Source organism: Rutidosis leptorrhynchoides, chromosome 4, assembly GCF_046630445.1.
Source record: "Rutidosis leptorrhynchoides isolate AG116_Rl617_1_P2 chromosome 4, CSIRO_AGI_Rlap_v1, whole genome shotgun sequence".
Lineage (NCBI taxonomy): Eukaryota > Viridiplantae > Streptophyta > Magnoliopsida > Asterales > Asteraceae > Rutidosis > Rutidosis leptorrhynchoides.
Genome location: NC_092336.1, coordinates 214,267,836 through 214,339,924, shown reverse-complemented (window position 1 = coordinate 214,339,924; position 72,089 = coordinate 214,267,836). Strand labels below are relative to the sequence as shown.

The window sequence follows — 72,089 nt, the reverse complement described above, 5'->3', positions numbered from 1 at the left end:
TTGAATTAATCCACGACCCAATGTATACGTATCTCAGTATTGATCACAACTCAAACTATATATATTTTGGAATCAACCTCAACCCTGTATAGCTAACTCCAACATTCACATAGAGAGTGTCTATGGTTGTTCCGAAATATATATAGATGTGTCGACATGATAGGTCGAAACATTGTATACGTGTCTATGGTATCTCAAGATTACATAATATACAATACAAGTTGATTAAGTTATGGTTGGAATAGATTTGTTATCAATTTTCACGTAGCTAAAATGAGAAAAATTATCCAATCTTGTTTTACCCATAACTTCTTCATTTTAAATCCGTTTTGAGTGAATCAAATTGCTATGGTTTCATATTAAACTCTATTTTATGAATCTAAACAGAAAAAGTATAGGTTTATAGTCGGAAAAATAAGTTACAAGTCGTTTTTGTAAAGGTAGTCACTTCAGTCGAAAGAACGACGTCTAGATGACCATTTTAGAAAACATACTTCCACTTTGAGTTTAACCATAATTTTTGGATATAGTTTCATGTTCATAATAAAAATCATTTTCTCAGAATAACAACTTTTAAATCAAAGTTTATCATAGTTTTTAATTAACTAACCCAAAACAGCCCGCGGTGTTACTACGACGGCGTAAATCAGGTTTTACGGTGTTTTTCGTGTTTCCAGGTTTTAAATCATTAAGTTAGCATATCATATAGATATAGAACATGTATTTAGTTGATTTTAAAAGTCAAGTTAGAAGGATTAACTTTTGTTTGCGAACAAGTTTAGAATTAACTAAACTTTGTTCTAGTGATTACAAGTTTAAACCTTCGAATAAGATAGCTTTATATGTATGAATCGAATGATGTTATGAACATCATTACTACCTTAAGTTCCTTGGATAAACCTACTGGAAAAGAGAAAAATGGATCTAGCTTCAACGGATCCTTGGATGGCTCGAAGTTCTTGAAGCAGAATCATGACACGAAAACAAGTTCAAGTAAGATCATCACTTGAAATAAGATTGTTATAGTTATAGAAATTGAACCAAAGTTTGAATATGATTATTACCTTGTATTAGAATTATAACCTACTGTAAGAAACAAAGATTTCTTGAGTTTGGATGATCACCTTACAAGATTGGAAGTGAGCTAGCAAACTTGAAAGTATTCTTGATTTTATGAAACTAGAACTTTTGGAATTTATGAAGAACACTTAGAACTTGAAGATAGAACTTGAGAGAGATCAATTAGATGAAGAAAATTGAATAATGAAAGTGTTTGTAGGTGTTTTTAGTCGTTGGTGTATGGATTAGATATAAAGGATATGTAATTTTGTTTTCATGTAAATAAGTCATGAATGATTACTCATATTTTTGTAATTTTATGAGATATTTCATGCTAGTTGCCAAATGATGGTTCCCACATGTGTTAGGTGACTCACATGGGCTGCTAAGAGCTGATCATTGGAGTGTATATACTAATAGTACATACATCTAAAAGCTGTGTATTGTACGAGTACGAATAAGGGTGCATACGAGTAGAATTGTTGATGAAACTGAACGAGGATGTAATTGTAAGCATTTTTGTTAAGTAGAAGTATTTTGATAAGTGTATTGAAGTCTTTCAAAAGTTTATAAATATATATTAAAACACTACATGTATATACATTTTAACTGAGTCGTTAAGTCATCGTTAGTCGTTACATGTAAGTGTTGTTTTGAAACCTTTAGGTTAACGATCTTGTTAAATGTTGTTAACCCAATGTTTATAATATCAAATGAGATTTTAAATTATTATATTATCATGATATTATCATGTATGAATATCTCTTAATATGATATATATACATTAAATGTCTTTACAACGATAATCGTTACATATATGTCTCGTTTAAAAATCATTAAGTTAGTAGTCTTGTTTTTACATATGTAGTTCATTGTTAATATACTTAATGATATGTTTACTTATCATAGTATCATGTTAACTATATATATATCCATATATATGTCATCATATAGTTTTTATAAGTTTTAACGTTCGTGAATCACCGGTCAACTTGGGTGGTCAATTGTCTATATGAAACATATTTCAATTAATCAAGTCTTAACAAGTTTGATTGCTTAACATGTTGGAAACATTTAATCATGTAAATATCAATCTCAATTAATATATATAAACATGGAAAAGTTCGGGTCACTACAAATGGCTCACAAACTAGTGAACCAGATTGAAGAAAGAATTAAAGAACAGACTGCTGAAGAGGCCAATGTGAAGCAAGTCAAAAGAAAGTGGGAGGAAAACGGTGATAAGAATCACCAATACAATAACAACAGCAATTACAACAATAATCGCAACAATTATCCCAACAATCGCAACTTCAATCGCAACTACAACAAACGGCCCAACAATAACAACAACAACAACAACAACAACAGCAACTACAACAATCATCCCAACAACAATAATAACCGCAACAACAACAACAATCAGAAGCAGCTATGCCAAAGGTGTGAAAAGTATCACTCGGGGTTTTGCACCAAATTTTGCAACAAGTGTAAAAGAAATGGTCATAGCGCGGCGAAGTGTGAGGTCTATGGACCAGGGGTTAATAGAACGAAAGGAACAAATGGTGTCGGAATGAGTAATGGCGGAGCAAGTAGTGTCGGAGCAAGTTATGCCAATGTAGTTTGTTATAAATGTGGAAAACCGGGCCACATTATTAGAAATTTCCCAAACCAGGAGAACACGAATGGACAAGGCCGCAGAAGAGTTTTCAATATTAATGCGGCAGAGGCACAGGAAGACCCGGAGCTTGTTACGGGTACGTTTCTTATTGACAATAAATCTGCTTACGTTTTATTTGATTCGGGTGCGGATAGAAGCTATATGAGTAGAGATTTTTGTGCTAAATTAAGTTGTCCATTGACGCCTTTGGATAGTAAATTTTTACTCGAATTAGCAAATGGTAAATTAATTTCAGCGGATAATATATGTCAGAATCGAGAAATTAAACTGGTTAGCGAAACATTTAAGATTGATTTGATACCAGTAGAGTTAGGGAGTTTTGATGTGATAATCGGTATGGACTGGTTGAAAGAAGTGAAAGCAGAGATCGTTTGTTACAAAAATGCAATTCGCATTATACGAGAAAAAGGAAAACCCTTAATGGTGTACGGAGAAAAGGGCAACACGAAGCTACATCTTATTAGTAATTTGAAGGCACAAAAACTAATAAAAAAAAGGTTGCTATGCTGTTCTAGCACACGTCGAGAAAGTACAAACTGAAGAAAAGAGCATCAATGATGTTCCCATTGCAAAAGAATTTCCCGATGTATTTCCGAAAGAATTACCGGGATTACCCCCACATCGATCCGTTGAATTTCAAATAGATCTTGTACCAGGAGCTGCACCAATAGCTCGTGCTCCTTATAGACTCGCACCCAGCGAGATGAAAGAACTGCAAAGCCAATTACAAGAACTTTTAGAGCGTGGTTTCATTCGACCAAGCACATCACCATGGGGAGCTCCTGTTTTGTTTGTCAAGAAGAAAGATGGAACATTCAGGTTGTGTATCGACTACCGAGAGTTGAACAAACTTACCATCAAGAACCGCTACCCACTACCGAGAATCGACGACTTATTTGATCAACTACAAGGCTCGTCTGTTTATTCAAAGATTGACTTACGTTCCGGGTATCATCAAATGCGGGTGAAAGAAGATGATATTCCAAAGATTGCTTTCAGAACACGTTACGGTCATTACGAGTTTATGGTCATGCCGTTTGGTTTAACTAATGCACCAGCTGTGTTCATGGACCTTATGAACCGAGTGTGTGGACCATACCTTGACAAGTTTGTCATTGTTTTCATTGATGACATACTTATTTACTCAAAGAATGACCAAGAACACGGTGAACATTTGAGAAAGGTGTTAGAAGTATTGAGGAAGGAAAAATTATACGCTAAGTTTTCAAAGTGTGCATTTTAGTTGGAAGAAGTTCAATTCCTCGATCACATAGTGAACAAAGAAGGTATTAAGGTGGATCCGGCAAAGATAGAAACTGTTGAAAAGTGGGAAACCCCGAAAACTCCGAAACACATACGCCAGTTTTTAGGACTAGCTGGTTACTACAGAAGGTTCATCCAAGACTTTTCCAGAATAGCAAAACCCTTGACTGCATTAACGTATAAAGGGAAGAAATTTGAATGGAATGATGAACAAGAGAAAGCGTTTCAGTTATTGAAGAAAAAGCTAACTACAGCACCTATATTGTCATTGCCTGAAGGGAAAGATGATTTTGTGATTTATTGTGACGCATCAAAGCAAGGTCTCGGTTGTGTATTAATGCAACGAACGAAGGTGATTGCTTATGCGTCTAGACAATTGAAGATTCACGAACAAAATTATACGACGCATGATTTGGAATTAGGCGCGGTTGTTTTTGCATTAAAGACTTGGAGGCACTACTTATATGGGGTCAAAAGTATTATATATACCGACCACAAAAGTCTTCAACACATATTTAATCAGAAACAACTGAATATGAGGCAGCGTAGGTGGATTGAATTATTGAATGATTATGACTTTGAGATTCGTTACCACCCGGGGAAGGCAAATGTGGTAGCCGATGCCTTGAGCAGGAAGGACAGAGAACCCATTCGAGTAAAATCTATGAATATAATGATTCAGAATAACCTTATTACTCAAATAAAGGAGGCGCAACAAGGAGTTTTAAAAGAGGGAAATTTAAAGGATGAAATACCCAAAGGATCGGAGAAGCATCTTAATATTCGGGAAGATGGAACCCGGTATAGGGCTGAAAGGATTTGGGTACCAAAATTTGGAGATATGAGAGAAATGGTACTTAGAGAAGTTCATAAAACCAGATACTCAATACATCCTGGAACGGGGAAGATGTACAAGGATCTCAAGAAACATTTTTGGTGGCCGGGTATGAAAGCCGATGTTGCTAAATACGTAGGAGAATGTTTGACGTGTTCTAAGGTCAAAGCTGAGCATCAGAAACCATCAGGTCTACTTCAACAACCCGAAATCCCGGAATGGAAATGGGAAAACATTACCATGGATTTCATCACTAAATTGCCAAGGACTGCAAGTGGTTTTGATACTATTTGGGTAATAGTTGATCGTCTCACCAAATCAGCACACTTCCTGCCAATAAGAGAAGATGACAAGATGGAGAAGTTAGCACGACTGTATTTGAAGGAAGTCGTCTCCAGACATGGAATACCAATCTCTATTATCTCTGATAGGGATGGCAGATTTATTTCAAGATTCTGGCAGACATTACAGCAAGCATTAGGAACTCGTCTAGACATGAGTACTGCCTATCATCCACAAACTGATGGGCAGAGCGAAAGGACGATACAAACGCTTGAAGACATGCTACGAGCATGTGTTATTGATTTCGGAAACAGTTGGGATCGACATCTACCGTTAGCAGAATTTTCCTACAACAACAGCTACCATTCAAGCATTGAGATGGCGCCGTTTGAAGCACTTTATGGTAGAAAGTGCAGGTCTCCGATTTGTTGGAGTGAAGTAGGGGATAGGCAGATTACGGGTCCGGAGATTATACAAGAAACTACCGAGAAGATCATCCAAATTCAACAACGGTTGAAAACCGCCCAAAGTCGACAAAAGAGCTACGCTGACATTAAAAGAAAAGATATAGAATTTGAAATTGGAGAGATGGTCATGCTTAAAGTTGCACCTTGGAAAGGCGTTGTTCGATTTGGTAAACGAGGGAAATTAAATCCAAGGTATATTGGACCATTCAAGATTATTGATCATGTCGGACCAGTAGCTTACCGACTTGAGTTACCTCAACAACTCGCGGCTGTACATAACACTTTCCACGTCTCGAATTTGAAGAAATGTTTTGCTAAAGAAGATCTCACTATTCCATTAGATGAAATCCAAATCAACGAAAAACTTCAATTCATCGAAGAACCCGTCGAAATAATGGATCGTGAGGTTAAAAGACTTAAGCAAAACAAGATACCAATTGTTAAGGTTTGATGGAATGCTCGTAGAGGACCCGAGTTCACCTGGGAGCGTGAAGATCAGATGAAGAAGAAATACCCGCATCTATTTCCAGAAGATTCGTCAACACCTTCAACAACTTAAAATTTCGGGACGAAATTTATTTAACGGGTAGGTACTGTAGTGACCCGAACTTTTCCATGTTTATATATATTAATTGAGATTGATATTTACATGATTAAATGTTTCCAACATGTTAAGCAATCAAACTTGTTAAGACTTGATTAATTGAAATATGTTTCATATAGACAATTGACCACCCAAGTTGACCGGTGACTCACGAACGTTAAAACATGTAAAAACTATATGATGACATATATATGGATATATATATATAGTTAACATGATACTATGATAAGTAAACATATCATTAAGTATATTAACAATGAACTACATATGTAAAAACAAGACTACTAACTTAATGATTTTTAAACGAGACATATATGTAACGATTATCGTTGTAAAGACATTTAATGTATATATATCATATTAAGAGATATTCATACATGATAATATCATGATAATATAATAATTTAAAATCTCATTTGATATTATAAACATTGGGTTAACAACATTTAACAAGATCGTTAACCTAAAGGTTTCAAAACAACACTTACATGTAACGACTAACGATGACTTAACGAATCAGTTAAAATGTATATACATGTAGTGTTTTGATAAGGCTAAAAATGAACACATATTTCATTGCATTATCCCCCAAGAAAGACAAGATTTTAGTTGCAATTGTTCCATTTTCAAGTAATATTCGTTTATATTAAATAAGTGCGAAGACAAAAGGCGAAAACGACGAATTGAAGACACAAAGGTCCAAAAAGCTCAAAAGTACAAGATACAATCAAAAAGGTTCAAATTATTGATGAAGAACGTCTAAAAATGACAAGAGTACAAGTTACAAAACGCAAAGTACACGATATAAAATTGTACGAAAGGACGTTCGAAAATCCGGAACCAGGACATGAGTCAACTCTCAACGCTCGACGCAACGGTGTAAAAATTACGAGTCAACTATGCACAAGAATAAAATATAATATTTAAATAATTCATAATAAGAATAATATTAAATAATAAAAAGTTGTTAATTGAGCATAGTTCAGGGGTCGTAAATGAAAATTCAATTTCAAAATTCGCCTATAAAAGGCAGTGTATTCGATCGATATAGGACACACCTTTTTCTATCCTAAATCTATCTTTCTATTTATATATCTTTCCCCTTAATATCAAATATCAATATCTATATTTTATAATTCTCTATCATAATGTTAATGTAATAAGATATAACAATAATCTTAATTTTAATTTTAAATTATAATAATAATAAGATTTATGATAGAGATCGTTTGAGTGTATAAGTCGAAATTCTGTCCGTGTAACGCTACGCTATTTTTAATCATTGTAAGTTATGTTCAACCTTTTTACATTAATGTCTCGTAGCTAAGTTATTATTATGCTTATTTAAAACGAAGTAATCATGATGTTGGGCTAATTACTAAAATTGGGTAATTGGGCTTTGTACCATAATTGGGGTTTGGACAAAAGAACGACACTTGTGGAAATTAGACTATGAGCTATTAATGGGCTTTATATTTGTTTAACTAAATGATAGTTTGTTAATGTTAATATAAAGATTTACAATTGGGCGTCCCTATAAATTACCATATACACTCGATCGGACACGATGGGCGGGGTATTTATATGTACGAATAATCGTTCATTTAACCAGACACGGGAATGGATTAATAGCCACTAGAATAATTAAAACAGGGGTGAAATTATGCAAAAGGACACTTGGTATAATTGATAACAAAATATTAAAACCTTGGGTTACACTCAGTCGACATCCTGGTGTAATTATTAAACAAAGTATTAAAATCTTGTTACAGTTTAAGTCCTCAATTAGTTGGAATATTTAACTTCGGGTATAAGGATAATTTGACGAGGACACTCGCACTTTATATTTATGACTGATGGACTGTTATGGACAAAAATCAGACGGACATATTAAATAATTCAGGATAAAGGACAATTAACCCATGGGCATAAAACTAAAATCAACACGTCAAACATCATGATTACGGAAGTTTAAATAAGCATAATTCTTTTATTTCATATTTAATTTCCTTTATTTTATATTTAATTGCACTTCTAATTATCGCATTTTTATTTATTGTTATTGTATTTAATTGCACTTTTAATTATCGTACTTTTTAATTATCGCAAGTTTATTTTATCGCACTTTTATTATTCGCAATTTCATTATCTTTATTTACTTTATGCTTTAATTTAAGTCTTGTATTTATTTTTAATATTTTACATTTGGTTTTAACTGCAACTAAAGTTTTAAAATCGACAAACCGGTCATTAAACGGTAAAAACCCCCCTTTATAATAATAATATTACTTATATATATATATATTTGTATTTTTATAAAAGTAAACTAATATAGCGTTAATCTTTGTTTAAAAAGATTCCCTGTGGAACGAACCGGACTTACTAAAAACTACACTACTGTACGATTAGGTACACTGCCTATAAGTGTTGTAGCAAGGTTTAAGTATATCCGTTCTCTAAATAAATAAATATCTTGTATAAAATTGTATCGTATTTAATAGTATTTTCTGCTAAAATTAATAACTATTTTATACCACTCCGCTACCACATCAAGTATTTTTGGCGCGCTGCCGGGGAATCGAAAAACGCTATATTTTTAAAACTATATTTGTATAAATATATATAAGTATTTTGAGTGTATAAGGCTAAAAAGGAATTTTGTATACAACGAACCCGGGGTTAAATTTACAATTGGACGTATTTAATAACAACTTATTCTAGTAATATAAATATAAATATTAACGCCTACTACAATTAATCCTAGACTTGTCCTCATGGCCACTTACGTTCATCAAATCATGTAAATAAATGGTGTTAAAATATTCAAATTAGGAGGTCATGTGCATAAAATACATGTTGTCGTATTTTTAGCAATTTCACCCGTCATTAGGCTTAGAGGTTAAGGCGTGTGCCCAACTAGTACATTGGGTACGGGTTATTTTGCCATCCTTAATTAATCCCCTACAACTTATCAATACTTAATAGTCTAAAAAGGATATTGGGAGATTCTAACGACTATAGTATTTTTATAGACATTAAGTATTCTAAAAGGCCATGTAATTGATCGAATTGAAACACACATTTTCTTTTCAATATCCAAAAATTATCTCATCTATTTATTAAAAAAAACAAAAAAAAAACTTCCCATTAACTATTAGTCTCGTGACATCAAGTAGGTTAATAGCGTACTATTTAATATCATGTCTTTTGGAAACTAGTCCTCCACAATTAAAGATGGCAACAAATTAGCATCTATATACTCACGTGTATCTTTGAAAAAAAAAATAACCTCACTATTCAAGTGCCATTTGTGACTATCTGATACAGAAGATAGACTAACTTGACCAGTATCTTGATTTCTTGAAGTAAATGTTGCAAACATGAATTATTTCTTCCAGTTAAACTATCACGATGCCATTGCCATCCACACTATTAAAAAAAATTGATAATTAACTACTAAAACTACTAAAACTAAAAAAAAAAAAAAAAAAACTAGGTTAATATCGTGTCTTTCTTGTGTTGGAACAAACATACTAAAACTAAAAAAAACTAAAAAAAATATATTTTTAAGATTTTGTCTATATATATAAAAAAAAATTATTTTAAGTTTTATTATCTTTAGATTTTTAGACTATAGTCGCAACTTTTAGTATTAAGTCTAGTTTTTTGCCGTAGTATTTTTTTACTTCTAGAATTTTTAGGCTTTGCCGTAAAATCCCTTAAGTGCTTATTCCTTAAACTAAGTTTTAGGCGCTTTAGAATTTTGCGACGCCATTTTTCGTGCTACTTTTTTATTTTTATTTATCTTTCGACGCCGTTTACCTATGTATCAATTACAATTCCAATTAGTGATCTCTATTTGTAGTTTTAATTATAAGATAGTGATAGTTATAAGGTTGGATTAACCGCGTGTTTACAAACCACTCTTCGTCTTTTTCATTTTTCGACACTTTTCGACGCGCAATCTATTTCTTCCTTATTTCTCGTCATTCTAGTTATAGGACATAGAATTTTATCTACTTCTTATCTAATATTTCTTAAACGGAAAGAAAAATTATTTAAGTGGTTAAATTAATAGACGTTGACATTTTTCTGGTTCGTAGTAATAGTTGGATTTGTACGTGGACCGGGTTATTGGAGCCAAACAGTCCTCAATTATATTGAGACCAAACGAATCCTGCCCCTCTGCTGCATCTTTTGGCTATTCGAAACGTGGGCAAAAATCAGAAAAGTCTATTAATTGGATAGCTTATTTAAGTTTTTCTTATTATTTTTATAACTAATAGGATATTATGTGAATGCACCGAGCAAGACGTTCGCCACCGGTCATACGTTCACCACCTGTAACTCGATCAAGACATCGTTTAACGAATATCGCCGCCGTTGATTTTTCTTTAGAATCGTCATCAAGTCGACCAAATCCTCAAACTCAAATTTCTGATAATCCAGTTTTTGAAACAAACCTCACAATTGAGAATCCGGAGAATATTCAGGAACGGTTCGTAGATCCCGAACCATTAAACTTTCCTCCAGAACCACCAATCATTCAAACAGAGATTGTTGAGGAACGAACCATTAAATCAGAATCCTCTAGTGATTCCGATTCAACAAATTCAATTATGGAGAATCTGGAACCTTTAAGTATGGAAGACCGAATGAGAGCTAAACGCACTGTCCAAGGTCACGCAATTACTCATCCAGACATTAATGCGCCAGATTATGAAATCAAAGGACAAATTCTACACATGGTGACTAATCAATGCCAATTTAGTGGTGCGCCGAAGGAAGATCCAAATGAACATCTACGTACCTTTAATAGGATCTGCACACTATTTAAAATCCGAGAAGTGGAGGATGAACAGATATATCTCATGTTATTTCCCTGGACTTTAAAGGGAGAAGCCAAAGATTGGTTGGAATCGTTACCTGAAGGGGCGATTGATACATGGGATGTTTTAGTTGACAAATTTCTTAAACAATTCTTTCCTGCATCTAAAGCCGTAAGACTTCAAGCAGAAATTGTTACGTTTACACAAAAACCAAATGAAACTCTATATGAGGCATGGACACGATATGGAAAGTTGTTAAGAGGATGTCCGCAACATGGTTTAGACACCTGTCAAATAGTACAAATATTCTACCAAGGATGCGACATCACTACAAGGAAATACATAGATATAGCAGCTGGTGGTTCTATTATGAAGAAAACCGAAACTGATGCTTACAAAATTATTGATAACACTGCTTCCCACTCACATGAGTGGCACCAAGAAAAAGACATCGTTAGATCATCTAAAGCAGCTAGAGCCGATTCTAGCCATGACTTAGATTCCATTTCCGCAAAGATAGATGTTGTGGAAAGACGAATGGAAAAGATGACTAAGGATATTCACTCAATACGAATTAGTTGTGAGCAGTGTGGAGGACCACATTTGACAAAAGATTGTCTCAGTATTGAATTAACAATGGAACAAAGAGAGAATATTTCATACATAAACCAAAGGCCTGGAAATAATTATCAGAATAATTATCAACCGCCAAGACCTATTTACAATCAAAACCAGAATTATAACAGAAATATTCCATACAACAACCAACAAGGTCCTAGCAATCAACAAGTATCCAATAATAATTACAATCAGCAAAGACCGAATTTTCAAAACAAACCACCACAACAAACCGATGATAAAAAGCCGAATTTAGAAGATATGATGACAAAGCTAGTTGAAACTCAAACGCAGTTTTTCACATCTCAGAAACAAACCAATGAACAAAATGCTCAAGCATTTAGAAATCAACAAGCTTCTATTCAAAATCTAGAACAAGAAGTGAGTAACCTAGCAAGGTTAATAGGTGAAAGAAAACCAGGAAGTCTACCTAGTGATACAAATGCTAACCCCCGGAATGAAACAGCTAAAGCTATTACCACAAGAAGTGGTACAACACTTAAACCACCTGAAATACCTGTAACTTCTGATGAAGCTATTCCTACTCCACAAGAACCACAACCTGATCAAGATAAGGAAAAAGAACCGGTAGTTGAAAAGGTTAATAAAGATAACACAGTTAAGGCTAAACCTTATGTTAAACCATACCAACCACCACTTCCTTACCCGAGTAAAATGAAGAAAGAAAAACTTGAAGCCGAGCAATCCAAATTCTTGGATATGTTTAAACAGATAAATGTAAATCTTCCTTTCATTGATGTGATTTCAGGAATGCCTAGATATGCTAAATTCTTGAAAGATCTAATCTTAAATAGAAAGAAAATGGAAGAACTCTCGGCTGTTACTATGAATGCTAATTGTTCAGCAGTGCTGTTGAATAAGATACCAGAAAAACTATCTGATCCAGGAAGTTTCACAATTCCATGTTTTCTGGGTAGTCTTAGTTCAATAGAAGCATTGGCAGACTTAGGTGCTAGTATAAATCTAATGCCGTATTCACTATACACTAAACTAGACCTTGGAGAATTGAAACCAACCAGAATAAGCATACAACTAGCCGATAGATCAATAAAATATCCTAGAGGGATAATGGAGAACATGCTAGTTAAAGTTGGTACTTTAGTATTTCCAGTAGATTTTGTTGTTCTGGACATGGAAGAAGATTCTCAAGTTCCTCTCATATTAGGAAGACCATTCTTAAACACGGCTAAAGCAATGATAGACGTGTTCGGTAAGAAACTGACCCTAAGTATAGAGGATGAGAGTGTTACCTTTTCAGTTGATAGAGCAATGCAACAACCACAATCTGCAGATGATACATGTTATTATATTCAAACTATAGATGCACATGCAGAATTATTAGAAGAATTTCCAGAATTACAAGGAACAGGAGAATGTTCTTTAGGAGAAGGTAATGAACCAATTGATGAAGCTGAAATGTTAGCTACACTTATAGCTAATGGATATGAACCAACAACAGAAGAAATTCAAATGCTAAAAGAAGAAGACAGATATCGATACAAATCATCGATAGAAGAACCTCCGAAATTAGAGTTAAAGCCACTTCCAAACCATTTGGAATACGCTTATTTGCATGGTGAATCTGAATTACCTGTAATAATATCGTCTTCTCTTACTGAAAATGAGAAATCACAACTCATTTCTGTATTGAAAGCTCATAAACCAGCCATTGCATGGAAGATTCATGATATTAAAGGAATAAGTCCTTCGTATTGCACACATAAAATCCTTATGGAAGAAGGTCATAAAACGTATGTGCAACGCCAACGAAGACTAAATCCTAATATGCAAGATGTAGTTAATAAAGAGATTATTAAACTGCTAGATGCAGGTCTAATTTATCCAATCTCTGATAGTCCATGGGTAAGCCCAGTTAAATGCGTGCCTAAGAAGGGTGGCATGACTGTCATTACAAATGATAAAAATGAGCTTATTCCTACTAGAACTGTAACAGGATGGCGTGTGTGTATTGATTATAGAAAATTAAATGACGCCACCAGAAAAGATCACTTTCCCTTACCTTTCATAGATCAAATGTTGGAAAGATTAGCCGGAAATAGTTACTATTGTTTTCTAGATGGATTTTCCGGATATTTTCAAATTCCAATAGCACCCGAGGACCAAGAGAAAACCACATTCACGTGCCCTTATGGTACTTTTGCTTACAAACACATGCCATTTGGACTTTGTAACGCCCCTGCAACCTTTCAAAGGTGTATGATGGCGATTTTTCATGACATGATAGAAGAATGCATGGAAGTTTTCATGGATGACTTTTCAGTCTTCGGTGATACATTTGAATCATGTCTAGTTAATCTGGAACGAATGCTTCTTAGATGCGAACAATCAAATCTAGTACTTAATTGGGAGAAATGCCATTTCATGGTTAAAGAAGGCATCGTTCTTGGACATAAAATTTCAAAAGAAGGAATTGAAGTGGATAGAGCTAAAGTAGATGTAATTGCTAAACTTCCACATCCCACCAATGTTAGAGGAGTTAGGAGTTTTCTAGGGCATGCCGGTTTTTACCGACGTTTCATAAAAGATTTTTCTAAAATTGCCACTCCTATGAATAAACTCCTAGAAAAGGATGCTCCATTCATCTTTTCAGATGAGTGTATCAAATCTTTTAATATTCTTAAAGAGAAACTCACTAATGCACCGATCATGATAACACCAAATTGGAATCTACCATTTGAACTAATGTGCGATGCAAGTGATTTTGCAATGGGAGCCGTTTTAGGACAAAGGATTGAAAAACGATTTCAACCTATATATTATGCTAGTAAGACATTACAAGGAGCACAAACGAACTATACAACTACTGAAAAAGAACTCCTTGCTATTGTCTTTGCTTTTGACAAATTTCGATCATATCTCGTTCTAGCAAAAACGGTGGTCTATACCGACCATTCTGCTCTTAGATACCTATTTTCGAAACAAGATGCTAAACCAAGATTAATCCGTTGGATCTTACTCTTACAAGAATTTGATATTGAAATCCGAGATAAAAGAGGAGCAGAAAATCTCGCCGCTGATCATCTTTCTCGTCTTGAAAATCCCGAATTAGAAGTTCTAAATGAATCGGCCATACAGGACAACTTTCCTGATGAATATCTATTGAAGATAGATTATAATGAAATTCCATGGTTTGCAGACTATGCAAATTATTTAGTATGTGGATTCCTTGAAAAAGGATTATCGTACCAAAGACGAAAGAAATTCTTCAGTGATATAAAACACTATTTCTGGGAAGATCCACATCTGTTTAAAAGTTGTCCCGATGGAATAATACGCCGATGTGTATTCGGAGATGAAGCTAGTAAAATATTTGTAACATCCTCAAGTGGGCCTAGATGTAAGATTACTAGATTGCCCTTAAGTTGGTGTTGCGTTATTATATGCTTTTATTTTTATTTAATGTTTATTATTAATTAATGATGAGGTTAGGACCAGTTTGTGACAAGGGTCACAGAACAGGTTTGTTTATTTAATTTGGACTTCGTTTGGTTTGCCAAATGATGTACGAAAGATATCAGATAACTGATAAATACCCGTGTGTCACTCAGTGTGGGAATTAAACCCAATTAAGTGACTAAGTGCTGGCTTCCCTTCTCATTTTCTAGAAAACTCCCAAACCCTCCCGTACCTTCATCTCTTTCACATACCAAACCCTAATTTCTAATTCTTGTACTAGAGCTCAAATCGTTCATAGCTTTGTGTTCTCTACGATTTACTGATTCTTTTAAGGTAAGGTTTGTATCATTTCTTGATCTAATCTTTGAGAAATTGAAGCTTTTGTGTTAGTTTTTATTAAAAGTATAAATTGGGTCAAAATGGGTTGATTTGATGTTGTTTGAGTTCAAATCTTGTGGGTTTATGTTTCTTGATGATTAGTGTATCAGATTTGGTAAGTTTTGAGGTTAAAAACGAGCTCTAGATCGAGAATTGGATGAATTTGGTTGAAACCCGTCACTTTGGTAGCTGCTACTGCAGATGAACTACCCTCGGCCGATGGTCTCTGACCATCGACCGATGGAGTGAGACGATCGGTCGACGGACTAGACGATCGACCGATGGTGGAAGTCCTTCGACGAACGGTTGAAAATTTAACGATCGACCGATGGTGTAGTCCACCGGCCGATGGAGTAGTGACGATCGGCCGACTGTCTCTGACAGTCGACCGAGTGTCTTGGGCAGTGGAAATTTTACCAAGTGTTGATTTCTAGCCGTTATGCTGCCCGTTTGTATTTTGAGATTTTGATGAAAATTTCAAAAGTGCATAAGTGTTAAACAGAAAAATTTTAGCGGACAGATTTTCTGACAAAATTTCTATATTTGTGTTATTTGGTGTTTATGGACATAAACTAACTCGTGTATATGTATTTCTCAGGAGAAAAGGAGAAAGAGAAGGTTCAGTGATTAGATAGCTGAACACCTTCTCGTTTGCTGGTAATCGGTGAGTGGGACTAACTGTGGAATTTAGTATAGAGTAGCATGTTATATTATGACTGCCATGCTAGTTAGTTGTACTTATTGATACAGTTAGTTAGTTTATTGTGATGACTGCATGTTAGTTGATGCTTGTCTGCTGGAGCCCAGTGCGTCCCTATTGTGTGGTAGCCTCGGTAGGAGAGATCAACCTGCGGGTTGGGTTCCTCTGTGGTAGCCTAGACAGCCGTGGTGTATATATATGTGAATGACGCGTCCGTCGCGTGTGGATTATGTATATACATACGGTGGTGGAGGAACTTCTGGTAAGCCCCAGCCCGATCAACTGGTGGTTAATGGTTTGGCCGAGCCGCCAGAGTCTCTGTAGACGGCACTTGGGTGATGTTTGTGTGTTAGCTCTTTGTGACATGATTAGTATAACTATTCTGTATACTATTGCCTGTGGTTAGTCGTACTCACTTAGCTTCGTGCTAATTCCCCTCCATCTCCTCCCTGCAGGTTATTAGCTTTTGTAGAGATGATGCTTTTGGGGAGAAGACGGGGCATGCTGATGTTATGTTTGACAGGAGCCAACTCTGATGAGTCTTTTCCTATAAAACTAAACTTTTGTTGAAACGTCACGTGACACCATATGTATTAGTTAAATGCTAGTTGTCAACTATTTTGGTTATGTAATTATGATATGTTTATATTATTATAATGGTTTAATTAACGTTAATGCTTCCGCCACGTATTTATAAAAAAAAAAAAAATCAGCGGTGTCACAATATTAAACCATTGTCACACAGGACCAACAGGAGGGCATTATGGGCCTCAACTAACAGCAAGAAAAGTTTATGATGCTGGATTCTATTGGCCTACAATTTACAAAGACGCACACCTTCTTTGCAAATCCTGTGATGCATGTCAAAGGGCCGGAAAAATAAGTCAACGTGATGAAATGCCACAAAATGTCATCCAAGTATGTGAAGTATTTGACATTTGGGGTATTGACTTTATGGGTCCATTTCCAAAATCTCATAATAATCTATATATACTCGTAGCCATTGATTATGTATCTAAATGGGCGGAAGCACAAGCTCTCCCAACTAACGATGCACGAGTTGTAGTCAACTTTTTAAAACGTCTTTTTGCAAGGTTTGGAACACCGAAAGCTTTAATAAGTGATCGGGGTACTCATTTCTGTAATAATCAACTTGAGAAAGTTCTTAAAAGATATGGAGTAACTCATAAAATCTCCACCGCATATCATCCACAAACAAGTGGACAAGTTGAAAACACCAACCGAGCTTTAAAACGTATTCTAGAGAAAACCGTAGGATCAAATCCGAAGGAATGGTCCATTAAATTGGAGGATGCACTCTGGGCTTTTAGAACAGCCTACAAAACTCCAATTGGAACCACACCTTTTAGACTTGTTTATGGAAAAGCATGTCATCTTCCAGTAGAAATTGAACACAAAGCATTTTGGGCTTTGAAGACATGTAATCTTGATTTACATGAAGCCGGACGTCTACGATTAAGTCAACTAAACGAATTAGAAGAATTAAGACATGAAGCATACGAAAATTCGTTAATCTATAAAGAAAGAATGAAGAAATGGCATGATAAAAGAATCAGAAGTTCAAAAGAATTTAAAGAAGGAGACAGAGTTCTTCTTTTCAATTCACGATTCAAGTTATTTCCTGGAAAATTGAAATCAAGATGGTCTGGACCATTCATGGTCAAAAGAGTTTTCCCATACGGAACGATAGAATTAATAAATTCAAATGGGATTGAATTTAAAGTTAATGGTCACAGAGTTAAACATTACATACATGGTCCGATGGAAGTCGACAACGAAGTTAATCACAATTTCGACACCACAGCTAACTAAGTGTGGGGAGAATCAAGTCTTTAAAGGATAATATGTATTTCTGTTAGAGTTAGATTGTCTGTTTTCGTGTAGTTCTCGAAAATGGAACCCGAATGGTCTTTCCCTAGCAGACCCTAAAGAACTAGTCTTCTCCCCACATTCTGAATTTTTATTTTTTTTAGGTTTTTACAAAATGAAGACTGCCTGTGAACTAAACCATGGTCTAATGCTACACGCTTTGATCACTAAACGTAATAATGACATACTCCCGAGTGAATTAGTATCAGTAATCAGAGAAAGAATGGACGGAGTTAGAAAAGAATCCAGATGCGAAGATAATAAGTTACAATTTGGTAAAGGAAAATCAAAATCCGCAGCGAAAAGAAGAGCACGACACCTAGAACGATGTCACAAATGCGGAAAATGGTCACATGGAGGTAAATGTTCAAATAATCAAACATATTCAAACACTGAATTTGTTACTTTATGCAGAGACGGACCGTTCATATGTTTAGAAGAAAAGACACTGAATGCTCGAGGTTACGCCTATGTAGCCATGAAAAACCAATTAAACCGACTATCTTATGAATGGGATAGATCATATAACTAAGAAATCTATTTCACAGGTATGTCTGTACAGTTTTTATTTTTATTTTTATTTTTAACCTTTTGATAATAAACGCTAATTTGTTCGCTAAAAAGTATTAAATTGGTATTGAATAAAATTAGGTTTGGCGACCGAAATTATTGATATCATTCAAAAATTTATTACATCACTGCGAAATTTAACGTTTATTCTTAAGGTATAAATATCTTTAAACAATCAACCCAAAATATTTCAAAAATTTGTCATGAGTTAAATTAGGTTTTGGAACCGAAATTACTTTACCGAAAAGAGGGGCGCATATTTTTGATAATATTTGATTGATTAAAGTGGGATAAAAAGCCAAAAAGATTTTTAATTTTATTTTTACCATGTTTTTAAAATTAATATTTAAATCTTAAATTAATATTGTAAACTTTGTAAAAACAATATATTTAAAATTGTGAATATTTGAAAAATTAATATAAGTTTGGTGTGAATTTATAATATGAATTTTTAAATTAAGATTGGTGTGAATTTTTTCTTATTTTTAAAATATGAATTTTTAATTTTATGCATTTCAAATTTTAAGTTTGGTGTGAATTTTTAATATTAATTTTGAATTTTATATTTAAGTTGTGTGAAAAAAAAAAACAAAAAAAAAACAAAAATTTACTTTATCTCATTAAGTTAAAAATATGATTTTTAAAATTCGTCGTAAGTTGAAGACTAGGTCTTTAAACCGAAATTGCTTTACCCGAGGGAGGGACGAGAACTTTTATTATATTATTTTTAATCTTATTGAATTAAAGTATGCCAAAAACATTGAAAAAACCCAAAAATCTTAGCTTTTAAAACAATCGCTACAAAAAGACAAATTTTAAAATTTTGTCGAGGGACGGACTAGGGCATCGTTCCAAAACGCCCTCATTCTTAAAAGAAACAAAATTTTAAAATTAATTAATATTTGTTTTATAAGTTAAAGGTTTTATAAATAAAAAAAAGTATGTATATATTTGTTTGTAAGTTTATCTTATAAACAGGGTAAAACAACGCGTTTTCAAAGACTGGCATTAAGTTCAGCAAAAGTAACTAATTTTAACAACAAGATGCAAAATTATATGTGATGTAACAACAAACGGAATGCACAAATGACGTGCACCATTTATCATTCAAAACAAACGCCAATATGTTTGGAAGTTTTGGTAAAATTTAATCACTTTACTACGCTAATCACCCTCAATAATTTAAATTGTTACTGATTTCTTACAAATGAGGGCATTGCAAGATCTTAAGTGTGGGAAGGGGTTAAATTCTTTCGGATTTTAAAAATTTTTTGATTTAAACACTTGGTTACCATTAAAAATACTAGTAACGCAGTAGTTGTATTAGAATCTAGTGCTCTCCGATAACAAGGAACAGCCCTAGTCTTATATACTGACTACCCACTTCTAGTAAATTTTTCAAAATTTTCAACAAAATGAATTCAAAATCATGTTTATACATATTTATGAACGATGAAAACTAGGTCATTGAGCCGAAATTATCGTTACCTCGAAAAGGACATAAATTGAGAAACAACTAAAATGTTAGAATTCATTTAAGAATGGAATAGAGGAGAAAAAGGCAAAGAAAAACATAAATAAAAGCCAAGTGTGGGAAAACTTTACCAAGTTATTCAAAACATATATCACATATTTTTGTACAAACAATTGAAAATACTTTTGTTTTGGACGATAATCAACTGTTTTACCCGAGGAAAGAAAAGAAGAGATGGATCTACACGATGAATCAATTCCATCATTTAAAAGGAAGTAAAGTCTTTCGAAAAAGACACGCGCTTCTTGATTTAGGTCAGGAAGTTGTCGTCCAGACCAGCTGTAGGTTGACGAAAAATCTAGAAAAGTCATCACTAAAATCGGTTGGAAATCCACGGACCTCAGCATCAAACAGGGTCGCCATGTGGTCAGATTTATCCTAACCATGAGAAGGATTTATCTCGTACAATGGGGAGGCACCGTGCAAATTAGCTTGATAAGACTAATGAATCAGATCCCCAGAAAGGATAATCTCCTTAAAGATTAAAAATCAGCTTTTAAGACTGATATTACTCAATCCTTGAGATTGACCTTAAAGATTGAGAATTACAAACTCATGGAATTCGATGATATCTAAACTCGAGCTTGAACGAGAAAATATTTTGATCAAAAATACAAACTGATTTGTTTTCTAAAAACCCATTTTCAATGCGTTCATTACCATTGAACGTAAAATTCTAGGAATTCACCGGGAATTCATTAGGTCACCTGAACCAAATCGGGTGTCAACCGTAAGAACGGTGGTTGCATAGCATGGTCGGAGACAGGACCTTGTGCCAGACCAAAAAATCATAGGATGATCTTTACTATTGCTCCTACCAAGGATAGTACTAGCATCCGACACGTAATTAGACCATGAACAAATGCATGTCATTAGACATTGCCTTAACAGTTTCTTGTTCATCGCTTTCCTTTACAACCAGACGGTAGTTTACCGAAAGGTAATATACGGAACAAGTAAACTGGATGTGTGCTATTCGATACCGGGATAGCAGTGGATTACACGAGCCTAAAAGTTTTAGCCAAAATATTGATCCACAAATATATTTTGCAACACCAATGATGGATCAAATCAGAAAACTTGTCTAGGGTAAAATCTAGCTTGAATTTTCAAAAGATCAAATGTTTTCATAAAGATCCAATTTCCTTAAAGGATCTAAATTTTTATAGTCATGTGGGACTGTAAACCGCCTTTCAAATGTGCACTTTGCTTTGGAAACCGAAAGTAAATCGGCTATTTGATTGCCAGTGTCGTTGACCTAAACCCGAGGCAACTATAAAAGACACACCCACCTTTAACCACATCGTTACTACCATTGTTTATACCGCCGTATTGAAGTCACTGATGTACAAAGTGTGAAGAATAAAGAAGTGATTCAAGTGTTTTTCAAGACTATATTGCTTGAGGACAAGCAACGCTTAAGTGTGGGAATATTGATAAGGCTAAAAATGAACACATATTTCATTGCATTATCCCCAAAGAAAGACAAGATTTTAGTTGCAATTGTTCCATTTTCAAGTAATATTCGTTTATATTAAATAAGTGCGAAGACAAAAGGCGAAAACGACGAATTGAAGACACAAAGGTCCAAAAAGCTCAAAAGTACAAGATACAATCAAAAAGGTTCAAATTATTGATGAAGAACGTCTAAAAATGACAAGAGTACAAGTTACAAAACGCAAAGTACACGATATAAAATTGTACGAAAGGACGTTCGAAAATCCGGAACCAGGACATGAGTCAACTCTCAACGCTCGACGCAACGGTGTAAAAATTACGAGTCAACTATGCACAAGAATAAAATATAATATTTAAATAATTCATAATAAGAATAATATTAAATAATAAAAAGTTGTTAATTGAGCATAGTTCAGGGGTCGTAAATGAAAATTCAATTTCAGAATTCGCCTATAAAAGGCAGTGTATTCGATCGATATAAGACACACCTTTTTCTATCCTAAATCTATCTTTCTATTTATATATCTTTCCCCTTAATATCAAATATCAATATCTATATTTTATAATTCTCTATCATAATGTTAATGTAATAAGATATAACAATAATCTTAATTTTAATTTTAAATTATAATAATAATAAGATTTATGATAGAGATCGTTTGAGTGTATAAGTCGAAATTCTGTCCGTGTAACGCTACGCTATTTTTAATCATTGTAAGTTATGTTCAACCTTTTTACATTAATGTCTCGTAGCTAAGTTATTATTATGCTTATTTAAAACGAAGTAATCATGATGTTGGGCTAATTACTAAAATTGGGTAATTGGGCTTTGTACCATAATTGGGGTTTGGACAAAAGAACGACACTTGTGGAAATTAGACTATGAGCTATTAATGGGCTTTATATTTGTTTAACTAAATGATAGTTTGTTAATGTTAATATAAAGATTTACAATTGGGCGTCCCTATAAATTACCATATACACTCGATCGGACACGATGGGCGGGGTATTTATATGTACGAATAATCGTTCATTTAATCAGACACGGGAATGGATTAATAGCCACTAGAATAATTAAAATAGGGGTGAAATTATGCAAAAGGACACTTGGTATAATTGATAACAAAATATTAAAACCTTGGGTTACACTCAGTCGACATCCTGGTGTAATTATTAAACAAAGTATTAAAATCTTGTTACAGTTTAAGTCCTCAATTAGTTGGAATATTTAACTTCGGGTATAAGGATAATTTGACGAGGACACTCGCACTTTATATTTATGACTGATGGACTGTTATGGACAAAAACCAGACGGACATATTAAATAATTCAGGACAAAGGACAATTAACCCATGGGCATAAAACTAAAATCAACACGTTAAACATCATGATTACGGAAGTTTAAATAAGCATAATTCTTTTATTTCATATTTAATTTCCTTTATTTTATATTTAATTGCACTTCTAATTATCGCATTTTTATTTATTGTTATTGTATTTAATTGCACTTTTAATTATCGTACTTTTTAATTATCGCAAGTTTATTTTATCGCACTTTTATTATTCGCAATTTCATTATCGTTATTTACTTTATGCTTTAATTTAAGTCTTGTATTTATTTTTAATATTTTACATTTGGTTTTAACTGCGACTAAAGTTTTAAAATCGACAAACCGGTCATTAAACGGTAAAAACCCCCCTTTATAATAATAATATTACTTATATATATATTTGTATTTTTATAAAAGTAAACTAATATAGCGTTAAGCTTTGTTTAAAAAGATTCCATGTGGAACGAACCGGACTTACTAAAAACTACACTACTGTACGATTAGGTACACTGCCTATAAGTGTTGTAGCAAGGTTTAAGTATATCCGTTCTCTAAATAAATAAATATCTTGTGTAAAATTGTATCGTATTTAATAGTATTTTCTGCTAAAATTAATAACTATTTTATACCACTCCGCTACCACATCATGTTTTAATATGTATTTATACACTTTTGAAAGACTTCAATACACTTATCAAAATACTTCTACTTAACAAAAATACTTACAATTACATCCTCGTTCAGTTTCATCAACAATTCTACTCGTATGCACCCGTATTCGTACTCGTACAATACACAGCTTTTAGATGTATGTACTATTGGTATATACACTCCAATGATCAGCTCTTAGCAGCCCATGTGAGTCACCTAACACATGTGGGAACCATCATTTGGCAACTAGCATGAAATATCTCATAAAATTACAAAAATATGAGTAATCATTCATGACTTATTTACATGAAAACAAAATTACATATCCTTTATATCTAATCCATACACCAACGACCAAAAACACCTACAAACACTTTCATTCTTTAATTTTCTTCATCTAATTGATCTCTCTCAAGTTTTATCTTCAAGTTCTAAGTGTTCTTCATAAATTCCAAAAGTTCTAGTTTCATAAAATCAAGAATACTTTCAAGTTTGCTAGCTCACTTCCAATCTTGTAAGGTGATCATCCAACCTCAAGAAATCTTTGTTTCTTACAGTAGGTTATCATTCTAATACAAGGTAATAATCATATTCAAACTTTGGTTCAATTTCTATAACTATAACAATCTTATTTCAAGTGATGATCTTACTTGAACTTGTTTTCGTGTCATGATTCTGCTTCAAGAACTTCGAGCCATCCAAGGATCCATTGAAGCTAGATCCATTTTTCTATTTTCCAGTAGGTTTATCCAAGGAACTTAAGGTAGTAATGATGTTCATAACATCATTCGATTCATACATATAAATCTATCTTATTTGAAGGTTTAAACTTGTAATCACTAGAACATAGTTTAGTTAATTCTAAACTTGTTCGCAAACAAAAGTTAATCCTTCTAACTTGACTTTTAAAATCAACTAAACACATGTTCTATATCTATATGATATGCTAACTTAATGATTTAAAACCTGAAAACAGGAAAAACACCGTAAAACCGGATTTACGCCGTCGTAGTAACACCGCGGGCTGTTTTGGGTTAGTTAATTAAAAACTATGATAAACTTTGATTTAAAAGTTGTTATTCTGAGAAAATGATTGTTATTATGAACATGAAACTATATCCAAAATTATGGTTAAACTCAAAGTGGAAGTATGTTTTCTAAAATGGTCATCTAGACGTCGTTCTTTCGACTGAAATGACTACCTTTACAAAAATGACTTGTAACTTTTTTTTCCGACTATAAACCTATAATTTTTCTATTTAGATTCATAAAATAGAGTTCAATATAAAACCATAGCAATTTGATTCACTCAAAACGGATTTAAAATGAAGAAGTTATGGGTAAAACAAGATTGGATAATTTTTCTCATTTTAGCTACGTGAAAATTGGTAACAAATCTATTCCAACCATAACTTAGTCAACTTGTATTGTATATTATGTAATCTTGAGATACCATAGACACGTATACAATGTTTCGACCTATCATGTCGACACATCTATATATATTTCGGAACAACCATAGACACTCTATATGTGAATGTTGGAGTTAGCTATACAGGGTTGAGGTTGATTCCAAAATATATATAGTTTGAGTTGTGATCAATACTGAGATACGTATACACTGGGTTGTGGATTGATTCAAGATAATATTTATCGATTTATTTCTGTACATCTAACTGTGGACAACTAGTTGTAGGTTACTAACGAGGACATCTGACTTAATAAACTTAAAACATCAAAATATATTAAAAGTGTTGTAAATATATTTTGAACATACTTTGATATATATGTATATATTGTTATAGGTTCGTGAATCAACCAGTGGCCAAGTCTTACTTCTCGACGAAGTAAAAATCTGTGAAAGTGAGTTATAGTCCCACTTTTAAAATCTAATATTTTTGGGATGAGAATACATGCAGGTTTTATAAATGATTTACAAAATAGACACAAGTACGTGAAACTACATTCTATGGTTGAATTATCGAAATCGAATATGCCCCTTTTTATTAAGTCTGGTAATCTAAGAATTAGGGAACAGACACCCTAATTGACGCGAATCCTAAAGATAGATCTATTGGGTCTAACAAACCCCATCCAAAGTACCGGATGCTTTAGTACTTCGAAATTTATATCATATCCGAAGGGTGTCCCGGAATGATGGGGATATTCTTATATATGCATCTTGTTAATGTCGGTTACCAGGTGTTCACCATATGAATGATTTTTATCTCTATGTATGGGATGTGTATTGAAATATGAAATCTTGTGGTCTATTATTATGATTTGATATATATAGGTTAAACCTATAACTCACCAACATTTTTGTTGACGTTTTAAGCATGTTTATTCTCAGGTGATTATTAAGAGCTTCCGCTGTCGCATACTTAAATAAGGACGAGATTTGGAGTCCATGCTTGTATGATATTGTGTAAAAACTGCATTCAAGAAACTTATTTTTGTTGTAACATATTTGTATTGTAAACCATTATGTAATGGTCATGTGTAAACAGGATATTTTAGATTATCATTATTTGATAATCTACGTAAAGCTTTTTAAACCTTTATTGATGAAATAAAGGTTATGGTTTGTTTTAAAATGAATGCAGTCTTTGAAAAACGTCTCATATAGAGGTCAAAACCTCGCAACGAAATCAATTAATATGGAACGTTTCACGTATGCTATTTGAGTTTAGTACACGTTGGTTTGCATGTATTGTACATGTTGGTTGCATGTATGTTAAAACAGGGGTACTTATTATATAGACGTTAAAGTTCAGTTACCAGGGTGCTCATTTTCGTAGAATATTTTGATAAACGTTTCTGGATGAAACAACTAAAATCTTGTGATCCACCTTTATATACAGATTATGCGCAACATTAAAACTATGAACTCACCAACCTTTGTGTTGACACTTTTAAGCATGTTTATTTTCAGGTTCCTATAAGTCTTCCGCTGTTTGCTTATACGTTAAACAAGCTATGTACATGGAGTCATGCATGCTTTATTCGAGAAAACTTTGCATTCACAAAATCATCACCATGTATCTTATTTTGACTGCATTGACAATGGATGTATTATGGTAAACTATTATTTACGGTGATTGTCTATATGTAGAAATCATCAGATGTCGAAAACCTTGGAAATTTATATTCATTTATGGTGTACCTTTTCAAAAGAATGCAATGTTTACAAAATGTATCATGTAGAGGTCAGTACCTCACTATGAAATCGATGAATGATGTATTCGTCCAAATGGATTTGGACGGGTCATCACAAATTTGGTCATGGTTTTGGGTGCAAATCACTAAGTTGGAAGTTTGTGTGTAAGTTGATGTTCATAAGAACTTGTGTACTAGTCAAAATGGGTATTGACTTTGATTTGTGTCAACTAATGTTTTGGGCCAAGATTTGATGAATCGAGTATATAAGTGTTTGATTCAAGTATTAAATGGTGTTTTAAAAAGTTAATCACTAGCCGTTAGTGATTAAGGATGTTTTTGGGACTTATGTCAAAATGGGTTGACTTTGATTGGGTCGAATTTGGTAATGACACTAATTTGGATTAAATGGATGTTAAACGCTTTTGTTAAGTGTTAAATGACGTTTTTGAATGAAGAAATCGTGGATAGTGATTTGGGTTATTTGGTGTCAAGTATAATTTTGGTTAAATTGTACTTGTTTGAATGGGTTGGAATTACCACCCGTAGTGGTAATTGGTGAAGTCCATTTTAGGTGACTAAATGGGAGGGTCGTTGCGTTAGATAGAAACACCTGGTTAAGGGTGTTGGGGTCGAATTCTCTCGTAGAGAATGTATGTTGATTGTTTGTATATCTATATGCGTATCATAGGTAAAAGGTTTGCTCGGTTGCGTTTGGAGGCGATTTACATATATGACTTGTGCGGGCATTTCGAGGTGAGTGGAATATTTATGTATGTATGTATATGATTTATTTACCCGTATTAGTTGTGCACATAGCCGTTTTGAGCACATGGTTGTGAGTAATAGCCATTTTTAAGTGATGCCATAGCCGTTTTGGAACACTTTGGGGGAATACCATAGCCGTTTTGGGATACCTCGGGGTTAGCATACCATAGCCGTTTTGGGAGCTAATCGAATAGCCGGTTCTTACGCACACATGATCAAGTGATGCCATAGCCATTTTGGAACACTTGGGGGTGATGCCATAGCCGTTTTGGAACACCTCGGGGGTTAGCATACCATAGCCGTTTTGGGCACTAACAGTTGTTACGAACACCGATGACTTGTTCGCGAGGTCATTCCCTTGCGATATTGGTTAACCATGGTTTACGAATGTTGATGTTAGCATTTAATTATTATTATGATTATTTATGCAATCGATGTTGCTAGTTGTACGTTTTGATGATACTAGCTTTTGTTATGAGATGATATGCGAGTATATGCATTATATGATGTTGTGGATGCGAGTAGGTAAGTTGTATATGCATGTATATATTTATTCTACTCACCAAGCTTTAGCTTACCCCTCTCGTTGTTTACCTTTTTACAGGTATTATGTTATGAAGCTAGCTAGTTGTTAGACTAGACATGTAGGAGCGCTTGAGCTCGATGGGGTAGCTATTGTATATTTGGACGCGGATTGGGGATTTGGTAGTCCCCGGGATTATGCTCTTGGTATTGGGTTGGGTTATTGAGTCATAACCCGTATATTGTGATGTAAACTCTTTGGTTTAACGTTTTGTGATGTAAAACTTGATTTAGATGTTACAAAGTGTTTGGGTGTGGATTTAAAGTGTTAAAACATGTCTTGAAATGAAATGGGACTTATCAGGTGTGTTGGACGCCATCCAAGCTTCTTCGACGCTGTCCAGTATAACTGGGCTGAGTGAGTTTTTGTCACAGAACATTTTAGTGTTACTGGACGCCGTCCAGATCTCTTGGACGCCGTCCTGGCCTTTGAAACTGGACGTCGTCCAGATAACTGGACGCCGTCCAAATGAACTGAACTACAAAATTTTTTTTAGGCGTGTTTTTTGGTAAAACGAAGTTGGGTCGTTACATGTAGGTTGACGTATTACAACCGTTGTGCCTCCTTTAAGCGCGCTATGTATTCGGCTGAGTTCTCTTAACCAAAAGGGGACACAGATATTGTACTCATAATCGAGGTTCGCGAAGTCTCAATAAAGAGCCAATAACCACGTTCTATTAGTCAGATAAGCGATTGAGTTTAAAACATAATTGGAAAGCATTTTAATAGTATCACATTTCATAGTTTAAATTCAGCATCGTAACTAATTACATCGCAACATACAATTAAAGATAACTACTCGCTAATCATGACATTAATATCATCTAGCATAACAATAATGAAAGACATTATGAAAAGATAGATTAAAGGGATAGAAATACCAGTAGATTAATTTAGTTCCTAAATTACAAAAGTGACAACTTCTGACGCACCTCTAATCTTTCGTAGACTCCATTTAACGCATACTCTAGGTAATTATAGCTAACAGATAATTATATCATAATCCTAGAGAGAGAAACTAGTGAGGGAGTGAGATTGCGAGTGAGAGAAATGTGTGAAAAAATAGATGATAAATCGGTCTATTTATAGGCGTTTTAGTCCTGGCAGGCCGTGTGGATGTAACAACCCAACCTGATATACAACGATCACGCGGAAACATCAAATAATAAAAAAAATTCCTTGTTCAGCTGGTGGCGCGGCGCGCCAGGCATTTGCGCGGCGCGCAGAATGACCTGGACAGCCCGCTGTCCCCGAAAGTCAAAAATACGAAAAAGATTGACCACTTCCCGACGTATTTAGACAAAACGCTTTTCACAACATATTCATATATGAAAAACTAACACATTCCATTAATAAAATAAGTTTTACGAGACGGGGCCCACATCAACCCAAATTACCCCTTTAAGTACAAAATACAAGTTCGACCCCATAATTTTAAACACAAAATAAGAGCCGAGCATGGTAATTGGGGTTACGCTACCCAATCCTAATTAATCCAAAAGCAAGCCTTCTAAAGCTACTACGCGAGCCACTAATTCCCACGCTTACCCGAGCCACCGCATCCAAGCAAATCTATAAAAATGTAAGTAACGAGAGGGTAAGCTAACGCTTAGTGAGTGAGAATATACTACATACATATATATGCATAAAATGGACACGCCACACAAATAACCAAATACCGCATACCAGAGCATCCAAGCATAAAGGCAAGCTAGTCTAAGCGTACCGTAAGATCACTAAGCAACGAGCTAAAGATACATCAACAAAATATAAGTTCACCAACAACGATGTGAACAATGCCAATAAGCTACACCCAGAGGGTTAGCTACAACACGAAAATACAATATTATACGTATACAATATATATATATCTCGAATAACATAATTTGCTTACGCTTACAACACAATAACCACGGTTAACCAAATCTTCGCAAGGGAATGACTTCGCGAAACAAGTCATCGATGTTCATAACAACCGTTAGCTTCCAAACACGGCTATGGCATGCTAACCCCCCGAGGTGTTCCAAAAACGGCTATGGCATCACCCCCAAGTGTTCCAAAAACGGCTATGGCATCACTTGATCAATGTGTGAGTAAAACACGGCTATTACTCACAATCATGTGCACAAACACGGCTATGTGCAACAATTAATACGGGCAACAACGTGGGAGTAAAACACGGCTATTACTCGCCACCATATGCACAAACACGGCTATGTGCATAATTATCAATTGGAAAAAACGGCTATGTCCCACAACTATGGTCACAAAAACGGCTATGTGACACCATTACTACGGGCAACTAAATCATATGCATACACACATAGATATTCCACTCACAATATTAACCCTTCGCCATTGGGGTTATATAATCCACATCACACGCCCATGTGAACACAAAGTGTGCACCTCGCCAAGGTAGTCAACCAAAATGCACAACCGTGCCAATTGGACCTATACACAAGTCCAACAATTCCACCTATATGAGAAGTGAGCTCTATAACCGAGAACCCCTTCACCCGACCCGCACCCATCCTACACATACATATGCATATAGGATATTAACACTCACCTTGTCGTCTTGAAGAATGCCACCGAATAATCCGCAATCGCCGATGGAATGTACCTATTCCATTTATCACATAACAAGTAACACAATTAGGGTGGATATACAAATCAACCCAAATTGACTACTAGTGCAATTTCGACCCTAGGGATGGCATCGGGTCGGGTTTGGGTCGGGTTTAGGTAATCCCGGACCCAAACCCGATTAAGAAACCCCGCCCCAAACCCGACCCGAAACCCGTCGGATCCCCATTTACTACATACTATCGGGTTTCGGATTTCCCCACGGGTAAACGGGTATACCCGATTAATCATTCTGTATCTATTTTTCAATAAGTTACCAAATCAAAATATCGAAAAATAACTTAACTACTTCATGTTTAAAGTATTATAAAATATCACATACAAAAAGTTGATTGAAAAGTTTCTAAAATACTCAAATACATAAATTATATATAAAATATCACATCTCGAAAACTTGTTGTATATGATTATATTTAATAATATTATACTCGTTTTCAAAACAAATAAGAGAAATCTTTCATACATTAACAATATAATACTAATACTAAAACTTTACATAAAAATTATTATTAAAATTCCTCGGACCGGGTATACGGGTATGCGGACCGGGTATACGGGTCGGGTAAACGGGTTTGTATCCAAAACCATACCCGAACCCGAACCCGGAATTTTTTTTGTAACCATTCCCATACCCGGCCCATGACCCGATGGACTCGGGTCAGACCCGGCCCAATTATAACGGGTTTCGGGTTTCCCCATCGGGTACGGGTCATTTTACCATCCCTATTCGACCCAAATGCACTTTCAAGCACAAATCGCGCCCAAACTAACCAATAATCACTAACACAAGTGAGAATGGTCCTAATATGCCAATCAAACCCAATCATAGGTGTTAAACACCTATCTTGCCCAAAATGACACTTAAACCCTAATTTGACCCATAAGAAGTCAATATCACGCCATTAGCAAGTTTTGACACCAAAACATATTTAACTCGGTTTTATACTTCAACTTAATCCATTTAAGTTTATAAACCTTATTAAATCGACAGTTGGGTCATAATCATCACCAAACCCTAATTTTGACTCTAGTCAAAATTAGTCAACCCAAATTCACCTAAAGTGGTTCCAACACTTCCATAATCACTAAACCTAGTGATTAAACTCAAGATTAAAGCCTAATCAAGGCCAAATCGTCAACCAACCCAAAACCCGCCAAGTGACAAGAATAACTAGTCACCATAAACCCATTTCATCATCTAAGAGGGTTTCACTACAAATCAAACTCAAACCCTAACTTGAATATCAAATCTAACAAATGTAATTCGGAGTTTGAACTTACCAATACCACCAAAATGATGCTGTTGACGAGTAGAACAACTTTAAAACCCGAGCTTTGGTGAGAATCAAACTCCTTCTTCTCCAAATCAAGCTCTCTCTCACTAAAAGTGGGTTTCTCTCACTAGGGTTTGAAGAGAGTGTTTGTGTGGGTGAAATATGATCCAAAATGATCAATGGATCAGTTTTGATGACCCCAAACTGACCCCTAGTGAAAAGACCAAAGTACCCCTCATTTAAACTTTTTAAAAAAGCTGAAAATTGCATCAGACGGGATCGGAGCGCCGCTCCAAATGGTGGAGCGCCGCTCCAACCTACAGGTCAGTTTTCAGAAACTTGTTTTGGCCATAACTTTTTGACCGTAGCTCTGTTTTCGATGAATCAAATATCGTTGGAAACGTAATAAGATTTTCTTTCCAATGGTAAGGCTTTGAAATATCAACACAAACTTTATTTGGGGTTGAAAAGATACGTACACACCTTGTCACTTCAGACAACGTCCAGTTTCCTTCGACGTTCGAGCAAGCAACACGTACATGCTTCGTACACCTCATACACGCATCGTACACCATAAATACATTATGTACCATAAATATTTGGGTCTTACAACTCTCTCCCACTTAAACTCGATCACGTCCTCGTGATCCTCGTCACTTAACCATCCGGACCCACACTCAAAGGTCCTCAACATATGTTCCAATCCGACTTTCTTAGGCAATCCTTCCCAATGAATCGCCTTTAACAACTAAATCGTCACCCGCGATTTAACAAAACCACCATTCGAGCACTAAAACCTGCTCTTTTCCCCATATCGGGAAAAACTCAACCAATCTCGTACCGAGATATCAATTCCTTAGCGTACCTTTACCAAGGACAATGCTAAAAGCGACCAAGTCTCAACCTAAAGTCAACAATCTGAACGTTGAAGATCGAACCACATGAATCCTTACGGATTACACTTACCACTAAACATCCTTTGTAGTGCGCAATACCACCAATACGCCACTATCCTAACATCATAAGCAACGGCCAAAACCAAAAGCGCCCAAAATGACTATGGAAACGCTAAACCCAAGGTGCACAAAAATCGACTATTGTTACACCCGTAACAACATGTGAGCGAAACACGGCTATCGCCTCACTAATCCCATGACATGGTCCCCACGACCCCACCATCGGCATATAAAACCACCGTTAGTTCACACAACGTGGTCCTTACGACCCCACCATTGGCGTATAAAACAACCAATAGATCACACATCCAACAACATGAAGGCTGGCAGAAAACTACACGCGACCCACTTCCCAAATCTCAACACCGGATGAAGTCAGCGGACCCCGTCAACGGTCATGCTTCACCGATATAACACTACACCCATGATGAAGTCAGCGGACTCCGAAGGTCATGCTTCACTAATCAACGATCTCATGATGAAGTCAGCGGACCCCGAAGGTCATGCTCCACCAATGAACGATCCCATGATGAAGTCAGCGGACCCCAAAGGTCTTCACCAATCAATGATCTCATGATGAAGTCAAAGGACCCCGAAGGTCATGCTTCACCAGTCAACGATCCCTTTTGGCCTCGAACAACGAGTAGCGTAACATCGCGCTCTGCTACGCCATAGTGAATCCTAACGGATACCACTAACCATTCACACAATCGAGCAAGAACCACCTATATCAAACATAGGTACAAAACAATAATTCTCTAAAAGAGAATCCGACACACACATCCCTTAACCGAGGGATTTCACCTTGCTTGCCAAACACGTCCATTATCTCTCAACGAGATTTACCACATTACCACCTTGGTGATAATTCAAATCCAAAATCATAAGTACAATTTAACCGAAATTGTACTCTACCACAATCGACCAAATCTAGGTCCCGACACAAGTTTCGATTTACTAAAAGAGTCATCCGAAATCTCCTACCAAAACCTCCTCGTGCGGGGGTGTAACTCCCCCACTTGGAACTACATTCCATAACCGCAGTTTGTACAACCGTACATTGCTACCAAAGGTAGACTTTATCAACAATTGGGTTCACACGACCCATCACTACATCTTGCTCCAATCTTGAGCACACAAAGGATTTCAACCAATCCTTAACATTTCGAACGAAAAGTGTACCGCAAATTACACAACTCCACTCTCGCAATCATCCAATTGCTATAGCTTGTCAAACTTCACCCAGTCACTCATGTAACTAAGGGTTTCACTTCGGTACCCTAAGTACAATGTAACCGCAACATAATCGGAGTCGAACACCACGCTAGTAGGTATAAAAGAGGCACCTAATGTCGCGTCACGTAGACTCCTTTACCAACATACATCGAGATCTGAAACACTAGATTTCTCGGGTTTCATCCCACCCGTCGAACCTCATGGTTCATCAACTTCAACACGAGAGCGAACACGCACTAGCATCCGAACACCAAAACTCATTTCCATGGCTTGGTAGAAACACTTCCCAAATACTAAGGAATGCTTGGTTACACCAAGTCTTACGCCCTTCAACCGACAATCAAACGTTACCATATGGTACTTCCATTAGGAATGTCACCCGTATCAATAACATGCACAACACAATTAAAACCTTAAGGGTCTCACTCGAACGAGCTTAACGACCCGATACCAACCAAAATGCCTAAGCGCCCAAGGATTCGCACCATAGAGTCAAGGCACAACACACCACTTATACGCTCTACTGAGAGCAAACCGGAGCCATAAACGTAAACCCTCCGCTCGCTACGAATTATCTCCAACGGAGAATAAAGTTTAGCTAGGACTTACGCACTTACCGCATGTTATTACAACCGAACAACATATAATTTCGTACTAAAAGTACCTGATGTAGCGCTGTTGGGCTTCCGCGCTCCACTACCCATCATGTATTCACGCTCTAACCTCCTGACCCGATCGTCATGCGATTCGGAACACTCTGACTTTCGGTGTCCCTCCATTCGGCAAATGAAACACCTGATCGAACCTAAAGGCACCACCATACAATCTTGTGCCAAATGACCTCGTTCCCCACACTTATAACACGTAAGCATGTGACCCCTCTTACTCTTCTTCTTCACATTCCTGACGCCATCAGGCGTATTTCGTGCCCTCTTACCATGAGCACCATGTAATTCCAACCTTGCAAGTATATCTCCATCATCACTACCTTGAGGTTTGGGAAACCTCTTTTCAAACTCTTTCTTTACAACTTTAGTCACTTGGTCTCGGACCATTTCCGCCATTTGTCCTTCGACCAACTCCTTGGTTACTTCCCTAACTTTGTCGGTGAAAACCGAGACATATTGTTCAAACACGGCCTCAATCTTTAACGTTAACTCATCCTTCCCTTCGTGAATAGGCTCACTCGTTCCGCATCCATCTTCCGTTTTCATTTTAAGGAATGCAAACGATTAGTTCACGAACGTATAAACCACACGCACAACACCGCCCCATCTTGCTAAACACTCATCGTACATCACTTGTTAGACACGATTTGCACCCGTAATAAGGTTTGCAAGTCCTTATTACGCATGCACGTCGTATCAACTTGTTAGTACAACGACCGCCTAGGTCGATGATATAAGCAAACACAAACAAAATTCTACGCGATAAAAACACACGCGAGAATTATTATCACAACACAATAATATATTAATAATATCCGCATTACTAATATAAACGTTAGTCCACTTATAAACAAGGCACTAACTATAACCCATTCCGACCCGTAATCCTACAAGTCCCGCAACAATTAAGCACACACAAAAGTCTAAGTCTAGACACCTATCTCAAGTCACCTAAATCCCTTAGACCATGCTCTGATACCACTTGTAACAACCCAACCCGATATACAACAATCACGCGGAAATATCAAATAATAAAAAAAAAATCCTTGTTCAGCTGGTGGCGCGGCGCGCCAGGCATTTGCGCGGCGCGCAGAATGACCTGGACAGCCCGCTGTCCCCGAAAGTCAAAAATACGAAAAAGATTGACCACTTCCCGACGTATTTAGACAAAACGCTTTTCACAACATATTCATATATGAAAAACTAACACGTTCCATTAATAAAATAAGTTTTACGAGACGAGGCCCACATCGACCCAAATTACCCCTTTAAGTACAAAATACAAGTTCGACCCCATAATTTTAAACACAAAATAAGAGTCGAGCATGGCGATTGGGGATACGCTACCCAATCCTAATTAATCCAAAAGCAAGCCTTCTAAAGCTACTACGCGAGCCACTAATTCCCACGCTTACCCGAGCCACCGCATCCAAGCAAATCTATAAAAATGTAAACAACGAGAGGGTAAGCTAACGCTTAGTGAGTGAGAATATACTACATACATATATATGCATAAAATGGACACGCCACACAAATAACCAAATACCGCATACCGGAGCATCCAAACATAAAGGCAAGATAGTCTAAGCATACCGTAAGATCACTAAGCAACGAGCTAAAGATACATCAACAAAATATAAGTTCACCAACAACGATGTGAACAATGCCAATAAGCTACACCCAGAGGGTTAGCTACAACACGACAATACAACATTATACGTATACAATATATATATATATATATATATATATATATATATATATATATATATCGAATAACATAATTTGCTTACACTTACAACACAATAACCACGGTTAACCAAATCTTCGAAAGGGAATGACTTTGCGAAACAAGTCATCGATGTTCATAACAACCGTTAGCTTCCAAACACGGCTATGGCATGCTAACCCCCGAGGTGTTCCAAAAACGGCTATGGCATCACCCCCAAGTGTTCCAAAAACGGCTATGGCATCACTTGATCAATGTGTGAGTAAAACACGGCTATTACTCACAATCATGTGCACAAACACGGCTATGTGCAACAATTAATACGGGCAACAATGTGGGAGTAAAACACGGCTATTACTCGCCACCATATGCACAAACACGGCTATGTGCATCATTATCAATTGGACAAAACGGCTATGTCCCACAACTATGGTCACAAAAACGGCTATGTGACACCATTACTACGGGCAACTAAATCATATGCATACATACATAGATATTCCACTCACAATATTAACCCTTCGCCATTGGGGTTATATAATCCACATCACACGCCCATGTGATAACGTACACACAAAGTGTGCACCTCGCCAAGGTAGTCAACCAAAACGCACAACCATGCCAATTGGACCTATACACAAGTCCAACAATTCCACCTATATGAGAAGTGAGCTCTATAACCGAGAACCCCTTCACCCGACCCGCACCCATCCTACACATACATATGCATATAGGATATTAACACTCACCTTGCCGTCTTGAAGAATGCCACCGAATAATCCGCAATCGCCGATGGAATGTACCTATTCCATTTATCACATAACAAGTAACACAATTAGGGTGGATATACAAATCAACCCAAATTGACTACTAGTGCAATTTCGACCCAAATGCACTTCCAAGCACAAATCGCGCCCAAACTAACTAATAATCACTAACACAAGTGAGAATGGTCCTAATATGCCAATCAAACCCAATCATAGGTGTTAAACACCTATCTTGCCCAAAATAACACTTAAACCCTAATTTGACCCATAAGAAGTCAATATCACGCCATTTGCAAGTTTTGACACCAAAACATATTTAACTCGGTTTTATACTTCAACTTAATCCATTTTAAGTTTATAAACCTTATTAAATCGACAATTGGGTCATAATCATCACCAAACCCTAATTTTGACTCTAGTCAAAATTAGTCAACCCAAATTCACCTAAAGTGGTTCCAACACTTCCATAATCACTAAACCTAGTGATTAAACTCAAGATTAAAGCCTAATCAAGGCCAAATCGTCAACCAATCCAAAACCCGCTAAGTGACAAGAATAACTAGTCACCATAAACCCATTTCATCATCTAAGAAGATTTCACTACAAATCAAACTCAAACCCTAACTTGAATATCAAATCTAACAAATGTAATTCGGAGTTTGAACTTACCAATACCACCAAAATGATGCCGTTGATGAGTAGAACAACTTTAAAACCAGAGCTTTGGTGAGAATCCAACTCCTTCTTCTCCAAATCAAGCTCTCTCTCACTAAAAGTGGGTTTCTCTCACTAGGGTTTGAAGAGAGTGTTTGTGTGGGTGAAATGTGATCCAAAATGATCAATGGATCAGTTTTGATGACCCCAAACCGACCCCTAGTGAAAAGACCAAAGTACCCCTCATTTAAACCTTTTTAAAAAGCTGAAAATTGCATCAGACGGGATCGGAGCGCTGCTCCAAATGGTGGAGCGCCGCTCCAACCTACAGGTCAGTTTTCAGAAACTTGTTTTGGCCATAACTTTTTGACCGTAGCTCCGTTTTCGATGAATCAAATATCGTTGGAAACGTAATAAGATTTTCTTTCCAATGGTAAGGCTTTGAAACATCAACACAAAATTTATTTGGGGTTGAAAAGATACGTACACACCTTGTCACTTCAGACAACGTCCAGTTTCCTTCGACGTTCGAGCAAGCAACACGTACATGCTTCGTACACCTCATACACGCATCGTACACCATAAATACATTATGTACCATAAATATTTGGGTCTTACAGTGGAGTGGGCAGGCCGGCACAGGGCATGTGTGGTGAGCTCGTGTAGAATGGCAAGCCGGGTGAGACACTCGTTTGCTGGAGTCTTGGCAGCCCGTGTAGCATCATGGCAAGCCGCGGGCAAGCCCATGTGGCATAGTTGCTTCCGAGGTCGTAACTTGATTTTCATTGTTTTCGCTCTAGATTCTTCATTTTAAGTTCGTATTCTTCAATTCTTCTTACATCGTCTTCATAATCACTTAATCTATAATATAAAGCAAATAAATGCTTAATTCTTCGATAAAGTTAATTAAACGATTATCTTAGAGCTTAATATTAGGGGGTAAAAACTTAACTTTCTAGCCGATATCAAGCATCATAAGAAGGATGTTGGAACCCTAAGTTCTAGTTTTGTAGTGTAAATTGTGACACACTCTAAATGTAAAGAGGGTATATATGAGGGCTATACATATCACCTAAGTCTCCTAATCAAATAGCCATTGTACTTCAGACGATATTAAGAAGTTGTGGAATTTATTTATTTTCTCTCAGACCGTTTACTTGCTTATGTCCGTTTTACATGTTCGTGTTTGTTCTACACTTGTCATTCCTTTGATATCTGCTTCTAAACATGTAATCATGACCTAACATTTGGTATCAGAGCTTACAATAGTGATCTACATCACTCAGATCGATCCAAATTACAAAATTAGAGCTGAACTTGAAGTTCTAAGTTTGTCCATTTACTGCTAATCATTTACGGACAACTTGATTTTCAATTCCGGCTTCTAGAATTGATTGAATTTCAAGTTGAAGGTGTTTATATATATACAACGAACAAATTACAGTATGTTTGAGAGACATTCTACAACAACTATCTATAAATTTGATGATTTTTGTGAATATTATGAGTTCAAAGCTATTTTCAAAGTTTTATCGATTTCTCACTTGATTCTACTTGTTTTGGATTAAGAATTGCTCAGAAGTGTTCGTGATAAGTAACCGTATTAATTTGACGGAGTAATTTCAGTGTTTGAATCAGAATTGGAGAATTCAATTCTAAATGGGCAAGTAACCGTCGTCCATTTTTCACCGTTTCCGATTTTGATCATCAACATTAAAGTTTTACTACCGTGTTTGAAGAATCTAGTTGTACATCAGATCCAAGTTCTTCAGAATCAAATGTTAACTCAAGATTCAAGTTTAATCATGGGATATTTTTCAAAAACAAAGAAGAGAGATTGAAACGTGGAGTTGAACATAATTTTGTAACATACCAAGATACATTCATTGAGGAAAGAGCTTATAAGATTTTTCATTCCAAGAAAATTCCAAGAAGTGAACGATTCACTTACGTTGGTTCATATCTTCTTCCTGCACATTTGAGCAAAGCATAATGTCACTGGATGTGGTGAGTGTATAAGAAAAGGAATAATGAAGATATGGTTACAACGAAGGCATCATATCAAATCTAGTGGAGGTGTAACCATGTTGGGATTAGTAAGGGAAGTCATACCTCAATTTCAAGTCATCCGCAAAGACGACAATGAGTATACGTTTTCAGAGGCTGATTATCCTGATCTGAACATGATTGATATCATTCGTATCAATAACTATCTCAGCAACTTAACAGAAAGAACATTCGCATACACAAAGGCAATAGAAGGTGTGAAGTGATACATGAATGAAGATGTTGAACTAATGAGACGAGAAGCTTTTCGAATAGGAATTGAAGCTCAAAGAAAGATATTGCGCATCACTTGTCCAAATTCAGTCAATAGCAGAACTGGAGGAAATTGTTCTATTTGCAACAAAGATTGATCATGAGGATATTGTTTTTACAAACTCTCAATTAGTTGAATATATACGATTAAGATCGAGTCAATTTTAATAAATATCATAGTATGTAATGAAATTGTAATCAACTTTAATTCAATGAAATTCTATGAAGATCATAACCATCTCGAATATGTTATATCACGTTGTCATTTTTAAAGAAGGTAACTTAATTATATCATACACAAAAATCAATTTATTTGTAAAAATGATTTGATTTAGTATGATGGAAGCTTCGAGTACCCGATTTAACGATTTAACCTTACTCAACTCAACACTGCAACATGTGTGAATTGAGATAATTCTACACGGACTTAGTTTATCAATGTTTCATTGTACAAGGGCTAAACATGTTCATTCCCTTGGGAAAATAATAAGGAAGACGAAGAAGAAGAAAATAAAGAAAAAGGGTTTAGCAGTTTTCTTTCTTTCAGAATAAAAAAAGAGTAATCAGAAACCAAAAACAAAACGAGTTGCCGTCCAGCAACATTTCACACACAAAAACACACACACATAATCAACTTTTAGGGCACAAAAATTCAAAATCCCTAAATTACGATCAAAATCAACACATTGCAAAATTCGTAGATACAGACGCGTATCTAGATCAGCATTTTCTTTAGATAGATCTTATTAGATCAAATCGGAATCCTAATTAACGTCGTACGATCAGCTGACTTCGTATATCTGTTGTCCGATCGGAGATCCGGTTTGCCGGTAAATTGAACGGCGGTTGTTTGATATTTACCGGCGAATGAGTGATTTAAAACGATGAAATGGAATTCATTGCTTAGAGACTTTAAAGAGAAGGTTGGATTAACAACAGTAAGTACATCAGCTACCGCTGCTTCATCTCCATCGACATCATCTGCATCTCCATCACCTTATCATGATGCCAATAATAATGCAACATCCTCACCACAAGATTACTTCTCATCATCATCATCTTCTTCAAGGTTAGTTATTTATGTGTGTATATATTTATATATTCTGTTGATTTAAGTTAATGCCTGATTATTATGCGATGATGTTGTTTAACTTGTGACGATTTTGGAATAGGTGCTGTAATTGGAATGTTTGAGGGTTTAAGAGTTAGATATTAGGTTTAAGTTGTTATAAGGATCTGAAAGTTTGATGTTACTTAAAGCAGATCAGCTAATTAAGTAGTCATATGAATAACTTGATATGTTAAATCTGGCTATAATATATGTAAATAGCTCTAGATTTTGATAGGTATAGCACATTACTGTAATAAGGCTTTGTATGGAGTACTTGTTATATGCATTAACATATAGGTTGGAGGTGAAAATGCGAAAAGATTCATCTTGTTAGATGTATTTAAGCTCTAAGTGGAGCCGTAACATTTTCTTCAGTTGGTGCAAATTTTTGGAACATTTACCAATTAATTGCAATGCTTCATTAATATGGTGAATATAGCTCAGTAGCAGTCTTTCCTCATTAAATTCGATTGTCTTGGAAGTGGTCACTCGCATTAAAAGCAGCCTTTTGTTATAACTCGACACAATATGTAAACTTTTTTTGTTTTCCGTTTCAGTAAGTTGCACTTTTGAGTTTTTACTTCTAGATTTATGCTCTAGAAACGGTTAGTGTGTAAGTTTCATACAAAGAAAGGTTGATCACTGATAGAAAAGAATTATACTTTGGTGTTAAGAGTTTATACACTTGTTTCAAGTAGAAAGAGAGAATTTTGATAGCTAGATAAAGCTTTTAAGTATTAAGTATATTAAGTATATAAGTTAAATGATAATACATCTTGAAGTCACCAAACCATTAAGTTCTTGATGAGTTGATATCATTGAATTGAAACATTAATAGGCCAAACCACCAAAGTCCGAAGTGCGCATTTCTTTAGCGGCTGGTTTTAGTACTGTTGTGTTAACTAGTCTTACCCACTGTTGTAACAATCTCCAAATACTTATTTCTTAAGATCAGGCCGATCCGATTTTTCAATATCCGTTTAATTACTTGGTCAATGTCGGTTAAGTTCAAAAAAGATTTGTTGGTCAAAGGCGGATTTAGTCGGTCAAAACTGGTCAAAGTCAAAATTGGTCAACATTTTAATATGATTCCAAACTAGGTTTATAGAGTTTTTAATAAATGATCGGTTAAGTTTATGTTTCTAGACGACTATGTTAAAGTGTATGTTTATGCTTTTCTTCTATATTTGCACATATATTTTTGAAATTTATTATTTAAACCTATAAAAATCCAATCTGACTAATCCTCGACTAACCCCCCGAGTTGCCGATTTTCCTCTTAAGTCCCTACCTAGTACTCCCCGAGTAGCGAGTTTTGCAACCTTGGTCTTACCTGAATGTTATTCTTACGTACAAAAGACACCTTATCAAGTAAAGGATAATTCATTTCAATAATATGTGTATGATCCTGATCTTTCTTATTTTGAATGTTCACATCTTATATGAGGATTGTACAAAATTGTATAATCTACTCTTTTGGTTGTCTTAATTTATAAAGGGTACTTCTATTTACAAACATAACAAATAGTATGAGCAGATTGTTCAAACGCTGTTAGTAAATGCTGTCACATTAGATCTAATAATGACTACCGCCATAATTCTCCAAAACCATATCAAGCTATAATTTATGAGATCTTCCCGCACTAGAAAACACATACAAATGGCAGAGATTATATTTATTACTTTATCAAACACCCATCTAAATCCTTCATCAACCGTCCCATTTACAAAATTAAAGTTTAACCTATTGTATGTATTACTATCAAGCAATCTTTATGTATTAATATGGTTCGGTATATATCTCGATGATGGTGCATGCTTGCACCTATGAATTTTTGAGCCTTAGGTTTATTCTGTTTAATATATTTATATATTCCCGATTTCTGAAGTGATTGCCGATGTAAAACTCTCATGATTCACTTTTGTCATCTTGGTATCTCAGAGACAAATATGAATTGGAGTTGGACTTTAAGAGATATTGGGAAGAGTTCCGTTCTTCTTCTTCAGAGAAGGTTAGTTATTTACCCTTACAACATTTTTTGGGCATTCAGGCGAGCTGTCTAGTTCTTATGAATTTTGTCTCTTTATGCAGGAGAAAGAAAAGGCCTTGAATATGACCATTGACGTCTTCTGTAGATTTGTAAAGCAACATTCTAATGTAGCACAACTGATTACCATGTACGACAGCACCTATACTTTCTTCATATATTTCCTAGTCTATTCATTTTACAATTGTCTCTTGTATGTATGCACACAAACACATTTACCGTTGTGATTTAATCTTTAAAGTGAACTTAGTTCGTGAATATCCATTATCCCTTGCAGCATTCTAAAATCTAAAGCATTAATTTTTTGAAATGAATTTTTTTGCTATCTAAGACAATATACAACTTGCTTTTGTTTCATCCACAGTTGTAGGATGATTTCAACTTATAATGTCTAATGTTTATTGACAACTGGGATGCAGACAGTAAAAATTATTGTAGACTTCTAAAAACTAGCCATGCCACCAACAAAGAGATGGATTAAATTCCATACTTGTTATTTGAATTCAGATTCAATGCCTACAAGTATACTACACTGCAGTATAGTTGTTTGGATATGCCAAATTACTGTATCTATTTGGATATGGTTGGAACTTTAATTTGTTGCTTTAGTTTTTCTGATCTTAATAAGTATTGTTGATTTGCAGATTAGTAGAGACACATATATTTTCGTTTGTCCTGGGTAGAGCATTTGTTAGTGATATTGCAAAGTTAAGAGTGAGCAGCAAAACACGATTGTTGGAAATTGAAGGTTTGATAGGCTATTTTTCAGAGGTTACCGAGGTTTGGCTTCACGTTTCTATCTGCATCCCTTGGATTGAGATTTGAATATGTTTAATGTGCAATAATATTTGCCTGTTTATCTGTAGGATGGAATCCAGCCTGGTTCAAATCTTTTGCAGGCTGTGGAATATCTTGTATCTGGGGTACATCGCTACTCTATCATTGTTCAGTTGACTCTTTTATTGATAAGAATTTTTCATTTGCTTTCTCTACAAACTTTATGCTGTAAAATACTTATATTATGACAGTTCTGGAAAGACAAAACTTATCTGTTTTTATCTTTATCTGAATCTAAATCTAAATTTAAATATTTAAACTGATGGACCGATGTATGTTATTGACAGCCTATTGATAAGCAATCTCTCCTCGATTCTGGGATCTTATGTAGTCTCATTTCTATTCTTAATGCCCTTTTGGGTCCTGATGAAAGGAATACAAGGAAAAAGGTCACTTCCATCGAAGAGGATTCAGAAGTCATGGATAACACCGGTCCAGATCGACGACTCGAGGTATTCTATGCCTATCACTGATCTTTATATGCCACTATGTATAGCAAGCTATTTGAGGATCTAGCATACTAGGTAAAGTTGATGTTTTTGAGAGGGGCATAAGTCTTCTCCTTTTGCTAATGCTCGATTTTCTCCCTTGAAGGTAGAGGGCAGTGTTGTGCATATTATGAAGGCACTCGCAAGTCATCCTACAGCTGCTCAGAGTTTAATTGAAGACAACAAATCACTTCAATCACTCTTTGAGATGGTTGCCAATGGATCTTTGATTTTATTTTCAAGATATAAGGAAGGTCTTGTACCCTTGCACAGTATTCAGCTCCACAGACATGCAATGCAGGTCGTCTTTGAACCTTGTAAATTGACATATCTAATAATATGTTGAAACTTCATATACATATTTTTTCTTACCTTTTGTATAGATCTCTTATATATTAAATTACCATCTTGTAATCCAGATACTTGGTCTTCTGTTGGCGAATGACAATGGAAGCACTGCCAAGTACATAAGGAAGCATCAGCTGGTAATGATCTCGTTTATCTTTCTTAATTATAATTGTAATTTTTCATGTTTTGGTTGGATTGTATGTATCATGATCTAATGATCTACTCATTTTTGTATACGGAGTTTGATTATTTAGAAAATTTTGACAGTTATCTGTTGCGTTGACTCAACAGATGTGGTTTGCACTCATTGGTTGTTTTATTTCAGTGCATTCACATTTTGTTACACTTCTAATTAAGTTTTTAATAACATGCAGATGAAAGTACTGCTAACTGCTGTGAAGGACTTTAAACCAGAAACTGGAGATCCTGCATATACAATGAGCATCGTGGACTTGTTGCTTGAATGCATAGAATTGTCATACAGACCTGGTGAATTGCTTTTCTCTTTTTCATTTTGACAAAATATGTTACTATTAGATGTTCACTCAATCCTGGATGTAACTATTTTAGAGGGTGGTTAAATATGCAATCGGGAACTATCTGACTTTTTTTTTTTTCCCCCTGATTTGAAGACACAAAAATCAGTTTTGAATATCTGGATAAGCAGGTTTCGTTCTGATCATCTTAGATGTCAAGGGTCAAATGATTTGTGTTGTATAGTCAGTTTCATAGCAACTGCAACAGAATGATTATGCACTTATATAATGAAATTACATATGTGTTCCTTTGTTTAACATTTTAACATAATTTGAGAGAGTTGTACTCTCATTTTTATAATGTATCTCAGTTATTCAAACTTAAGCTATACAAATCCACAGGTCCTTTTACCAGTCAATGTATTATAATTAAAAGTTCTTGTATTGGTCTAAATTTTTCTTTCTTTTTCTTGTTTACTCTTTTAGCATACCCCAAGTAGCTTAGAAATTATAAATAATTTTTTTACGTTGTTAAAAATCTCATTATATTTGAAAACAATAATTTTTTTACAGAGGCTGGAGATATAAGGCTCAGGGAGGATGTTCGAAATGCTCATGGGTATCAGTACCTTGTTCAGTTTGCATTAGTTCTTTCAAAGAACCAGGAATATGAGAAGGGAAAAGGGGACACCTCATCACAAGATCTCTCACCCACTCTTTCAAGATTACTTGATGTTCTTGTCAATCTAGCTCAAACGGGTCCACCTGATGCCACTTTGACTAGTTCAAAGGGTAATCGCAGAAGTCGAACTTCGTCTTCCGACCGCTTTCCTGATGATAATTGGGAAAAGGACAACTATAAAGTCAAAGATATCGACGCTATCCAAGTATTACAGGACATTTTTCTCAAAGCAGATAGCAGGGAACTTCAGGCTGAAGTTCTAAATAGAATGTTTAAGATTTTTTCAAGTCATCTTGAGAATTACATGTTGTGTCAGCAGTTGCGAACGGTGCCCTTGTTGATCCTTAATATGGGTGGCTTCCCACCTTCTTTGCAAGAAATTATCCTTAAGATTCTTGAATATGCAGTAACCGTTGTTAACTGTATACCTGAACAAGAATTGTTAGCCCTTTGCTGCTTGTTACAACAACAAATAACATCCGAGTTGAAGCACACTATCTTATCATTCTATATAAAGTTATTGTCATTTGATCAACAATACAAAAAGGTCTTGCGCGAAGTTGGGGTGTTGGAAGTTTTAATAGATGATCTCAAGCAGCACAAGTTTCTATTGGGTCCTGAGCAGCATAATGGTAACAACGATGATTTTGAAAAGAAGTCAAACTCTAGCAGCTTTAAGAAACATTTAGACAGTAAAGATGCAATCATTTCATCTCCAAAGTTATTGGATTCAGGTTCGGGAAAATTCTCTCTTTTTGAAACCAAATCCACGGTTTCAGTTGCTTGGGATTGTCTGTTCTATTTAATGAAGAAAGCAGAACAGAATCAAGTGACGTTCCGTTCTGCTAATGGTGTAACAACCGCACTTCCTTTTCTGGTGTCTGATATCCACCGTCCTGGCGTCCTTCGTGTGTTATCATGTTTGATTATTGAAGATTCTGCACAGGTTCAATATATTTATCCTTTTATTATTGTTCTCACTAAAGGTGGCAAGATGGGTTGGTTGGGGATGGGTAAGTATCAAAATGGATGGGTTCACCTGAAGAGACTTCAGTCTTCTTTATTTATATTAATATTTCTAATTTCTATTCCGTTTATTTTGGTTTTGTTGTTTTGATCCATCTAATGTAAGTACCCATATTGATCATTAAAAGTTATATTGATTAGGTTCATTCTGAGGAACTGAGCATGCTGGTTGACATTTCAAAAAGTGGGATGGTTACAAGTGCTTTAGGATCTCAATATGGCCTTCAAGATGATGCAAAATGTGATGTTTTTGGAGCCATATGGCGGGTCTTAGGAGCTAATGCTTCTGCTCAGAGAATATTTGGTGAAGCCACTGGATTCTCTCTTCTCTTAACAACACTTCATAGTTTTCAAGGAGATAAAGGGCAGATTGAACCTGCTCGTTTAAGTGTTTGCACAAAAGTTTTCACATATTTACTGCGTGTAACTACAGCTGGGGTGTGCGATAATGCTGTTAATAGGGAGAAGTTAAATGCAATTCTATCCTCACACACTTTCTATGATCTTTTATCCGAGTCCGGTTTAATTTGCGTGGAGTGTGAAAGGCAAGTAATGCATTTGCTCCTTGAACTTGCACTCGAGATCGTTCTTCCGCCTTTTTCGACCCTGGAAACAAATTCTCCTGAGAGTTCGTCAGCTAGTTTTCATATAGTTACTCATTCAGGATCCTTTTTTCCTGAAAAAGAGCGAATATATAATGCTGGTGCTCTGAGGGTCTTAATTCGTTCATTGTTGCTTTTCACTCCAAAATTGCAGCTGGAGTTGCTGAAACTAATCGAAGAGCTTGCTCGTGCTGGCCCATTTAATCAAGAAAACCTAACATCTGCGGGTACACTATCTTTTTACATATGGCATGCATTTCTATAAGTAGAGGATATAGGCAGGTTGAGTACTTGCATAATACTGGCTTGGCTCAGAACACTTGATTGTTTGGTGCTTGACGAATCGGGTTGGGTTGACCTGATAACTTTTTTGTTCAAAATTTTTCAAAATTTCTTAAAATAATTAGCTTACAAACTGATTATACAAATTATATAATTTCCTTGACAACCTATTTCTTTTTCGCTTTGTTTTGAATAAAATGATGTTAGAAGTCCTTTACTTCTATGCATATAGTAATATACCCATCTGAATGATGTTTAATCCAATCTCTCTATACTTGGATTTTTTACTTCATCCATTTGATCCGTTTGGTATGATCATAAAATGAAATGAACCATACAGAAATTTAAGCATTAGATTTTTTACCTCTACATCAGAAGAATTAGTATCTTACTTTTCGCTGTATCTTCTGTGTTTAGGTTGTGTGGAACTTCTCTTGGAGACGATATGCCCCTTCCTTTCGGGTTCTTCCTCTCTGCTTTCACATGCTTTAAAGATTGTTGAAGTACTTGGGGCTTACAGGTAGTCCTTTTTATATCCAGAAGTTAGATTTAAGTTGTTTTTCTTTGCATGAAATTTATTCAGTTGCAATTTACTACTTGCAAACTGGGTACTGAAACGTAACTGTAGAACAAAGGGTGTACATATCATGTTTAAATCTGTATCTGAGTATATGCTTCTGGTTTCAGATTATCAACAGCAGAACTTAGGACAATTATACGATGCCTTCTGCAACTGAGACAGAAAAATCCTGGTCATATTCTAGTTGATATGATGGAAAAGATGGTCATCATGCAAGATATGACTTCAGAGCATGTTCCTCTTGCACCATTCATAGAAATGGATATGAGAAAGATCGGATATGCATCCATACATGTGTCGTTAGGAGAAAGATCATGGCCACCTGCAGCTGGATATTCGTTTGTTTGTTGGTTTCAGTACCGGAATTTCTTGAAACCAAACACCAAAGATTCGGAATCTTCAAAACCTATATTTTCTAGAAGGAACGGAATGCGTATATTCTCGGTCGGTGCTACTGATGATAGTGATACATTCTATGCAGAACTTTGTCTTCAAGAGGATGGAAGGTTGACCCTAGCAACAAGCAATTCGTCTTCGTTGACTTTTTCAGGGCTAGATATAAACGAAGACCAGTGGCATCATCTTGCGGTGGTGCACAGCAAACCGAATGCTTTGGCAGGGTTATTCCAAGCTAGTGTCGCGTATGTTTATCTTAATGGGAAACTTAGACACACGGGTAGATTAGGATACTCCCCCTCGCCAGTTGGCAAGTCTCTGCAGGTAACGATCGGGACACCAGTAACTCATGCACGTGTCAGCGACTTGTCGTGGACCCTACGATCGTGCTATTTGTTTGAAGAAGTATTGACACCGGGTTCCATTTATTTTATGTATATTCTGGGCAGAGGGTATAGAGGTCTTTTTCAAGACACGAATCTTTTACAGTTTGTGCCCAACCAAGCATGTCGTGGGGCGAGTATGGCCATTTTAGATTCTTTAGAGACAGATTTGGCGCTCATGTCAAATAATCAGAAGGCTGAGAGTGGTAGTAAGCAAGGATACTCTAGGAATGATCGTAGTGGAATTGTTTGGGATTTTGAAAGATTAGGGAACCTCTCGTTACAGCTTTCGGGAAGGAAATTAATATTTGCATTTGATGGTACGTCTACAGAAGCCTTTCCTGCTTCGGGAACTTTATCAATGCTCAATTTAGTTGATCCAGTCTCTGCAGCCGCTTCTCCTATTGGAGGTACGTTGCAAATTTTTGATCATTAACAAATAAGTAGAGGTGGAACTTTCAACTTATTTACTTATGGATGGGAGGATGTGAGTTATGATGTATCCCTAACAGGTAAAATGGGTTACATGAATAAATTTAGCCAAAATGGGAAACACGAGTATATAAAGAAAATTAATCAACAGATAATAGTACCTAAGTTTGGTGCTGTTAGATGAAATGCAAGGACTTAATCTGTATATGATAAAAGCTAATGGACTACTACTGTAGAATTGATGATTGTTGATTGGTCAGCAGTCTCTATAGTCATTTAGATTGTAGAAATGGTTATCAGATTTAATGCATTGACTATTTATAACAAAAGGGACAAAATGAACACTAAATGGTTGCTGGTCTGGACAACTGACCTGGATCAACCCTTTAGTGATGCAGTTGACTTTGGAAGTGTTAGAATTAAATATGCGTTAAATGTATTAAATATGTATTTTGTGCTAGAGAATTCTAGCTTAGTCTTATGGACTTTCATATGGCATCATTGTATCTATATATACTCATTTCCTACTAGAAGTAAGAAGCATGTAATACAAATAGAGATGTAGTCCTTTGGGTGTTTGGTTGTTCATAGTAAATACTGTGTTCATAGTAAATACTGTCCTTTTTTCTTTTGTTCATATCTTTAGATTCCAGTTTCTGATTACATGAAGCAAATGTTGACTGTAAAAGTTACTTATTTGTGACCAGAATGAATAAATTCAACCCAACCCAACCAAATTCACCTTTTTCTACTTTCAACCCTTTAGTGCAGAGATGGCTATACTGATCCTTTTATCTTTGAAATAGTTTATTTGCCTACTTTAATCCTTCTATTCTGAAATATGTTATTCGGCTACTTTGATGCTTTTATGTTGAAATAGGATGATTCGTTTCAAGGAAAACATGCCAAATGGGGTGTAAATTACTGAAAATGTTTGTAGCATACATGATCTCTCAGCTAAAAATATCAGATTAATTTTCATAATGCATCTATATGTATCTTCTTTTTATACGTTAATAACTTTGATGATAAAGGAAATGGTAAAGAGGCGGTGGTGGGTCACACTGGCCAACTCATTATCTACCTGCTACACAACCCACCCAACCTGCCCATTTTGCCACCATTAGTTATCATGAACTGGAATCAAATAGATAACCTCAGGGGTCATTGTATGCATTTCTTCTGTCATCCTTTCTGCCATTTCCAAAATTTATCTGAATTTAAGTTTGATTTCTCTATCCAGGTATACCACGCTTTGGACGTCTTCATGGTGACGTGTATGTCTGTAAGCATTCTATAATTGGTGAAACCTTACGTCCAATTGGTGGAATAGCTGTCGTCTTAGCCCTCATTGAAGTAGCAGAGACCAGTGAGATGCTACAAATGGCACTCACACTTCTTGCCGGTGCACTTAATCAAAATCCTCAAAACATTCGTGACATGCAAGCTTTTAGAGGGTATCACTTACTAGCCCTCTTTCTACATTCAAGAATGTCGATGTTCGATATGCGGTCACTTGAGATTTTCTTTCAAATTGCTGCTTGTGAGGTGTCTTTTCCAGAACCCAAAAAGTCAGAAGAAACTCGAAATACACTGTCACCGTCACCATCAACAACTGTGAATGAAATGAGTTTTGAAGAGCTCAATCTAACTAAATTCCGTGATGAGAATTCCTCAGATAGTTCGCGTGATGACATGGATGATTTCTCTATGCCAAAAGACACTTTTAGTCATCTCTCTGAATTAGACAACGACATACCTCCTGAAACATCGAATTGCATAGTTCTTTCAAATGCAGATATGGTTGAGCACGTGTTGTTAGACTGGACTGTGTGGGTAGCAGCTGAAATTCCAATTCAAATAGCTCTGTTAGGGTTTCTTGAAAATCTCGTCTCGATGCATTGGTACCGGAATCATAACCTCACCATTTTGCGTAGGATAAACCTTGTTCAACATCTGCTTGTTACCCTTCAAAGGGGTGATGTAGAGGTCCCCGTACTAGAAAAATTAGTTGTGCTTCTAGGTGTGATTTTGGAGGACGGTTTTGTCATTTCCGAACTTGAGCATGTTGTTCGATTTGTGATAATGACTTTTGACCCCCCTGAACCAACTTCACGGATTCAAATAATTAGGGAGCCAATGGGAAAACATATTATCGTTAGAAATATGCTGCTCGAAATGCTGATTGATCTTTTAGTCACCATCTCATCAGAAGAGCTTCTTGAACAGTGGCATAAGATTGTCTCATCAAAATTGATAACATATTTTCTTGATGAAGGTGTTCATCCCACAAGTATGAGATGGATCATGACTCTTCTTGGTGTATGTCTTACATCTTCACCTACTTTTGCTCTCAAGTTTAGAACTAGTGGTGGGTACGAAGGATTAATGAGAGTGCTACCGAGTTACTATGACTCCCCAGATATCTATTATGTTCTCTTTTGTTTAATATTCGGGAAGCCTGTTTATCCAAGATTGCCAGAAGTCCGAATGTTGGACTTTCATGCCCTTATGCCAAACGATGGAAACCATGTCGAATTGAAGTTTCTAGAACTTTTGGACTCTGTAATTGCAATGGCCAAATCAACTTTTGATAGGTTATCCGTCCAGACTCAAGTTGGTGGGGGGCTTGTTGCAGAGCTTGTAGATGGGAGTACAGAAATGACAGGTGACCTCCAGGGTGAAGCTTTGATGCACAAAACGTATGCTGCCCGTCTTATGGGTGGAGATGCTTCGGCACCTGCTGCTACAGCTTCGGTTCTTAGGTTCATGGTTGACTTAGCCAAAATGTGTCCTCCGTTTTTGGCTGTCTGCAGACGAGCTGAGTTTATTGAGAGCTGTGTCGATCTTTATTTCACATGTGTCAGGTTCTGCTTTCACTTTTTCTTTGCTTCTTTATTTGAAAGATACGATGCGGCAAAACATATCATCGCATTAGCCGTGTTGTTAAAATTATGATCTAACCATTTTGATTAAATGAGGTTGCAAAACAGTTGTCTCTTGGATTGACTAACAGATGAACACGTATCAATTTTAATAGGGGCCGGTCTGGGGTAGCCAATTTTTTGTCCATTATCAAATAATTTTTTTAAGTCTTCGTTGAATCTGATTACAAAACAGGCTTTATTGTGTTATTACACAGATTATGTTATATAAATGGTTTTTAGGGGTGGGGTTGTTTGGGTGGGTGGGTGGGGGGCTGGGTTGGGGGGGGGGGGGGGGGGGGGGGGGGGGGGGCTCACTCTTAACACATCTAATAAGTTCTATTTTTAGTTGTTTTTCTAATTAAAAGGATTAGATTCAGCCCAAGCTGACCCATTTATAAGTTCTTTTGACTCATATGACCTGTCTTCTTTTCTTTTTATTTTGTTCTACTTTCTTGACTTGTTAGAATTTAAGTTCTAACAGACCCTCATGTTACTCATTGTGCTGTTAATTTTACTATTTTTTTTTTTTTTTAATTCTTCCATGTCCTGTGAATTTAGGGCTGCTCATGGGGTGATGATGGCGAAAGAGCTATCAGTAAAAGCAGAAGACAAGAACATAATTGATGGTGATGACTCTAGCAGTTCACAGAACACATTTTCCAGTTTGCCCCATGAACAAGAAGAATCTGCTAAAACCTCCATAAGCATCGGAAGCTTCCCTCCAGTCCAGGGAAGTGCTAGTTCTGATGATATTCCCGTTGTCACTAACAATATCAACAAGAGTCAACTCAAAAGTCAACCACTGGAATCAAAAAAGTCAACTGAAGAACCTGCACCGTCTGTCTTAACCGTTGATGGTGAACCACTTGATCACCCATCTGACACCAAGCAGTTCAATTACCATGAACTCAAAATCACCCCTGTTAATGTTCACCCAGCTGGTTCACTGGGTTCTCCATCTTTAAGTATATTTGATTCTCCGATTTTATCTGAGAGATCAAATTCTCGTTTTCAGTCCATACCCTCACCATCTCAGATTCTTGGTTTGCCATCTTGGCTGGGATCAGCTGCGTCTCCTGTTGAATCTTCTGTATCTTTGAACGAACCCGAGTCAACCCCTGACTTAAAGTCTCCACTTCTCCTACCTAACTCTGCAAATTCGTTTTCTACAGTTAACCCAAAACTGATTCTTGATGTGGATGATTCTGGTTATGGAGGGGGCCCTTGTGCTATAGGCGCAACTGCCATGCTCGATTTCACGGCGGAAGTTCTTGCTGATTTTGTAACGGAGCAGATAAGATCAACACCCATTATTGAAACCATTTTGGAAACAGTCCCTTTATATATCGATTCCGAATCTGTATTGGTCTTCCAGGGTTTGTGTCTTACGAGACTCATGAACTTCCTAGAGAGACGGCTGTTGCGGGATGATGAAGAAGAAGATAAGAAACTCGATAAAACCCGATGGTCGTTGAATTTAGATGCTCTGTGTTATATGATTGTGGACCGTGTTTATATGGGTGCGTTTCCTCAACCGGCTGCTGTACTGAAAACACTCGAGTTCTTTCTGTCAATGTTACAGCTGGCAAATAAAGATGGTAGAATTGAACAAGCATTGCCAGCTGGCAAAGGGATTTTGTCGATCGGAAGAGGAGTTAGACAACTTGAGGCTTATGTACATTCAGTTTTTAAGAATATGAATCGGGTTACCATGTACTGTTTTCTCCCTTCGTTTTTGATATCAATTGGTGAAGATGAATTTCTTTTACGCTTAGGCTTACAAATTGAGCCAAGAAAGAGATTGTTCACAAACGGGTCACAAGAAGAGGGAGTGATAGACATATGCACAGTTTTACAGTTATTGGTTGCTCATAACCGAATCATCTTTTGCCCGAGTAATTTAGATACCGATCTAATTTGCTGTCTTTGTATAAACTTAATCTCACTTTTACATGATCAGAGACCAAATGCACGGAACTTAGCTGTTGACATCCTTAAGAATCTTCTCGTGCACCGTCGACCTGCACTCGAGGATCTGCTTGTCTCAAAACCGAACCAAGGTCCGGTTTTGGATGTTTTGCATGGCGGGTTTGACCTTCTTCTTACTGGAACGTTGACCACCTTTTTTGATTGGCTATACATGTCTGATCTTATTGTTAATAAAACTTTGGAACAGTGTGCTGCTATTATGTGGGTACAATATGTTGCTGGGTCTGTTAAGTTTCCTGGAGTTCGTATAAAAGGTATGGATGGTCGTAGAAAGAAAGAAATCGGTAGAAAATCACGTGATTCAATGAAATTAGATCAAAGACATTGGGAGCAGGTTAATGAGAGGAGGATTGCGTTGGATGTGGTTCGTGATACAATGTCGACTGAATTAAGAGTCGTTCGTCAAGATAAATATGGATGGGTACTGCATGCTGAGAGTGAATGGCAAACACATCTTCAACAACTTATACATGAACAAGGTATTTTCTCGTTACCCAAATCAAATACGAGTAATGAGCCTGAATGGCAGCTTTGTCCGATTGAAGGCCCATATCGAATGAGAAAGAAATTGGAGCGTTGCAAATTGAAAGCTGACACGGTCCAACACATTTTAAGTGGAAAATTTGAATTTGAGGAGAAGACCGAAAATGCTTTTGCTGATTCAGATTCTGGTTCCGGTTCAGATCTTCTTGCTAACATGTTGTCGAATGACGCAAAGCAGGAATCATTTGATGATGAAATGTATGATGAATCGATCTTTAAGGAATCTGGCGGAATGAAAGTTTGGAATAATAGTAATAATGATAGGGATAGTAGCATCAATGATGAAAGTCTTCATTCTGCTGCTGAATTCAGTATGAAGTCCAGCTCAGCAACTGCACCTTTTACAGAAAGCATCCAAGAAAAATCAATTTTGAATTCTCCAAAGAAGTCAATTTTGAGTTCATCTACACGATTTGACGAAGTAAAATCAGTGGAAGACAAATTGGATAAGGAATTAAGTAACAACGGGGAGTACTTAATTAGGCCTTATCTGTTACCCACAGAGAAGATAAAGTTTAGATACAACTGTGAAAGAGTTGTGGGTCTTGATAAACATGATGGGATCTTTCTTATTGGAGAACTTTGTTTATATGTCATTGAGAATTTCTACATTGATGAGTCCGGTTGTATATGTGAGAAGGAAAGTGAAGATGGACTTTCGGTTATCGATCAAGCTTTAGGTGTTACAAAAGATTTCTCTATGAGTATGGACTCGGGGTCTAAGTTGACATCTTCTTGGGATATCAATGTAAAGCCGAATAGTGGGGGAAGGGCTTGGGAATATAATGGTGGTGCGTGGGGTAAAGAAAAAGTCACTATTAGTGGGAACATACCTCATCTATGGCGAATGTGGAAACTTAATAGTGTTCATGAGATTTTGAAGCGTGATTACCAGTTACGTCCTGTTGCTGTTGAGATATTCAGTATGGATGGATGCAATGATCTTCTTGTTTTCCATAAAAAGGAAAGGGAGGAAGTTTTCAAAAATCTGTTGGCCATGAATCTTCCTAGAAACAGCATGTATGTATTTTTCATATGCCTCATTTCATTTATATCTTTCTCTATTTCAGTTCATTTAGTATATTCTTTTCATGATGGTTGGTGGTGGTTACAATTCAAAATCAGTTCGGGTCAAAACTGGTGGGTCAAAATGTGTTGGGTTAACTTGCCAATACTTCTGGGATTTTTTCTGGTTTTAGAATTACTGTCACTAAACTTTTTTGTTAAATAATGATATACTTTTCCACTTCTATCTTTTTCGAATAAACAATCTAACACTTTGGTGTGTTATGGTATTATAGGGGATCTAAAAACGTTCTATTGCTTACATCTTAGCTAGATATTATAACTATTTACAGTTCTCTTATCCATTTGATCGGCAAGCAATAAAGATAACCTGATTGATCCATCTCCATATAAATGACTTGTAGTTCCCTCCATTCGTTATCCTTTTGTATAATAGTTTAACTGTACATGCTGCAGTTATATACTGAATTACTGATTGAGTTGTTCCAAAGTAGAGATTATCAGTTCTTCTAATACTTGACTGCTCAAATCATGTAATTCATAGTGTATAGAATTAATTTTCTTGCTTCTAAACTCTTCACCATATAGTAGAGCCCTGAAGTATCAAAATGTGTTTTCTTTAAAAGGTTGATCGAAACTTATACTTGGAAGCATTGAAGATAATGATGTCAACGTACTGATTTTTCTTTTTTTTTTTTTTTTTTTAAAAAAACAGGTTGGACACAACAATTTCAGGATCAGTGAAACAAGAAAGTGCTTTTAAGATCATGGCTAAATCGTTTTCTAAGAGGTGGCAAAATGGAGAAATTAGTAATTTCCAGTACCTAATGCATCTCAACACGCTTGCAGGTCGTGGGTACAGTGATCTTACACAATACCCAGTCTTCCCTTGGGTTTTAGCAGATTATGAGAGTGAAGATCTGGACTTAACTGATGAAAAATCGTTTCGAAAACTTGACAAACCCATGGGATGTCAAACAGAAGAGGGAGAAGATGAGTTTAAGAAAAGGTTTGTATTGTATGAGGTCACTCTTGACACATTTACTTATAAATGGATCAATTTGGACTTGACTTTAATAGCTCCAAAATTTTTCCTTAAAATGTAAACAAGGCCAATGGCTTGATTGTTGCCAAAGTTTCTTTTTATACATTAAAAGCTCTTGCCTTTTAGAAAATAAATAAAAACATTAAAAAGTCTTGCACTTTTCATTCACAAATAAGGTATATACTATAGAAAGTCTTTAATATTATAGTCTATCTTACACGTCAATCATGTTGTTTTTTGTCAGGTATGAAAGCTGGGATGATCCGGAGATCCCGAAATTTCATTATGGATCTCACTATTCTAGTGCTGGAATTGTTCTTTTCTATCTTTTACGGTTACCACCGTTTAGTACAGAAAATCAAAAGCTGCAGGGTGGTCAGTTTGATCATGCTGATCGCCTTTTCAATAGTGTACGAGATACATGGGCAAGTGCTGCTGGAAGAGGCAACACATCTGATGTAAAGGAACTCATTCCAGAATTCTTTTATATGCCAGAATTCTTGGAAAACAGATTTGATCTTGACCTTGGAGAGAAACAATCTGGAGAAAAGGTTTGTTTCTTTTCAAGGAAAATAGCGTTCATTACTTATTTCAGTATTTATGTCAAAAGTAGAGATGGGTTAAACAGTTAGGTAGTGGAACATAATGGGATGGATCAAAAAGGTGGTTTATGATATGGGCCAAAACAGTCTGGGTTGCTTGACTTGCTCTTTCAACCCGTTTCATATTTGACATGTTTTACATCATCACCCATAAATACTCCCCAAGTTGATCCTTTTATATTTACTTACCATGGAATTATTTAAAAATGTTTTATCATTGGATGGTTTTTCAGGTTGGAGGTGTTGCGTTACCTCCTTGGGCCAAAGGTAGTGCTAGAGAGTTCATTAGAAAGCATAGGGAAGCTCTCGAATCTGATTACGTTTCTGAAAATTTGCATCACTGGATAGATCTCATCTTTGGTTATAAACAACGAGGGAAGGTTAGTGTTGTCGTTCTCCTTTTGTTTCTGAATAATCAAAAGTAACTATCGCCAGTTGAAGCATTTAATTCAGATTATCACGTGCTTAAAGATGTGTGCCACTTGTTTTGAAAGGGATTATATGATTTCCATGTTTAAAATGAAGCGTTTGACCAAGTTTGATCATCCAAGGAATTTAAAAATACAATGATCAAATAATTATAATTCTTGTGAAAAAAGAGATACATCTTTTTGTCGTGAAATTAGAAATCTTTCAAAATTGGTTAAGAAAGGTAATTTTATTTTACCCTAGTTTTTTTGCTGGTATGAAACCCGATAATCCAAAAACTTGTTATTTTTCAAGATCAACTGAATATGTTTATTCACATCTCTGAAATTGATTATTACAAGTATTTAAGTTACAATAATCAGATAATCAATTTGAAATTGCAAATTTAAACATCCTCTTAAATTCAGCAACTCTTTACCTATTCCAAATATGATTATTTGAATCCTAAATAGACGAAATCTACAAGTTCACATACCTGAACACATTCATCTGCTTATTTACTATTTCTTTTTACAGGCGGCTGAAGAAGCTGTAAACGTATTCTACCACTACACATATGAAGGAAACGTCGACATAGATGCAGTTACCGATCCTTCATTGAAAGCATCCATTTTAGCTCAAATCAATCATTTTGGTCAAACACCCAAGCAGCTATTTCAACGGGCTCATCCCAAGAGAAAGAAAGATAAAAGACATCCAATTAATCCACTCAAATACTCAAATTACCTCGTCCCACACGAGATTCGTAAAAGTGCATCCGCCATCGCCCAAATCGTCACTTCAAATGACAAAATTCTCATGGTTGGACCCAACAATCTTCTAAAACCCAGAACCTACGCCAATTACGTTGCCTGGGGTTTCCCAGACCGTAGTTTGAGATACATGAGCTATGATCAAGATAAGCTTCTTTCAACCCACGAAAACCTCCATGGCGGCAACCAGATCCAGTGTGCCAGTGCTAGCCATGATGGTCAGCTTCTAGTCACTGGTGCAGACGACGGGTTAGTTTGTGTTTGGCGGGTCGGTACCTACAGTGGGTCCCGCGCGCCACGGTCTTTACAATTGGAAAAGGCACTTTCTGCTCATACATCAAAAATCACGTGTCTTCACATTTGCCAGCCGTACATGATTATTATAAGTGGTTCAGATGACCGCACCGTTGTCTTATGGGATCTTAGCTCATTGGTTTTCATTAGACAACTACCCGAGTTTCCATCTCCAGTTTCAGCTATTTATATGAACGAATTAACAGGAGAAATCGTGACAGCTGCCGGGATTATGCTTGCTGTTTGGAGTATAAACGGCGACTGTTTAGCTGTTGTTAACACATCACAACTTCCGTCTGATTTCATTGTGTCTGTGACCACTTGCACGTTCTCTGATTGGTTGGAAACAAACTGGTATGTCTCGGGTCATCAGAGTGGTGCGGTTAAGGTTTGGCAAATGGTTCATAACTCCAGTGAAGGTGTCCAAACTAATACAAACCAAACATTTGGGCTTGGTCGAGGTGGTCAGTTGCCTGAATACACTTTGGTCTTACGAAAGGTGCTGAGGGGTCATAAACACTCTGTCACAGCCCTTCACCTCACAAGTGACATGAAGCAGCTTTTGAGTGGGGATTCAAGTGGCCATTTGATTTCATGGACGTTACCCGATGAAACTTTGAGAAATTCTATTAAAAAGGGGGTGGTTTTAGTTTCTTAATTAAAGTATAATCATGACAAGTGACACCATTTTGTTTTTCAGAAACGGGACCCGTCACCCCAACGGGTTAACGGGTTCAGTGTCCATCCTCCTAACACGAAAAGGGCTGGCCCGGGATTAGAGGTTGAGGTGAAGAGAAAGCTATGGGATCACGTGCTTTGTTGGGGAATGGAGGATTGTGAAACGTTTATTGTTTTTGTTTATTTGAACTAATAGTGTACATAGAAGAAGGGGTTAATTTAAATCTGGATTATAAATTTGAATTTGTATAGCTGTGCAAGAAGGGAGATCAGTTGAGACTTGAGACTGTGATGCCCCTATTTTGGCCTGGGGAATATAGTTTCTGTTGTGTTTTTATTGACATTTTTTGTTCCATTTGTAAGAATATACACATGATTTGTTAGTCTTCAAATCTATAGTGGAAATTTTAAATTTCGTTTACGTGTCTTTTAAGCAAGGTTGTAATTTTCTATTAATCGGGATTTATTTTTACTCTGACTCGATTAGTTTTAAAACAACTTGATAGTTTGTAATTATTTTTTCATAATCCGGATTAATTCACCAAAGATGGTAAAAAAGGGTCTAAATTAGACATGGTCAACATTTTAAACATCGTCAAACTTAGAATAAATATTTGAACAATTGAACGATTATGCTTATATTTTCACCGGAGATCTTTTTGGTCTCGGCTCTCGGGTAGAGGAATAGATGAGTTTGTCCACCTTTTGTAATTGTTTACTTGATGCAAAAAAACACTTGTACATTAAATAAAGTCAATCACCCTCTAAAAATAACTACATGTACCATCATTTTTTACAATAAACTAGTACGCAATGCCCGTGCGTTGCACGTACATGGTTAGGATTTGTGTACGACGCATGTGTTTTGTGTTGGTGGTTCCATTCAGTGACTCTGCCACCGATTCATTGAAGTTTTGCATATAACATATGGATACATGTTTAGGATTAACGACGGAAGACATACCTAGAGGTATATCTATGTTTGTAATCTAATGGTCTGGCGTTGTACTCATGTTTGTACCTTGTATATCAGTATCACAAGTGATGTAAGTGATCTAGATGATAATGTGTCCAAATGTTAAAGTTACTCTATTGTTTGTTTTTTTTATTCTCATTTGGAGTCACTAAACTTCAATTCATAAAGACTTTTCATTTTCTTTTCTATATCCTTTATGATTTTCATGGTTGTTATCATTTTGGTTATCATGATATTTAATAGCATCTTATGTAATTATTATTACATTTATATTTAAGATTTAAGATTAAGACTAAACATTAAAATAAAGTAATAAAAACAGGACATCACCAATGTAACAATGTCATCACAAATCTTAATTTGTTGATACCTCTGCTTCCATGTCACGATATACCAAAGCATGTGAGTGTCATTGTACATTGCAACTTTAAGCATTTTCCTAACAACGGTTATAACATCTCTTTGTGTGTCAGTTGTCTTTCTTGAAAATACAATTCATAAATGGTCATGTTTTGACATTTAAGGTCAAGGAGAATTTCTCAACTTTAACGTCGAAAATTTCAGTAGTTTAAGCAAATTGATTTGCCTTAAATGACAGTAGCCAAAAATTTCACAATTGTTACTTTACAAAATTTGATCTAGTAAATCATCGCTTTAACATAGCCTGAAGGGAAAGTTAACAATATTTACAATAAAATCCAAGTGCGCATTCATTCAAAAGAAATACAGCCACATATAAAGGCCACAAATTGAATTAATGTAGTTGATGTAAATAATTTACCCCTTAGCTATAAACACATAAAAATCTTACCACATTCTCGTGACCACTTAAGGCTCATTATATTCTGACTTCTGATCTCTCGTTTGACGTCCTCAACAGCAATTGACACCATCATCTATCATGACTTGCAAATTCTAAAATAAGACCAATAAGTTCATAGTTAACACGCAAGACTTTTAAACTAAACACCTATCATGGAACCTTCCTAAATTCTAACCATAAGAGTTTCAATTTCAAATCAAAAATAAAATCATTAAAACAAACACTCGCTTGATTGGAAATTACGTTATTTTCTTCGATTTTCTTGATATGGACACGATCTCCGTTGACTTTATCAGTAGCAACATATGTATACCTACGTTGACCATGACCCAATAATTTCCCAATTGTTCCCAATTGTATATCTCTGTTCAAAATCTTTGAGGTATCCAAACTCCGTTCTTTTCCCAAAATAGAATAACGTCATTTTAATGCCTTGGACCTAAGCTTTTTTGCCAGCCAAAATAGTCTGCCTGGTCTGACCTTGATATTCAAATTTAAACCGTGTAACAAACATGACGGGTACCATTTTAGAAAGCAGAATTTAAATATATTTTAGGAGCTTCAGACGATTGAACCACTTTAATAAAGCAGAATTTTTAAATATATTTTTGGAGCTTCAGACGATTGAACCACTTTAATAAAGCAGAATTTTTAAATATATTTTTGGAGCTTCAGACGATTGAACCACTTTAATAAAGCAGAATTTTTGTATGAGAAGTTTGGTGTATGTGATCACAATTTATAGAAAACTGCTAACCTTAACATAGGCATCCATAATATGAGACGTCAATCAATAAATGTAAACAACAGAAAGAATGAAAAGCATCACCATTATGTATAGGTTAAATATAGAATAAAGGAATATGAATGGGTTGTAATATGTTGAATGTAGGTAGTCGATGTTAATCGATAGTAGTAGGTATAAAGTTTTTAACAGTAAACATTTAATGGGAATAATGAAGCAACATATAATATGTTAACAACATACTCGATAGCATACTTAGGTAGGGTACTTTTAGATAGATATTTATTATTATTTGTTTTTTACTACTTTTACTATGACTTCTAGTAACTTATTAAAACTTTTTTACCATTATTAAATTTAAAGAGTAAATCATAAATACGACTCAGGAGTCAATATTTAGATGTAGATTTTTGGGTGTTCAATAAATAATTATTTCTTTAAAATATATATATAGCATGGTTTATTGACTCTATAGTGTGTGGTGAGTGGGATGGTTAAGAAACTAATCTTAATCAAGAACATGGGTAAGTAACCTAATTAATGAAAATAGGAGTCAACTTTTATAGGTTTATAGATTAATTTTTATAACAATCTTTTGGTTTGTACTTCTATAATGAAAAACTTATCATAACGCTAAATATATACATATATAGTTGGTTTACTGTAGCGATTGAACTTAAATCATTTACAACTTTTTTTTATTGTGTGACCAATCATATCCATAGTGAGATATGTAAATGAGAAATTTACTCAAATAGGCAAATTAAAGCTTCTAAAAAAAATAATCAATGTCAAAGAACTTTTTTCAACCATGGAAACACATTTCGCCTAATGTCAAGGCGATCTAGGCATAATTCTTTTAACGAATCAAAACGCACCCCGCGTGTTCAAGAACCTTCCGCCTCATTTTTTTAAATATTTTTAAGAGTTTCGCCTAACCTAACTTTTTAGGTGAATTAGGTGAAATTTATTTAAGCATAACCATAAAACTAACCAAACTTGCCATGTGTATTATAAATTTTTCGCCTAACCTAACTTTTTTAGGCGAATTGAGCAGAATCATAATCTTCGTCATCTTCAAAACCGCCTTCATCTTCATCGTCATCATCAATGAGTTTAATAATATTTTTTCTTCAATGATTACTCTATTTTTTTCTTCATTGCTACTATTGTGGGTTTTTTGATTCAGTCAGGCTACTGTCCCTGGACATGGCAGCTCGACTAAGGGTAAATGATTTAAGCTAAACACGAGTGTTTTGATCCCTTGATCTACACCGTAAGCTCTGATACCATGTTTACAATTGAGAGAAATTGATATGCTGATTTAAAGAATTACTGATCAGTTTATAAGCTCAATTTAAATTATTGTTACAATGGATCTTATACAAAGAAGTCTTAACGGCTAATTCTTAAAGAAGTAAGACTCCATATTAATTTTTGGAACCACTTTATCATAAGAAGAAATATGCTGCTTTTGAGATTCTCTTGTATCCATTGAATGTAATCCTTGAGTACACATGTGATCTTCTATTTTTGGGAGATGATGGAGAACACTTTCTTCTGATTCTAAAGTCAAATACCATAAAAGGTATTATTCCTTTTTGCAAGGAACTTGATGCTTTTTCCTATTGTAATGCATGTGTTGGTTTGTATGTGCACAATGTGAGGAAAAATGAATGATATTGAAAGAGTTTTCAATGGTATAGATAATAGAATGAAAAGGATAGTATTACGTGGAATTCTTTGCTATCGGGATTTCTTCAAAATGGACTTTGTGGTTAAGCTTTGACTACATATCAATTTAAGCTGAGGGTAGATAATGCGCATTCTTGTAGATATGTTATATGTATGTCTCATGTGGATCTTTGAAGAATTCATTTGAAGTGTTTAGTTGCGTTGAGGTAAGATATTTAGTCTTGTGGACTAGCATGGTTGATACACATGAGATGCACGGGATGGGAAAAGGAATCAACTGAATGTTGGTTCATAAAATTTATCCAGGTCATGTGGTTTTACAATACGGCTCTAGTTGTTGAGTCGACGGCAAACGTCGATTTATTGACGATTTGACCGACTCTTAGAGCCTAAAGTAAATTTTTCATACATGATTTAAAACCCATGGAAATTTGATTTTATCATTTTCATGGCGTCTCAATTTTATTTTATTTTTTAAAAATTTTTCCCTACTTATTGGCCGGAGGTCCACTCGGAAGCAATCTCTCTATCCGTCGAATAGAGAGAGGGGTGACTTTCTCTACTTTTGAGAGTATTTTCACTCTGGGCAGAGAAATGACTGGTCTTTATTCTAGGATAGGGGAATGATTGTTTACATCTCACCTTCCACATACACTACTTATGTGGTATTGAGTTTTGTTGTTGTATTTGGTTTTACAATATCTGCCAATAAATCTTAGTTTTACAGTACTCGAACAATATTAGTTTATATAATCAACCACAAGATGTTGAATATTCAAAGCTGGTCATTAAACTTATGTGCCATGCTCGCCTTTTTTTTTTTTTTTTTTTTTTTTTTTTTTTTTTTTTTTTTTTTTGAAAAGCAAGAAAATTTATTTATATAATGAAAAATTACATGCCCTATAATTTCTATACAATATGATGATAACGAAAAATAAAAATGGCGACTTCATGAATAAGTCAAAACATTTTGACACCGCGGAACTTGAAAATTCAAGTTAGATAGGATTAACCGAGCAGTACCGACATTTCGGTGACAAAGTTGATTAATACTACCCAATTAACCAAGTGACAAAATGCAAAAACCTATCCATGGAGAAGCGTGGATACAATAAGGGCTATTTAGGACGTGATGTAAATTAGCCAATGCCCGTTCTTTGTTGATCCGAGGTGTAGGATGACGGATTGATGAGCCATTGATGCCAATCGATTGTAGATTTCTTTGATCTTTTGGATATCCAAGCGTATGTTTGTGATTGGATTTCGGTTAAAATTGTAGCTACACACCATTCTTTTTTGCTAAACACGTTAAGGTTTCTATGTTTCCAAAGAATGTATGAAGAGGCCCATTTAGTGGCTTGCCATATGTATGAACCGGATTTCGACGTAGTGAAAGGTTGCTCCGAGATGGTTACGTCGATAAAGGAGGTGAGGGTGTTAGAAGGAAGGTTCCACCAATTTAATATAGATAGCCATACACTTGATGTTTTCGGACAAAGAAAAAGGATGTGTTCAATGGTTTCAACGTGTGAGTTGCATAATGGGCACAGAAGTGAATAGAGATCAATATTACGCTTGTCTAGTTCAATGCGAGTGGGAATTCTACCATAAATTAATCTCCAGATGAATATGTTAATTTTTTGAGGTAAAAGTTTGTTTTTCGGGGTTTTGAAAGTGTGTTGTGGAGTGGCGAGTTTGGTGTTGTCGAGGATCGAAGCAAGTTTCTTAGTCGTGAAGATACCATCGTTATCTAAGGTCCACTTCCAAGTGTCAGGTTTATCGGTTAAATTAATGGTGGCTATAAGATTGTTGAGTTCCGTTAATTCGTTGAGGGTACGCCCATATGGGTTTCTAGACCAATTCCACAAACCGATGGTTTTAGAGTTTTGTGTCGTGATACGATCGGCAACCAGAGCGTGTTTGTTGCTTTCAAGCATGTATAATCTTCTAAATTGATTGCTGAATTTTTCGGTACCACACCAAGTGTCATGCCAAAATTTGGTGTCGGTGCCGTTTCCAATGCATTTGATGATAGACTTGGTGAAGTTTGTCCCGAGGTTGTCCGCGATATGACCCGCCTTGATAATTTCATTCCAAATGGTGCAACCTGAAACATTTCTAGATAAATCATTAGCGCAAACCCCCCCACCCCCACCCGGACCGTAAATGCTTGATATTATTTTAACCCAAAGAGCGTCTTTTTCGTTATGGAATCTCCACCACCATTTGGAAAGTAGGGAGATGTTTTTGCAAGATAATGAGCCAATGTTTAAACCGCCCTTATCATAAGGTACAAGAATGTGTTCCCATTTAATCCAATTAATTTTTTTGTCCGCTTCGGTACCACCCCAAAAGAATTTACGTCTTTTTGTTTCGAGTAAATTGATGATGTTGCAAGGGGCATGGAATAAGGAGAAGTAGTATAGAGGTACACTAGATAATACGGATTTGATTAAGGTTAGTCGTCCACCAAAAGAGATTGATTTTGCTTTCCAGTCGGAGAGTCTTTTATCAAACTTCTCAATGATTGGTTTCCAAGACGAGGCTTTTGTAGTGAGGGTGCCGATGGGAAGTCCGAGGTAAGTGAATGGAGTTGTGCCGGCCGTACAATTTATGTAATTTGCCATAGCATCAACTTCATTTTTTGAAACACCAATTCCGAATAAGTTACTTTTTTTTAGATTTACTTTTAGACCCGATATGTTTTCAAAGCATTTTAGTAATTTAGACACGTTTTTTGCATTCCGTTTACTCCATTCACCAAAGAAGATTGTGTCGTCCGCATACTGGAGATGGGATATCACAATCTTATCGTGTCCGACACAAATCCCTCGTAATTGGTCGTTTGCTATAGCATGCTTAGTGAGGATGTTTAGTCCTTCGGCCGCGATGATGAAAAGGAAGGGAGAGATAGGGTCGCCTTGGCGAATTCCTCTTTCAGGAGAGAATTCCGCGGTCGGGGATCCATTGATAAGGATGGAAATGGAGGAGGAGGATAGACATGCTTGGATGAAACTAATCCATTTACGCCCGAAGCCCATACATGCCATGGTCTCGAAAAGAAAATCCCATTCGATGCAGTCGAATGCCTTTTCGAAGTCCACTTTGAAAATGAGGCCTTTTTGCTTTTTTCTTTTGAGTTCATCGATAATTTCGTTTGCAATTAGAATGCTATCGAGGATGTTACGGCCTTTTAGAAATGCGGTTTGTTCAACACCGATTATTTTATGGATAACTTTTGAAAGACGGTTAGCAAGAATCTTGGTGAGGATTTTATAGTAACTTCCAATTAAGCATATGGGTCGATATTCGTTAAAGCCAATAGGGTTGGATTTTTTAGGTATTAGCGTGAAGAAAGATGCATTGCATCCCCTAGATATTTCGGAATTGAGCCAAAACCAATCTAGGGCCCTAATGAGGTCCTCTTTAACTAGCCACCAGTACTTTTTGAAAAATTTCATGTTAAAACCGTCTGGTCCAGGTGCCTTGGAGCTTTCGCAATCGTTAAGGGCATCCCAGACCTCTTTTTCAGAGAATTGGGTTTCGAGGATTAGATTATCTTCTCGCGAAATGTAGATACGATCAGGTTCATTTTCGAATGGACAAGACCCTTTACGTGGTTTGGAGCGGAAAAGTGATTCAAAATATTTAAGTGCCTCGTTTTTTATTGTGTTGGGTTCTTCAGACCATGTACCATTTAGGGATATGCCACGGATATTGTTTTTGTTAACTCTTCTTTTAATGTAATTATGAAAGTATTTAGAGTTTTCATCGCCCTCGAGGTTCCATTTGATTCGGGCTTTTTGTTTGAACATGTTAGATTTCTGTTTTTCTTTTACTATGTGCTTCATTCTGTGGTTAATCCATTTGTCTTTTTCGAGAACTGTTAAGGGTCTAATTTCTGCAAGTTTTTCGAAATCATTACATGCTCGCCTTATTCGATCAATTATTTGCATACTTACGTAGTTAGATCTATTTATCACATTTCATATCAACCTGATTAATTCAAATAAGATTTGTTAGATTAATATATAATGGTAATTAGTTTCTAGACGCGGTGAACGTGCATTTCGAACACCGATCAAAGTGCGCCATCTCCATAAAATTCTACTCGAGAGACAGGACTCCTTTTCTTGTATTGTTCTTGTAGAAATACTTATAATCAACAAAGCTAACTTGTTTTTTAGCGATAAACATGAAATATATTACTAAATAAAAATGTGCACAAAACAATGAAAATCCCAAATGATTACATCCAATTGACCCAAACCTTTACCTAACGGTACGAATTGCACAAACAGAACTATAAAAACTACGAACAAACAACCCCCAAATACTGTAATACAAAACATTTTTGGTATTAGTGTTGCTGACGAAACCAAAAGAGGCAAGGAATCCCAGCTAAGTAATCTGGATGGCTGTCTCGATGTTAAGTACAAACATGAATACGTACTTAAATCTAGAACAAATCAAGCCACGGGTTTATGACAATAAATACTAAACAAATTATACAAAACGTTTTTTTGCAACAAAAAATTAAGACACGTGTATAACACCCATCAAAACAAAATATCCTCCTATAATCTTCTATGACCAGGACAATTATCCATCAACGAAACATGGTTTTACATTGGCTCGAAGCGTTTGTTCAAGAAACGCTGATATGAACTCCACAGTGAATTACGTAACAAACCTACAATCTTCCCAAAGAATACCTTGATCTCATTAACTTAAAGCGTCTACGAATAGTGAGCCAATAAATGGTATTACGCGGCATGCATGCATATCCTGATATTCCAACAGCTATTGTTTAGAATTTGTAGATAGTGAAAAATAGCAACTTCATTTTATCAAGATATCGAATTAAGCGATAAGCAAACTACCTGTTTATTCTTTAATTATTGCTGTACTTGTCTATGTATCTGAAGTAACCAATCAGCATAACCGTTCATACCACCAACCTGGTCCTCAACTAAATTTAAGAGTAAAAAGAAACCTTCTCGAGGCTGTTCACCTTGTCTCACAAGATGACATAATTGATAATACGATGCATCACCTTCTCTAAGTTTTCTTAATATCCCCATTAGCTTTCTCGATATTTCATTATCTCGTTCGGTCAAACAAACCTTATTCTTGAAAAAACATAACCAATAACAATCAATTACACCATTAGCGGTAGCAAAAAAGCAACTAGTAATGATTGATAAATAAATAAAACTACATGATTATTACATATTACATATGTGGTTTAAAAGAGCATACCCTTGAGAATTCGGTAGATGAATCTTCTTCGACTAGATTCCGAGCTAAATCCGGTGAAATCATGCGGCCAAACCAAACAACAAAACGGAAACCATCGTCGAATATATAAATTCCTCTAGAATCTAAGCTATCTGCAACAAGTGGCAGTCGTGTACAAACTTTGCTAAATTCATCATCCACATTAGGTGTCTGCAAATAAACAAATGGGCCAATAATGTCTCTGTATCCATGAAGCTTAAAAAGTAGAGGTGGCAAATTCAACCCATCAACTTATGCACGGATCAACTTGGGTCAGGTTATATCTCTAATGGATCAAAGGGGTAAAACAAAAATGAAGGCAAAGTATACTATTATAAAAAGGAACCGGCCAAATGGATGGGAAGTAGCTCAAAGTGCACTTCTAATGCATAAAACCTCCTTAACCATTTTATCTAAAAGTTAACGTAATAATACACCTTCTGCAACCAAATTTCACATTTGTCTCACTAAAATTTTCAAATTGTTATTGATAATATTGGACAAAAAATGTTTTGAGTCAATTAAGGGGTGTTCAATATTTGGTTTCAAACCGATTCAATCGAAAACCGAATTCAACTACTCCATCTGTCCCAATTTAATAGTCCCCAGACAAAATACACACGATTTAAGAAATGTTTTTTACTTATTTTTTGTTTTATAACGTAATGGTATAAAAGAACCTTACCTCATTATTCTTATCTATTATTAAAGTTGACTATTAATTTGGGACATCCCGTAAGGGAAAACAAGACTATTAAACAAGACTATGAAACAAGACTAAATTCGGTTTCAGTTTTGCCTCCAAAAATTTCAGAACCGAAAAAACCAAACCGAAGAACACCCGTGGAGTCAAACCGATCGGTTTCGACCCGCACTAAAGAATAAACCAACTCACTAATCTTTCACACGTAGTCAGAAATCGGAATAAAAAACAGCAACAACGTTTTATAAGATTTACCTTGATAAGATACTCGTCTACACGTAACAAGCTAGGATATAAGAGCTTTAACATTTTTTTAACGGGTAAAGCCATCATGGTGAAACCGGCTGCACATCGTTCATCAAGCTGTGCATCAGCGTACCCACCACGAAGTGCTGTTGATTTAGATAGCGACAATCCGTATAACGCCAAATATTTCAACGATTCTGGATATATCATCCTGCTTCCCACGCGATGCTGCACCGCATACAGTTTCCGGTATTCTTTCAAGGCTTTCACAATTCTCAGTTGAATAGCACTACGAGTTTCTTCCAGTTTATATGACAAAGATTTTTCAATTGCTGCAGACAATTATGTATTTATCAAAAATAGAGGTCACAAAATCGGATAATTTGGTAATAATTCCCAACGAGGGATTTTTTGTACAGATAAAAAAGGGTCAGGTTCTTGTCCAAACTATTGAAGTTTTTGTAGATAGTTAGTGTGTCTACCGGAACAATATTCTATTCATTCAAAAACAATCTAATTTAAATAACATTGTGACAATATTTTGAAGCAAAATGCTTTAGGGTTCATGTAGTAGAAACATGCTTTGGGAAACTTTTGACCTGTTCTACGTGTTTCATAAACTATTATTTATTTATTTTAACCGTTTGACCTCTCAAAGATAAAACATAACCATAATCGACTCATTTGAGAATAAACAGGTCCAAATTGCCATTTTTTAAAAACTTCTTTTTTCCTTTATTTGTTGGTAAGAGAAAATTTTCTTACCTAATCTAGCAAGCAAAGAAACAATAGCACCCGTATCCGCCTGGCGGTACATCTCTCCCAAATCTGGAACCACCGATGCAGCTGCAGTGTGTACTCTAATACGTCTTTCACCGCAAGATGCCGTATATCTTTTGATAGTTGTTAAGTATTCATATACATAAAACCATTGTAAAAGTACATGTACAAACATCCTACAACAAAAGGTAATTGCACGACCCAAGTCTTGTAAACAAAAGAAAATAGTCTAGAAGTCTTTTGAATCCTTGGTACCAACGATACCCGGATCATTTAGCAAATCCTACAACGTACGGAAAGAAACGATATCAACAAACATATGAAAAGAAATGGAGGATACAGTAAAGCAACTTGGAAATAGACAATCTGAGTTGTAAGCAACGTCTCTTCAAGAGCAAACTGCATTGCATATGCTTTATCGCAGTCAACAGCTGGTAGTGCTAAAAGATCTGTAGATCTTAGCATAAAATTCCCATGATATGAAGTGAAACGGACTCCTTCACAAATAATAAAAA

At 35.8% G+C, this 72,089-nt stretch overlaps 2 protein-coding genes across 2 annotated transcripts in view; one reads left to right on the top strand and one right to left on the bottom strand.

The window, feature by feature from the left end:
* Window positions 1–41,234: 41,234 nt before the first annotated feature.
* LOC139904458 (protein SPIRRIG-like) lies at window positions 41,235–60,741 on the top strand. Its single transcript, XM_071886382.1, has 19 exons — window positions 41,235–41,419; window positions 43,404–43,473; window positions 43,554–43,639; window positions 44,154–44,289; window positions 44,376–44,432; window positions 44,634–44,798; window positions 44,941–45,135; window positions 45,254–45,319; window positions 45,557–45,671; window positions 46,232–47,286; window positions 47,508–48,195; window positions 48,668–48,770; window positions 48,938–50,019; window positions 51,285–52,908; window positions 53,527–56,520; window positions 57,242–57,535; window positions 57,816–58,122; window positions 58,407–58,553; window positions 59,119–60,741. The coding sequence occupies exons 1-19, from the start codon at window positions 41,235–41,237 to the stop codon at window positions 60,304–60,306; spliced, it is 10,557 nt and encodes a 3,518-aa protein (XP_071742483.1). The 3' UTR covers window positions 60,307–60,741.
* Window positions 60,742–68,814: 8,073 nt separating this feature from the next.
* Window positions 68,815–72,089, bottom strand: part of LOC139843297 (protein transport protein SEC24 A-like) — an 8,677-nt gene continuing 5,402 nt past the window's right edge. Inside the window, exons 9-14 of the mRNA XM_071833367.1 lie at window positions 71,915–72,071; window positions 71,560–71,687; window positions 70,804–71,126; window positions 69,828–70,016; window positions 69,449–69,697; window positions 68,815–69,353 (exon numbers count right to left, since the gene is read on the bottom strand). Coding sequence (XP_071689468.1) covers window positions 69,464–69,697; window positions 69,828–70,016; window positions 70,804–71,126; window positions 71,560–71,687; window positions 71,915–72,071 — 1,031 coding nt within the window. The 3' untranslated portion in view covers window positions 68,815–69,353; window positions 69,449–69,463. The remainder of the gene's footprint in view (window positions 69,354–69,448; window positions 69,698–69,827; window positions 70,017–70,803; window positions 71,127–71,559; window positions 71,688–71,914; window positions 72,072–72,089) is intronic.

Excerpts from the sequence above, each read along its gene's own strand:
- LOC139904458 (XM_071886382.1), top strand. The coding sequence starts at position 41,235 with ATGAAATGGAATTCATTGCTTAGAGACTTTAAAGAGAAGGTTGGATTA. Across the intron at positions 41,420-43,403 it reads TCATCATCATCTTCTTCAAG|AGACAAATATGAATTGGAGT; the intron begins GTTAGTTATTTA and ends TTGGTATCTCAG. Across the intron at positions 43,640-44,153 it reads GTAGCACAACTGATTACCAT|ATTAGTAGAGACACATATAT; the intron begins GTACGACAGCAC and ends GTTGATTTGCAG.